Genomic DNA, 72,089 nt, shown 5'->3' on the forward strand with positions numbered 1-72,089 from the left:
CTCCACCGGAGCTTCGCTCTTTTTCGTCTTCTTCTTCCCTTTCTTGTCCTTCTTCTTTTTGCTCGCCTTCTCTCCGTCCGAATTGCCGTCTCTTCCCTCCTCCTTCTTCCCTCCCTTCTTTTTCTTCTTCTTCTTCGTGCCCTCTGGAATGGCTGCTTGGTCTCCCTTCTTCTTTGGATTCCACTCCTCCCCCAGGCAGGCTGGACAAAGAGGAAAGAAGATGGGCAGGGGGGGGGGGTGATAAAGTGAAGGAAGAGCAGAAATAAGGTCACAGGATGACGGAAACAGATGAAAACAGGCCAGAAGAGAAAAAAAAAAAAAGAGAAATGAATGAAGGAAGTTTGGAGGTGGGAGAGCGGAAACGTGGAGGCACCTGCGTCCTGTCCTTTGAGAACGTGTTTCTCACACAAATACGTGGTCAGGTCTTCGTCCTGGCTTCCTTTGTACCAGTCTTCAATCACGTCCTCGTACTTCTCCACCAACACGTCGCACTGACACACAAAAAACATCGTGGTGCATTCATGAACCGATCGGTACGCCAGAGCTCGGACGAGACGAGTTCCGAAAACCCACTGATTACCGCTAACGCGCCAAAAACAAGCTAATCACAAAAAACGCTCAACAATGACGACTTCTTTGAACGACCGTGGGATCTTCAGCCCCCCCCCCGTCGGAGATAAATCACCTGCTTTTTGAGGTCGGCCACTTCCGCCGACGTCTCGTTCCAGAGCTCGTAGGGAATGTCCATCACCACGTTCACCCCTTTATTCACCAGCCCGTGGAGGGTGGAGAAGGTCTCCGACATGCCCTGCAAGATGGACGGAGGGAGACGGACGCAGCAGCAGCGTCGAGTCACGCGAGCCCGGACCCCCAAACACGCCGAAGGGAAGCACGCGGCGCGAGCTGACCTTGGCGAAGCGGTTGCTTCCGCTCCTCTCTTTGTGCAGGTTGTACTCCAGCAGCCGCTGACACACGTTTTCTACCACCTCGATAAATCGGAGGTCTCTGCGGGGTGGGGGGGAGAGAGGAGAAAGGGATGCTTCAACCCTCGTCAGCATAAAACACACCTGAGAGTGTTTGATCCTTTCAGGGTTCAACAGAGTGCTAACGAGCCGCTAACTTCAGAGCCTGTTCTATATTTAAGTCTCTCCACAGGAACTGAGACTCGACCAGCTTCCTGTCCCTCGCCCACGCCCAGCGTGCGTGCGTGCGACGCAGAGAAAGAGAACAGGTGGCGTTTACGTAGATCGCCCCAAACTGGAAAGAGCTTACGATTTGACGTATTTGATCGGCGGCGCTCCCTCGCTGTCGATGAAGCGATAGTTCCTGCCGATGACCTCCTTGGTCTTCCCCGTCTCGTGGAAGGCCGACTTCATCTCGATGCTGACGAATTTACACACTGGAGAATGAAACAAAACATCGTTTGTCAGGGATCCGTCAGCACAGGAATGAGAATCGTTATTATCGATCATTTTGATTTGGAGCGTCCAAAAATGATGACAAATTCAAACACCAACTTTACCATCATCAAAAAAGGTGTTCTTACTACAATCTATATTGTAAGTTACTCTTATTTTACACATCATGATGTTGGCATTTCATTCGGATGATTATTAAATGTTTTTAACAATAATAACACAATAATAATATAGTAAAATATTTCCTGCATATTTTGGCTAGCTGCTACTTTTTAGTTACTGAAATTGAACATTGGTTTTTGTCGTTTTGTTGAACAAATTGGCACAACAGATATATTTAAAGAGTTAGTCCACATAGGAAATAAAAACGTAAACATTTTTAGACAAACTATTACTCTTAGTATTCGACGCTGTTTACAGCACGCCCGATGTAAACAAGGGGTAGCAGCTAGCTTACATGCTAGCACACAGCAGGTTCATTTTTAACGGTGAGCCTTTCAGGTAGAGAAATTCAAAGTGATCGATCGGTCTGTGGGCCGCTGGAGCTCACTGAACCCGAACCAGAACCGGAACCGGAACCGGAAACCCACTGGAACCAAGCGCCGCTCACGGCTTACCTTCACATTTGTTCGCGAGATGAACCCATTCGTCGTCCCCGCCATCCTTGGCCGCTCTGACCGACGAAACCGTCAAGAAAATCGACAACAACCTCCCACAAATCATGTCGTCGGCTGTTTCTGGATTCTTTTACCCACTCGTCGTTTCGTTGTTAAAAAAAAAAAAACATTTAAAAACGTTATATTTCAGCGTCTTTACATGCTACTCAAGTTGAATACTGTTAGCAGCGACTTCCTTCTTGGCCAGACGCACGCTCAGCTCCGGACCAATCAGAGAGCGAAAAGTGGCATCAGTTGGACCAATGAGAAGAAGGCGGTCAGAGCGATTACAAATAACAGGGTGTGTCACTCTGCTCTTATTTATATGACAGTGAATGTTTCCTTTATTTTAGCCATAGAAGGGCTAATACTTAATATAATGTACTACTTCCACTACTACTACTACTACTACAACTACAACTACTGGACTCTGTTTACACCTCCAGAGTCCAAAGGCGGGCCAGACGCATCGCCACAGACCCCACCCACAAACTCCCATCAGGGAAGCGGTTCAGGACAACAAGAAGCAGCACCACTATTGCTTGCTGATTCTCACTCTCTTTGTGTATATATATATATTGTTTCCTAAGAGAGAGAATTTAGTTTTTGTTTCTGATTTTGATTATGTTATGATGTGTGCCTTAAGCCGTGGGCCTTCACACGATTTATTATGTTCGCATAATGATAATAAAGTATCTTGAATCTTGAATCTTTCCCTTGATAACGTTATTTGGACATCAAGACACAAATGAAGCTCATTCATTCATTCACTCACTCACTCGTCATGCAAACACATGGATTTGACAGAAAGTGGCAAAAACATTAATTTTCATCTTCAGTCTTGAAGATAAATTACAAGAGACCAGAAAATGGCTCAGAAGTGGCTTTCCTCTCTTTGTAGGGAATCTTTGAATTCATTATTTGCAGTTGTGGTGCAGTTTTTGTTTTCATCCGACAGAGGGCGGCGTAGCCGTATTTACAGGAAGATGTCACAAGTTATGTAACAATTGATTTGTAAAGTTTGAATGTGCGTTTTTTATGTTTATTTTGAATAAAATATCTCGTAATGCAACAAATTGTTCCATGAAGAACAAATGAGAAACAAAGTAATTGATATATATCAACCTGGAATCATTTATTAGTCATTCCTAAGGCTTTGTGCCAACCAGCAAACCACAATGAAAGCCATCATCATCATCATCATCATCATCAGACTCCTATTTCCCACAAAAAAACATTATGAGGATCCGCAAGACATTTGGAAAAACTATTAGTTTGACTTTATCTGTGTGATTTTCTTTTTCCAGTGTGCGTGCAAAATGAAAACTTTATATATATATATTTATATATATATATATCTGAGAAATTTCTGCTGTGTTCCAAAATCAAGAGAACCAAACTAAAAAAAAAAAGGTTTTAATGCATCTTATCCAGATTATTCTCTGTGGAGGCGCAACATCCGAGCATTTGTGCACATTCCGACTTGAATGCTTCGTAATTCTTTGTCCGTCAGAGAGAGAAAGACACGGAAAGAGGCAATGTGACTAACATTGAGATAAAAGCATTTCACCGCAGCTCAATAATAGTCCAGTTCTGTTTTTTTTCCCCAAGAGGTGCTTCAGTATGCTGCCGCCTGCCAAAGGGACGGCCAGCTTCTCATTTCACAGCACGCACAGATCAGTGTGTGTCTCATCGCAGAGCTTGACACTGAGTTGGTGGAGGGGAGGTTGACGTAGAGAGAGAGAGAGATAAAAGCTGGCATATTTTATTTTTTATTCAGCAATGCAACCCACACAACGCGGGGCGAGCGAAGTCTTTGTTACCGACTCTCATCTCTGTCTCTCCTTTTCAGCTGTTCCTACAATAAACTAATAATACATTCAGATAGGGTTTTTTGTTTAAGTCCCAGCATGAAAAAAAAAAAGGGACGGCTTCTAATGGTTTTGAACACAAGCGTGAAGCAGTGTCCAACCGAAAAGCATCCCGGGGACAAAGCAGAGGGACCTGGGATCGCATGGCTTTGTGTAAACAACGTGTTTTTCAGAAAGGCCTGAAATGAAAATGCGCCTGGGTCTGTCTGACAGAACGGAACACAGAAAAGACAAACGCAGAGGGCGAGCAGGTGCGGGACGATGCAATCCATCTTCCCACGGCTGAGAGGAAGAGGTGGCTGCCCTTCATCCGGGCGACAGCGCTGCAAAGAAAGGCTCCTCCATCATCAGCTCACATCAACAGCACTTTTCCTCTCATGTTTCTGCCTTGCCTTAGTTTGCAGGTTTACGTCTTTTTTATAATCTCCTTCTGCATCGGACTCTCGAACAGCAAACTTTCATCGAATTGATGAGAGAACAGTGGAAATCTCCTCTAAAACTCCTCTGTGAATGGTTCAAAAAGATGTTTTTTGATGGTTGTACTAAAAAAGAAAACGAAAATGTGGTTAAGACGGATGTTAGAGTTACACACTTAGAACAGGAAGTGATGTAACGTCTTACCGGAGAGCACCTTCCTGTGGAATGATTTGATTTGAGCGCTGCGAGGATGTGTGTGAACAATGCACGCGTCACAAAACTGAAATCGCTGCCTGCAGCCATTTTTATTCATTAGAGTGAAGCTTGACGAGACGCACACTACAATAAGCCTTTACATCCCCAAATGCGTCTGTCCTCATAATTAACGCTAAATAAAATCAGTACCTGCGGCTCTCAGCTAAGAAACTCAGTCTGATTCGCGTTGATCCGGCATCCATTTGCATTCGAAACACGCCGTCACAGTTTCATGGCGAAGAGGAACTCTTACAAGTCCTCTCCAGAGGACACAGTCAGTCGTCTCAGAGCGCTTCAAAAAATGTGTCTAAAAATAACCTGCCGCAGATCTGGAGCAGGCAATTTAAATTCACAACTATACTTACTCTTTAAGGAACCCGGAGCAGGTGCTCGGGTCTCATCACACATGGGGGGTGGGGGTGGGGGGCATTTGAGTCTTTTAACAGAAACAGTGAAACCGTTTGGTTGGCTTGGCCTGAGGTCAACGCGAGGAAATTTGAAATCAAATGATCCCAAAAAAACAAAAAACCTTGCAGGTCGAAGAACATGTGATGCTCAGAGTGTTGAAGGCAGGATGCAAATGAGCAGCCGGACCTCCCGTTTTGGTAAGGATGCCTTTATTAAAGAGACAACAACGTGCGCTAGCCGTCCAGTTCTAGAAAAATAAGACAGTCATACATTCATCCACGTGGAAACCCAGAAAAACGGAGAAGAAACGAGGACGAGTTTTATTGTTAAAGCTCATTTAGAAGGTGAGAGGGGAACCTGAATGACGTTATAGGTGTATTGTGTGTGTGTGTGTGATGAGTAGCAGTGCCTAATTATTCACAGGAATTCATCAGATCACACGGGTCGGCTATGCCTCCTGGAAATTCAGAATATATACAAATAATGTGCAAAAGCTTAAGTTTGTTCATATATATATATAAACACACACACACTTAAATGTTGTCTGCAGTTGCCTTGGAGGTAGAGTAATGCCACAAAGGACTGTTACCCCTCTGTGTGTGTGTGTGTGTGTGCGTGTGTGCGTGTGTGTGTGTCCCCAGCAGCTCCTCCTATTAATCCAAACTCCTCACTTCCTCTTTCTCAACCTGGTGCATCAATAACAAACATCCCAAATGATCTGCTTTCGCTGTGATTGATTATTGAACCCTCTGCTGCAACTGCTGAGGAATCCTTCCTGTGAGATTTGTTCATTTTAAATTGAGCAAAAAAAAAAAAAAAAACGTCAGTCGAGTAAAGAACCATGTGAATTCTTGGTAATTGTATTCATGAATAATAATAAAGGTTCAATTTTTTAACGTCATTCAAAATGCATGCGCGGCCGGGTCGAACCGTTGACCTTTTAAATGCCTGCCGCCCTGCAGCTGATCACAAGATCATTTTAATGCTAATCCACATTTGCAAACAAACACCTCGGGTGGATTATTATTATTTTTATTTTTTTTTGGGGGGGGGGGGGGGGTACTTGGGAAGCTGAAACATCCAGCCGGAGAGAGGGGAGCATTTGGGTTAATGTTTGATGTCCTTCTCTTAAGGTGCTGGTACTTTGTTAATTAGTTAGCATGCTATCATTAGCCCTTTTCAAATAATGTTTTTTTTTTTTTTTTAACCAACCAACAGCAGCATGTCAGGGATGATTTCAGATAGCATGGTGACCGTAGCTAAACAAACGGTTCGGAGAACTGAAACTCATTTAAAAGCTTTTAAGAATGAACAAAGGCCATAATTTACTCTCTGAAAATGAGATGTTTGTTTGTCATCACAAACCACTTTTCTGCCAGTGCCAGGATTCTGTCCGGCATCGCCGTACAGACGTTTCAGGCTGATGTGACATTATGATTGCAGGATGCTGAGCAGGTCGTCATGGTTACGCCATAACTTTTTAGGATTAATCGGCCCGTCAGTGCCTAAACAGCTGCTGGTGAGGTCACAGTGGGGCGTCTTGTGGAGTCTGGTAGAGGGTAGGAAAATAATGAAGGGAGAGAATATGTCATAAAATATAAATAGAGGGAGTAGGTGAAGGAGAAACGTCATCCCACTGAAGACTCTAGAGGGATGATCTCGTAAAGGGCACAAGGTTTGGCCAGAAGCTACTCACCGCAGCAGATGATATTTTAGTATGTGTTGCAGGTAACTGTGTTTTTGTGTTATCTTATTTCGTTTTTTTTTTTTTTTTTTATCAAACATGCATAATTTCTCCTCTTCATCGCTGAACCAGAGGAAAATTCAACAGCCTCTGTTCATGCCAACGTTTTGAAGTCATGGCATGACATTTTTGCAAACATTCCCTTTAAAATATATTTCTCAGATGAAAAAAAAAACCCCGTCTCTACTTTTCCCATCTAATCCACACGTCATCTTCACTTTATTCCCTCAATTTCTATCCAGAAAGAAATGGCCAACTCCTTCCCATCAGCTCAGACATCAGTCCTGCTAATAAAAAATAAAAAATATCATCATATATATTTATTCATCGGGGATAACGTGTACTTAGGAAGAGCCGAATGAGAAGCCAGCATATCAGAGGCAACTCAAATAGAAGCAAAGACAGCCATTAGAATCCAGGATAGTCATCGATATTATTGGAAGTCTTTTTATTGGTATCGTCATCATTATTACTAAGATAAAACAAAATAAAAAGTTCCTTGGCCCTTGTTGACACAGAGAGAGAGAGGACGCCGGCCATCAGCAGTAGAGTGCGCTTCCATGCCGCTGCTTCGTTTCCAGGGGTTCGGTCAAAGTTAAATCCATCGGGGGTTGAAGGGAAGATTATTACATGGTAAGTGGGGCTATTTCTCTTTCAGGTTTTTTTTTTTTCTCTCTGACCAATAAGTGGTCTGCAACGCTTCGCGTGGCCATTTTGAGTACCTGCTCCGCTATTCTCCAGGAGCCACAAAGAAAGCAAGCGGGAACCGGGTACTGAAAGGAGTAATAAAGGCGGCTTTACGGACGAGCGAACGGAAATAAAAGGAATAAAAGGTGAAGTCAAACATCTCCTATTTGAGGACTATGCAAATGCTGGCCTGTAGGATTCCACTGCAGACTTTGGGAGTCGATTGTTTTGCGTTCCAGAACAGATTTCTCTGGATTCCCCCCCCACCACCACCACCTCCTCTCTCTCTCGCTCTCTCTCTCTGTCACTTAAAAAAGAAAAGAAAAGAAAGAAAACAGTTTGGTGTTCCGTCTCCCCTATAGTTGTGTCGTGACAGAGTCCTCTATGACTTCACAGCTGTCTTCTGTGACATCGTCGCATGGCCCCACCCACCCGCCCATCATCATCACCCCCCGTCCTCCTCCCCCTCCGCCGTCCACGCCGACGTCGCCCGCTCCTCCGGCGCCTCCGCCCTGGAAAACGTCCTCGCTGGAGTCCAGCAGGAGGCGCGAGCTGGACTCGGACATGTTGGAAGCACAGTGCAGGGATTGGCAGGGACACTGGGGTGGGAGGGGCAGCGTCAGGAGGGAGTCCCGCCCATTCGTCCTCCGCGGGGAGAACGAGGGATTATTGATGTCGCCCGAGCGTCCCACCTCATTCAGGTGAGTCTCGCTTCTGGTCACGTTACTCAGGCCGTAGTCGGAGTGGCTGTGGCGTCCTATTGGGCGGAGCAACCCGTCAGAGATGGTGTAGGAGGACGGGGACTGTAGGGGGAGGGGCATGGGCGGGGCTCTGCGCTTGGAGCGCGAGAACAGATAGGACAGGCGCTTGAAAGAGTCCGTCTTTGCCGTTGGAGCTGAAAGGCGCTGCAGGCAGCTCCTCGTACGAGCCAGAGATGACGAGAAGGAGGAGGAGAATGACGAAGATGGGGAGGGCGAGACCGTGGTGCAGGACAGGGGGATGGCAGTTGTCTTCAGCCCATTGCTCTTTAGTTTTCCATCCTCCTCCTCCTCCTCTTCTTCTTCCCCCCATCCAATGCCCGCCTCCAGCTCCTCCTCCTCAACTTCTCCCTCTCTTTCGGTCTTGGTAATTCCAGAAGTGGAGCGCACTAAGGCGGAAACACCGAAGGTCGGCGCCGGCCTCGTGTCCTCGTCCAGCGGCATCATGAAGGTCACGCCCTTCGCCTTCTGGACTCCGCCTCCACAGCAATCTCCTGACTCGCTGTCATCCTCCGAAGCCAGGCCGCCATCGTCTCTCATGGTCTCACTGGATGAGGAGTAGTGTCGCCGGGGAGGACGGCGGTTGCCGAGGAGATCCAGGACCTCGTAGCGGAAACTGGAGATGTCCTGCTTCAGCTCCTGAGAGAAGGAAACTGTTGTGAATTGAATGCAACAATGTAATTAGAAGAAGAAAATATATATTTCATGTGCTGCCGTTTCAGTGGAATTAAATCTCTCTGAAGCTATTTCAGAGAGCAAAGATAAAAGAAGCAGGAAGATTCAGAAATTTAAAAGATACTTTTTTTTTTTGACTGGAAGTCCAATTTGTCTTTGAAGAAAAGAAAATTGTCTTGTTGGACCAAGAAATTGAATTTCTTTCATGAGGAACGCTGCAAAGTTTATACCAAAGCTTTAAATGGAATGAAAATCTGGCCAAACAAAGAAAGGACGTGTGTGTGTGTGTGTGTTTTAATAAACTTCTGTGTAACCCTGCAAACTGATGTCAGCGGACCTAATAATACTAATGTTTGTACAAACATAAACAATGCGGTCACATGATCAAGTCAGTCCAACCATCTGTTCAGACAGAACTTCATTTTCTAGATCGTTTTCTAGATCATCAATCTGTAGTTTCTTCACTCTTTGATTTGCATTTTCATTCATTTCATGCATAACTTGAATCTAGCCTCTATATTTTGTACATATTTACGATAAATACTTACCTAACTCTGTTCAATGAAATAAATTCCCCACAATCCATGTGCTCTACTTTGTGTTTCACCATCTGGGACCCGATTTTTGAGTTGTGTGTAAATTGTATTAACTTCTTTTGACATTTCTAGCCACAGAGGATTCAATCCGGGCTTCACGCACCTTGAAGTTCTCTTCCGTCAGTCCCTCGTCCGTCTTGGCGCTGCGTATCATGGCCGCCACGTACCTCTTCACCAGGCTCCGGATCACTTCCTGTTAGAGGCAAGTCGTAACCGTCATGCTCCTCTTCTTTAATTGGATTCTTCAAAAATATTTCAATTACTTTTAATGTAAACCAAGTTGTGTAAAGTTTTAGATGAATTTACAGGTGAGAGTTGATATTTTTCCTCGGGCCACCAGGAAGTTTAGATAATGTTAAATAATTCAAACAGGAAATGAGCTACACTGTCTTGTGTGTTGTTCAAACTATTTTTGACTTAAAAAAAAAATCAGTCGAAATAAAATGGTTTGACAAAAATCTGTATCATGTTGATTAAAAACTTTGTGGAATGTTATTTCAAGATTAAAATAAAATTCCAAATATTTGTGGTATAAGATAATGATAAGTGTCTTACTGTAAATTAGTGATGCCTTTAATTCCATGTGCACTTGTATGACATGTTCATATAAATATTCACTTATGCATGTTTTTTCTAGAGAACTTTAAATTACATTTATTATACTTAGATTTGTGGTGTTTTTTTTTTTAAATATATATGTATAACTTGTTTCCTTACAAATGCAGATTTCTTTTGCATGGAAATAATTAATTTAAACATCACTTTCATTAAACAATGAACTAATGAGGCGGATAGCCCTTATTGATTTAAAGAGCACGGACAATTTCACTTCAACATTTGGTGCTCAGTGGGCGGCTATTCAAACCCTGACACACTGCTACACACACTCACACACTGCTACACACTCACACACTGCTACACACACTCACACACTGCTACACACTCACACACACTGCATCCTCCCACGACCGACACCTGCCACCGCCAAACGGAACGGTCTGGCGTGCTGTCGCGCTCCGTCTCGGCCAAAACACACCACACACACTGCTTTTAAGTGAAGGGCCAGGTTCCTACAACAGTCTCTAAAACTGCCAAATACCAAGTCCTGCCTGTCTTGGAGTCCCTGCCAGCGCTGAGGTGTCGGAATACGAGGGCCATGTCTCGGCTGATTTGTCGCACGAATTCTGACAGAACTCAAAATTGCAGACACAGCTGGCAAAAATAAACAATATTACTGAAGAGTTTATGAAAGGTTCAAGGAGGAGAGAGGAGGAGACAGCGACCTGTCAACACGTGTGTGTGTCGGGTCTACGGACCTGGTAATGCTGGTTCTGGATCAGACTGTCGGCGTGACGTTCCTGCAGAAAGAGAAACACTTTCATGTTATTATTACGTTATTATTTTTGTTTAATAAACACAACATTAGCGTCGGTTGAATCTCGTAGAGCTTAAACCGCTGCTGGACGGGCTCCGATCAAAGCATCCACCCAACAGCATGAAGTGACGGAACAAGATTCCAACAAGCAAAACTCAAACTGTAGTAAATAAAATATGAAAAATACATTCTTCAGGGTTCTTTATTTTCCATTATTATTACTAGAAAGACTCCCCACCCCTCCGTCTACACATCACCAGATCCTCCTTGCATTAAAGGTCTTCCTCTCCATTTGGACCTGGAATTCTCTTTCTCTGTCCTCCATTCCCATTTTTCGGAGCGTTTCACACTCTTTCCGGCTCTATTCATGCTTCTCATTCGTCTCACACTCGCCTGCAATCACCCTTCCTCTCACAACCCCCCCCCCCCCCCCCCCCCCCCTCTTCAGAGCCATTGCCACCATTGGCCATATATCATGCTGTTTCTCTGCGCACACACACACCGACTCTAACCGTTGATCAGATCTCTGCAGTGAATGGCTCTGTGAACCGATGTGGGCTTGGTGGGGGGGGCTTATATAACTCATAACTAACATGGCAGCTGCACTCTGTGTGTGTGTGTGTGTGTGTAAAAAAAAAGCCTTATCATCCCTCACTGCTGGAGCACACACTCTCTCCAGATGACCGGGCTGTTAAATGTGTTTATCAGGATGCCCCCCCCACTGATGTTACCTCTGACTAACAGCTGATGTCCACCCCTGAGCTGTATTATTGTCTCCCTGTAAACGCATCCACTTCATTTGTGCCATCGTCGTGCTATTCTGGAACACAAGTCCTTCTGCCTCGCCTGATTGCGGGCTAGGCGACTGTTTGATGCTGCGTTTATGCTTCCGCTTCACTCCGTTTCTCCAAATGTTGCAGTTGCCACCTTGAGTTTTACAGGGACTCTGCAGACATGTCTGCCAGACCCGTCCCAGTCACTTGTCTAGAGACAAAACCCTTTGTCTCTCAATCTTCAATCTAGATAAGGCTAGAAATGAGCCACAGGGATCTCCAACCTTATTTATTATGGAACTTCTGACTTTTTATTTGAACAAAAATTAAAAAAAACCTCTTCGCGACCAAACTTTGGTCAAACAGAACATTTGTTTCTGGTGTCGACATGAATTTGCATGACAGAGGTTCTTTTAGTCCTCCTAATGCTTTTCTTTTAGTCCTCCTAATGCTTTTCTTTTTGTCCTCCGAATGCTTTTCTTTTAGTCCTCCTAATGCTTTTCATTTTGTCCTCCTAATGCTTTTCTTTTAGTCCTCTGAATGCTTTTGTTTTAGTTATTAGTTATTATTTAGTTATTTCTCTGAAAAGGTGGAAAGCTGACCGACTCCCTCATCCACTGATTAAATTTCAAATCCATTTTCACTTTCCAAATTTGGAGTGATTATAATGTCGCACCACACTTCACACTTTAGTTCGAGGCAAATCTAAAACCTGCTTTAACCCCCCCCCCCACTGTCTCAGCATCGATCAATCTGAGCCCCGGTTTGGTTCCTTTTGAGAGTGAACGGTTATTAAAACGGCAACTTCTTCGCAATAAGAAGGATATTTTGCCGCACTGCATGCATCTACATTTCTCACAGCGCATCAGTTGTCATGACAGATGTTGTTTTGATTTTTTCTCCGTCCCAGTCTACGCGCACTTCTCACTTCCCACCATGCATTTCTCCAGACTTCCTCTCTGCAGACGTTTGCCCGCCAGATGTCCTTAGATGTTTCACCGTCAACTGACTCCCACAGACGCCTGTCAAATTTCGTTCACTCTTAAAATTGTTACCGCAATTTACCTCTTCATTTAAAACATCGCATCTCGTCAAGCATGTGAAGTCTGAGGGGGCTCTAATATTTTGTGCAATTGTCGTCAGCTGCTCATCTTCCCGTCAGACCCAAACTGATCCTTTTTGAACAGAACACATTCTTTTCTGTCAGATCACAGTACCCGGGTCTCGGGAGCCGCCTGTAAATCCTCCAGTGACTTGTTAATATGAATGTTTAGCAGACGGCCTTTCAGCCCCGGCTGAGGGTTTGCACAGCTTGTTTGCCTGATTGTTCAGTGACGGGCATTCGCTCCAGCCAGCCCTCAAGGCTACGCAGGATCAAATAGAAATAGGATCAAATAGAATATTCACACATTTTCTATTCCTCTGAACTTCAGCAGTTTTTTTTTTTATTTAAAAAATGGAAAAGCCATGAGGATCAAGTTCGTCTGGACATCCCAGAACTGTAGAATTCACCAGTCGGATTCTGTCATCCGATCACAGTCAGATTGTTGTTTGTCCTATGTCTGAGGCTCAGATGGGTGCCGAGTGCAAAATGCTGGGTGGTGGGGGGGGGGGGTCATCATGTCTGTAACTTCTAATGCCATTATACCATTTATTATGTCTAAGACGCACTCACTCCTACAAACTCCATCAAAACAAAGACCCAAGTGAACCTGCGTCACGCGCCCTTCCCTTACCGTGAACTCGCGGAGGTTTTCACATTTGTGCGTGTCCTCCCCGGGCGGCTGGCCTCTCCTGCAGAGCTTGTTGTGGAGCCACATGAGCAGGTACCAGATGGACTTGGGACTCGGGACGATGTTGAAAGGAGGAGGCAGCGTGCCGCCCTCGTCAAAGTAACTCATCCACAGCTTGGTGCGGGCGAACTTCCACTCGATGTCGGCGTGGTCCTGCAGGACGCAAAGGACATTTCCCCACATTAAAACCCCCCGACTTTATGCTCAGGATCGACTGAAACGTGACTCACGGCGATGAGCTGGTAGGAGTTGTTCATCATGGCGATGAGCATGTTGAGGAGAACCACCAGGGAAATGACATTGTACGTCCCGAACATGGTCGCCCCGATGAACTCTGTGAACTCGTGACGGGCCTTCACGTTGGTGACGTAGAGGTTCAAAAGTCCGAATATGGACCAGAAGAGAGACTGCAGCGTCTCAAATAGCCTGCGGAGGGGGAGGAAAGGCCAGCACAAACTATTCCGTTAATAGACAGCGATAGAAGACTGTCCTAAGCGCCTCCCTTTTCAGCCCGTGTCTGGCCGGAAGCCTCATTTCTATTGGACGGCACTAAACTGAATTAGCCTGTCAGACCAACACGCCGCCTTTCTCGCCCTGTTTGATCGCCGTCCCTGGCCTGACCAGTCTCCGCTCATTTGTGACCGTCACAGTTACAACGGAGGCTGCTGAATTTTTGATGAAGCAACAATTGGCAGAAGCCCGTCAGTGCAGAGAGAGAAAGCTGTTACTTGTATTTGTGCTGCATAAAATATTCAGCAGCCCGATGTTTTATTATTGGTGTAGCAGCGCGCGTTGGAGCGTGGCGCTATAAGGTGCGTGGTGGCGTACAATCACTGGATCAATCAGCGAGTGTGAGTGAGAGGTGTGTGTGTGTGTGTGTGTGTGTGTGTGTGTGTGTGTGGGAGTGGAGATAATCCGAAATGAATGAAGCAACCGAGTGTGAGACGGAAGGAGAAAGATGGAGGACACGAGGAAAGAGAATTAAGACGCCATCTTTTTCAAGCTCAATTTAATACAAGTGGCCTAAATGTATTTATCTTTCCAAAAACCCCCAAAAAACATTTAAAAGAAAAACTTGCAAAATAGCAGAAATAAACTATTTAATTTTCATTTCCTCTCTTCAATCATTTCCTTCCCTTTTTCCTTTCCTCGTCTCCTCGTTCCGCTTTCTTCTCCCTCCATCTCGTTTAAAATCAAACTCATCCTCTTCCCCTTTTTCCCTCTTTACTATCCTTGTTATTCCAGCATGTCGTCGCGGCAGATTAATGGTAAGCAAACGATTCCCCCTCCCCCCCCCCCTTCAAGACGAGCGAAGTTTGCTAATGTGAGGCGCCGCTCAGCGGTCGAACTCTTTTGAGAAGCCAAGTTTAAACTCGCACTCATTTGGCAGCTCTGCAGGGCCGGTGTGACTTTGCTGAGCGAGGCAGAGTCGGAGCCGAACCGAACCAGTGGGACGGATATTGATGAGGCGTGCGGTTTGCGTTCGATAAGAGCTGCATTGTGATTTGTGATGGATTCCGTTGCGGTGAAGCGCCGGCACCAGTGACAGGACACCGAGGAGAATAAATCACACGGCTCAATTTCATTTGAATCCAGACGTTTGAGATATTCATCACCAGATTATCAGTCGGTGGCTTAACGCCGATCATCTCTGAAACTGAAACGGAACATAAGATTATGGAATAAATTACCCGGTGGGTGGGATTAGTGGCACTCCAGAACTAGATCTATTACCATGACTGTTTTTTTATTAGGTTTAGCCAACATGTTTTTTTGCATAAGGCCTTTATCCTGATTAAAAAAGATCCCTTAAGCAAATTCTCTTGCAAAGTGGCTCTAATCCTACCCGTTGGGTAGCTTTTAAATAAGCATTGTTTGTTTCTGGTTTCTCTACTGCTGATGCGGTTCTCTTCACGTTCAATGCACTGCGGCGGTTTGCAGCTGAGAGGGCGTGACCCGCAATGCCTTCCTTCCTCCTCACTTGGCTTTGTGCACATGTGCCAAGAGCTTATCCTGCAGTAAAGTTACCAGGTTGCTAAGCAAGTGGGACCCAATGCAGGTTCACCAAATATAGTACTCTGCAAGTTATTTGCAGATCTTAGAACCACAAATCCTCGTGGGCCGCCGCGCGATGCAAACAAACCCTCTGCGACTCCTCCCTCTTCTTCTCGCTCGTCTTGACTTTGAACGCGCTTTACGTGCCGATCCTTTTACACCGTGCACGATAAGTGTGTGTGTGTAAATACTCCTCCACTTTGTTTTCATGCTCTGCAGCATCTGTATTCCCCCCCCCCCCCTCTGCATTTAGTCCATATTTGTTCTCCTCCTATGAGGCTCAGCTCAATCTGATGCAACGGCCTCTAGAATTGTTTCCACGTTGCTGCGGTTCCAGGACGAAGCAGGCCACTCATCCTCTGCGATTTAAACTGTGCAGCGTCTGCAGTCGTTCCTACTCGCAGGAGGCTGCACTCGTGTGCTTCCGTTCACCACGGCAACTCTCAGAAGGGAAGATTATAGCACTGTGAGAATGGCTTAATTGCACGCTGTCTGGCTGCCAAATGCTCAACTCCGAGAAGCACTGCAGACACACTCTCTCTCTCTCTGCCTCTCCTCCTCCTCTCTCTCGGCCTTCCTCCCACACAGCTGCATAAAGCCAGCAGCTGATTGGCTGTGAGGATCAGCTGAAGCAGCTTAAGACTCAAGCCCACAGTGGACAGAAGGATGAGAGAGAGGAGCGTATGGAAGGAGACGAGGGGAAAGGGCCGAGCGGCGCTCCACATTAGCAAACTTGCTCGTCTTGAAGGGGGAAAAAAAAGCGTACATTAATCTTCTTCACAATCGTTTGTTTACCATTAATCTGGCGCAACGACATACTGGAATAACCCTTGTGTTAGTGACCGTTTATTCTCAGAGCCTCCAGTCGGACGGCTCAGACATGATGAGATTGTCAGAGCGAAATCTTTACTCATTGATCGGGAGCTTGCTTAATAAATGCCTTCGTCACATCTGTGAGCGCAAACATGGCAAACACCAGAAAGAAAAAAAAAACTTTATTCTCGTAAAGAATAAAGTTTTTTTCTGTCCAGTCTGGACAGAAAAAAAAGAAAATCGGTCAATCCAGATGAAGTCTTTTTTTTATATAATCTGTGATACTGTAAGTATAAACAATCAAATATTTATTTATATATGTTTAATATATATATATATATATATACTGTACATATATTATGCCAAGCCATTCAGGAAATTATATATATATATATATATTATACGCACATATAAATAGAACTAAGAAGAGACACAAATCAATAGGCTAAATACAAAATGTATCACAGCCTGCTAACATTAAATACCAGTAGGTTAAAAAGCAAATACTGTACGTTAGAGACATTTTAAGATCCCTAAAATAGCCTCATCGCATGGCGTAAATCTTCTCAGCTGTCGTTTCTGCTCAAACAACACACATCGGCGTCTTCCCTCGGGGACGACAGCGCCCGTGGACGCGCCGTACCTCGCACGCTGTGGATGGTACTCACGTTGAGAAGGCGTTGTTCTGCCTCTCGCAGCGGATGCCCTTGCAGTTGTTGTGCTCCTCTGAGGCCTTGGTCTCGTAGTAGAAATATAGCTGGTTCAGGCCGTTGGCAAACGCCAGCAGAACCTATAAGGAATGAAAATTAAAAAAAACGAGTTTCACATTAAGCCTGGTGAGGCTCGCTCATGCGTATGTAAATGTAAGAATTGTAACTCTGAACTCATCCAATAAATTTGTTTTACATGCCGAAATCTTCATGCGAATGTGTTTGCTTGCGTCACATCTGAGGCGCACAAGCGTCTTACCAGACAGTAAATGAAGAGAAACTTGAGGATGTCCAGCAGCATCCTGCCCAGCGAGATCTGCAGCGGCCCGAGGTGGGAGTTGGCGGTGAAGAGCGAGATGAGTCTGAGGGAGCTGAAGATGTTGGCGATGGCGAACAGAGCCTCGGCTATCAACGTGGGGTGCCACATCTCCCACTCCTCCCTGGGACGCGAAGAGTTATACTGGAAGACGGGAGGAAGGGAGGATGAGGAGGATGAGGAGGGCAGAAATGCATGAAAGAAATACCAAAAACACATTTATAGATCCCCCCCCCCCCCGGCATTCTCTGTTCATATGACTTTTTTTCTTCTTTATTCATGTATCTGTCCGACTCCATCCCATCACCACATCTCTCTCTCCGCTCTGATGTCTCATGCTCGGCTTCCTCCTCATTCTAAATTCAGCCATTTGACTTCCACAGAACGTCTGTCTTGTTAGCTCTGCCTCTATTAGCATTCAGCCAACAGACACACAAAGCACGCAGATGTGCACGCACTCATTTATAGACTCTGCTTTGTGTTTGCTCATGCGCTGACTCCGTCTGTCTGTCTGTCTGTCTGTCTTACGAGAAGACGCACAATGACACAGCAAAATCCTGCCAGGGACTGTCAGCGCTCGTTATATCATAAGATAAAAAAATGAAGGCAGGACGCACAAAATCAATGGAAAAATAGAGCATAAAATTAAAAATGTCAAAAGTCGTACCAAATCATGACAGTTCCATTTTGTATTAAGCTTGAGCACAAATTACGAGATTTCCTCCAGACAGACAAATTACTACAGGCAGACGTACACCCCGTCATTTTCATGTGAATAAATAAATATTGCACACAACTAACATTGTGTGTGTGTGTGTGCGTGGGACCCCGTGCAGTAGGGCCACCCGTCACCATCGGTGACTCACAGCTGCTGCAGATGGCCCTGTCGTCGGCCGTGCATGCACGAATTCACCAGTAATCGATATATTAATCTTGTATGCATGTGCAGAATGTGCAGCTAAACAAAAGGGGTCATTGCAGCCGAAGCTGCCAAAGTCAGAACCGGAACTCTGTAGTACTGGGAGTACTTTTTATGAATCGTTTCCCAACAGTGAGTCAGTTTTTATTGGTTGAACTAATTGGAAGGCAGACTTACCTTAACATAGGCCACTATCTTCAGAGATATGGTGGCCAGGTAGAGCGAGTTCATGGCAAAGTCCATCAGATTCCACCAGTCGTGGATGTACTCTGTGAACCCCCCGTCCCACATCTCTTTAATTTCTGCCCAGATGAAGCCTGAAACACACAAACACACACACACACACACACACAAACACCATGAAGGTTGTATACACATACAAACACGGCCATGCGTGTGTGTGTGTGAGCAGTGACGCTCCCCAGTGGTTTTTGTTTGCTCGCCTTCCGCTCTACGATCAAACCGTTGTCGAGTACGTTCTCTCTTGGCAGCGCTCGGGGCCTCGGCGAGGCAACGCATTCATTCTGTGCGGCTGACTTTGGACAAAGTCAAGGTTTTAATCTAAATAATTCATGAGCCTTTTTTACATTTCATTCTGTTCTCCTGAGTTTAGGTGCAATGGGGGAGGGGGGGGGGGGTGAGAAGAAAGGTCTTGGATGCTTGTATTTCAGAATTGTTGTATCATCTCTTATTCACAACCTTACTTATCTTCGCTAGCAATGACCACCTCTAATAACGGCACGTCATCCAAATTCACAACGGGACACTTGACCCGTGTTAGTGGTTCTTACAAATCCAGCTGCCTTACAAAAATATTCTGCAGTTTTTAAGGTGGTCAGAGTAGAGGCTTGTCTTATTTGTCCATTTTGTGGATAAAAAAGTAGATGTTGGTTTCGTCCCGTTTCGGGCATTTGAACAAAAAATATGCAGGACTGTCCTTAAAAGGGAAAAATCATAAAGGAACAGCAAATACTGCAGGTATGCTGAGCACAGACCTCTGCCAAGAATAATAAATAAGGATCGGAACAACCTCAAAATCCAATCAGCCATGACTCATCCCAAGGTTAATAGCATTTGAAGCTATATCCTTCTAACAAAATAAACAGACAATGGCTTATCAATTACTTGCAAATGTATTTTAAAAAAATAACACTTACCTACATAATAAAAGAAAATTGAAAGAAAAGAAAGTGGAGGGTCATGTTCCTTCACATGACCAGGAGTGCAACTTGAACCTCTCTGTGCCTATACGTGCATCGGACTGTCTACTGTGCTTTATATAGGTGCAGTGCTCTTTATTGTGATTTATCGTGATCAGTATTAATCAATAAAGCTAAGCGTCGTGCAAGCGTGCAGCAGCATGGAGACTTTCCATCTATTCTGGAAATTCCCTACAACACTAGCCTGGTGATCTTTATTTATTTTTTTTATCTACGATGAATGAACAATAAAAGACACAAGGAGCCAATGTTCATCGCTTGTTTCTGTAATCTGGAGCGTTTCAAAGATAAGAAGGCAGAAGGAGCTCCAACGGCCGCGAGGACAGATGGCGAGGATTCTTTTTCTCTTTTCTTTTTTGTCGTAGTTATTATTTTTTTAAATGAATGGTGAGAGAATATGGAGATGTAATCACTCATAATCACACCTACCTTCAGACACACACACACACACACACACACACTCAGAGTCCACTTGATGAAAAGAAATCAAAGCGGAAAGGAAAGGATAACAAGTTTGTCAAGATCTGTTTGTGCTAGAAGAGATGCCGACCGTAGAGGCTGTGTAATAGGGAAAACTTAACTCATTCAGTGCCAGCCGTTTTAGAGCATTTGGACTGAGCTTTCAAAACCCACTGAATATTGTGTCGGAGTAAACAAGCTGTTTTTTATTTTTTAATTATTTCTTTAGTGACGATGCAACAAAAGCAATACTGAGAAAGGGCTTTGGATGGTTACAAATATATGAATGAATGAATGGATGAATATTTGTATCGACGTCAGTGGTACCGAATGACCATAAAACACACACACACACACTGTTAGCGTATAGACACTCCCACTCATCGTTCTTCCTTTTCTCACGTGATCGGGTGAACGATGAAAAGAGTTCTCTAAACCCATTGACAGTTTATCAGGCTATTATTATTATTTTATTTTTTTTATGTTCAGGTTTTTTTTTGGGACCTACCCAGGACCCACGGGAGGATCATCCACTCCACGATGGTGGGCGGCGGCCCCTGCATGTGGAGGTTGGTCCGGGCGATGTGCTGCGAGGCCAGCAGCAGGAGGAAGAGGAAGGTCAGGTAGGATGCGGTGTGACAGATGAACTTGATGAAGGGCTTCTTGATGAAGTTCCCCAGCGTGCTCTTTGGAGCCAGCAGGTAGATCTGAGGAGGTAGAAGATAAATTCAGAAAGAATCATGGTTATTACGCAACATCTGAATAATAAATATTGTATTTTACTTAGACTGAGAAAAATTTCAGCTCCTAAAATGATTTTTTTCTTTTAATCACATAATATTTGGCTGCAATGTCTCCTCAGCCTTTTCATTTAACTCCATGCGCCCAAGCTGATGGTGCTCGCGTTCAGCCAGGCGTCACCTCGTATTGTTGGAAGGCTTCGTCTGACGGAAGCGTTACCGTTATCGCCTGCGTTATTGCTGTTCTGGTGCTTGTTTTCTCGTTCTGCTCATCTACTTGCTCCTGGCAACCTCAACTTACTCTGAGTCACGCTAGCGAGGATTTAAAAAGGAATCCAAAAACACAGAATGAGATAAAATGAGGCAGCTGAACCAACAGAATTCACACAGTAACTTCGTCTTAATGGACAATGCTTTTTTTCCCAACCCAAAAGCATGAAAAAAAGCATTAAATTAGCCCCCCCCCCCCCCCCCCCTCCCCCAAAAAATAAATTAATTTTTTTTATAATAACTAGACAACCAGATCAATAGTTTAGCTGCTGGCAACAGAATTTAGTTTCAGGAGGACAGAGCAGTCCCATTTCCTCCATCATTTGCTTTTCGTCTTTCTGTCATTTTCCTCTATCCTTCACTTCCTTGTCCTCCCCAATCCCCCCCCCCCCCCCCCCCTACCAGGGAGAAGACAGGAAACAGGAGTCCGATGATGAAGCAGGTGACCAGTTTGACGGCCCAGTGGCGCCTCCTCCAGCCTGGGAAGCCGTCGTACCAAAGCGTGGCCAGAAGCTGCTGGCAGTTGGGTTGGGCTACAAACTGGGGAGAGAGAGAGAGAGATAGATAGAGAGATTTATGCATCTATAAATGAGGGAAACACTTTTATTGAAGGGGAAATGAGAAAATCAACAGGAACGACAGCATCGGTCTTCTGTCTGGATAGAGGCGTTGAACACACGAGAAACAGCTTTACTACATACAGCTTTACAGGTCTGTCGTCGTGCAACCCTTAAAGGGTGATACAATTTAATTTAATTAAATAATAAAATAAAATGTTCATACACTTGTGGGTGTTTTGCGTTTCCCGGCTTTTTATTATTTTATTTTTTACAGTGTAGTGTTTGACCGTTCCCTCTTAAAATGAAAAACTCTGCTCCATCTTTTTTCTTTCTTTGTAAAACAAACTTTACGATGCAGCGATCACACCAAACCGCACGTCGTTCTTTCCGACATTCACCTGAACCAGAACAAGCCGAATGTTTAAATCTGTCCAGGCTGAGATGCTTCTAGGAACAAAAGGTGGGTCACTGCCCCGACCTTCACGCGGCTCCTTACGCCACTTCATTTGACATCTCATTGCGGCCCATTTATTAAAACGCTGCTTGTCCTGCTCAGCCCTTCAGCTGCCCTCTGAGTCATCCTCCGCAGTTTTCCCTTCTCCTCTTTTTAATTCCTTCCCACCTTCGCAAATACTCCTGTTTAGCCTTTCGCTTCTTTCCCTGCGTTTCAGGTCGAGCCGTCTGGACCGACGCGCCAAAAAAAGACTCTCGGGGCTATTTATAGCATCAGCTGCTGTCCTCTCAAATAAAGCATCCTATTAAATAAATGGGTTAAATAAACCTCTGCCTCGCCCGACCTCACATCGCTGCAATTAACCGAACATTTGGATAAAAGCTTAAAAAAGACAAACTTCCGAAAACACGCAGCTCTGCGGCTGAAGCAGTCAATCGCACAGGAAGCTCGGCTTCTTCTCCGAACAGCCTGCCACACTTCCTTGTTTTCCTACAAGTGTCTCATAAATAATTCATCCCGATACAGTTCTTTTGCACGGCCCATATCCGGGTCTCAGAGGGAACTCTCTGGTTGCTGTTGTATAAGCACAGCGCCCCAACACAAGATCTTCCGGAACGCAGCGGGAATAAGTGGGACGTTCGAACACACGATGGGAGGTTGTATAACAGAACAGCACACTGTAGTTTCCATGAATAAAATGACATCATTCTAGAAAAGAGCAGGAAGCGCTCGTCTCTATTTCTCAAGCAGGACAGGATGTTCCAGGGTTCAGCCGACATCATTTTATCAGCAATAAAAATGATTGAGATGAATTTACGGTAACTTTAAGGGAGATTTTAGAATCACATTTCTGATTTAAAAAAAATTCACATTTCCCATATTTCTACACGACTATATTGGTGGTTTTGGGTCACTACCAACGCAAAAACAGCAAAATAAACCATTAAGCAAATCCTGCGTAGTTCTCGTAGTTCTGTAATCCCCTATTGAAACACGTCTGGCAGAAATCTCGCCCCCCGCGATGTCACAGAGCGGGAACGTGCACAAGATGTGTGTGCACGCAATGAACTTAGTTTCAGGTTCGTTTCCAGAGGCTTTTCTGACAGAGCTGTTTGAGACAGAAAAGAGGGGACGCTGTCCTGCAGCATCTGCGTCTACAAATCCTCTGCACAGTCTGATTCGTTTAAATTAGCATCTTGTTCACACACTCAGGATCATGATCATGATTTGAGCTTAGTGAAAGTTCACACAGGAAGAATATTCCTCTTGCTCATATCAGCACCTCATTATCCAATAAAAAAAAAAACATCAACCTGTCACGTTTTATCGATAGCCAATCAGTTACAAGCTGTCAAAGCTTAAATATGATCCATCTCCACCATCATCATCCCTCTGCAACCAACCTGCACACACACACACACACTATTTGTCTTGTTTGTCACTCGTCTCTCCTTTCCCTGATCTCTACCTCTTTTGCTGCCGCTCCGCCTCCCTCTGCATTCCTTCCTAATGGACTTCTGTCCTCTCTTCCTCGTCAGCACTTCCCCACTCCTCTTTCCTTTCCTCCTCTCGTTGTTCCATCTCCACATGCTCTGGTTTGGTGTCCTGTTGCTATGGCAGCAGCATGCTAATGAGGGAATTGATCTCTGCCCCCCCCCCCCCCAAACGACAGCAGTCTGCTCCTCTCTCCCCTTTTTCAGTTTCAGTGCCGAGCTTTCGTCTGCAAACATCTTCGTCGCACGCCTCATGTTTCACGCAACGGTTTCGATCCAAGCTGATCACCGACCAATCAGAGTACGGAATCCGGAAGGGATCTAAAAGCAGACTAAATCCATCCATCGTCTTGTAGGCGAGACGACCTCAATCATCTCGTCTACAGTGGCTTTATCCGCCTTGCGAGTCACGGGTGTCGCTGGAGCCTGTCCCAGCGGACTACGGGTTGAAAGGCAGAGACAGACACAAACTCACGGACACACTCACACATCTACAAACAATTTGGAGTGATCAATTCACATAAATTACATGTATTTGGAGGTGGGAGGAAACCGCAGAACCCCCCACACACTGCCACAGATGAGCAGGCGACAAAAACCCTGGGATGGGCGTGAAGGCAAGGTTTAATCCTAGATTGTGAAATCGATCTTTTTGAATTCTGTTCAACATTAGCCCTTAAAACTATCGAGAAGGCTACATCCAGTGATACCAGCAAAGCTTCTCCACTCTGGACAATCAATTTGTCCCAGATTCTAAACTACAATCTGGAACGTTGATCTTTAATCTGATGATAAGATAATTCAATTTCTAGCCAATCTGCCTTTTGAACCAAATTGAAACATATGAGGACCATGCCTAGGCTACGCTGCGCTAGCTAATTCAATTTGATCTGCAGTTTGATGTGATCGACCCTCGACCCTAACCTAACATATGCTAACACTCTAATCTAATCTGCCCTCGAACATACTGTGTATTCGGCGGAACCCATTAGCTTTCTGACTTCCAGTCATATTTGATTTGTCTCGCAAATCCGCTCTATCGGTCCTCCTCCTGCTCCTGTTGCTCTAATCCCCATCTCTATTCAATTTACTTCAATTCAGTTGGACGTTGATGCAACTTGATGTGAGGCTTCAAACATGCAGCCCGGATCAAGGGCATGAACATTCTAAAATGACAATCCACATGAGAATAATACAACAGATGTGAAAGTAGGTACTGGCAAAAGATAGGAAGTGAACCAACAGGAGATCTAGAATATTGAATTAGTGATTATCCAGCAAACTGATTCAAATACCTGAACCTGAGCACCGATCGCATGCTGACGAGTGTGTACTCAGCACCAATGTCCTACCTACGGTGGCCCTGAAGTTAAACCTCTACCACAAATAGAAGCACTACAACAAATTAAAAAATACTACTATATTAAGGTGAGCCCTACAACATTAAGGTGAGCAATACAACATTAAATATGTCGCTATGTCGATTATAGTATTTTGTTTTAGCTGTGTTTTATATTAACATTTTCTGTGACCTCAGCCAGTCCAAGACTTGGCTGTTTTTGTATCGTGAGTTTGCATTTTTTTTTCCAGATTTCTGTTATTCTGTATTTACATTTTTTATGTATGAGTGAAGTGTTTTTGTTGAATTTTTATTCGTGCTTCTGTATCTTTCAAATACATGAAAGGGCAGGTGTCCAAAAAGCTTCTGGCTGCTAACCGAACCAACCAGTAATGATCAAATTATGAAAATGCTGGAGTAAATTAAGATGTGAAACTGAAGCTGTTCTCTGAGTGCAGAACTTGGAACAATCAGATTAATGAGATCGGATGTGTGGAGATAACTGCGGAGAACTTCGAGGAAAGGAAACCAACAGAAAGGATTTATGAAAAAAAGGTTGGGCGGAAAACAGACTTGCTGAGCACTTTAAATGGTGTGTGTGTGTGTGTGTGTGTGAACGTGTGAAGTACTCTAATTGAGAAAGTGAGGTGATAGATTCATTAAAGCTATAATTCATTTGGATGAGGTGAATGAAACATCAGTGAGGGTAAATATATTAGTCAGCTTCTGTCGATTACTAACACACACACACACACAAGCACACACACACACACACGCAGCTTCACGTGCCTGCACACAAACTCACTATTTATTGAAAGTACTGTTAATGTAAAATTTATCAGGACTGCAGGTATCACAAGCCCACAGACAACAAAAGATGTATAAATGATTCAAACACACACAAACACAAAGCACATACAGACACACACACACATGGAACTCTCTCACGCTAGTACGCTAATGCTCCAGGCATTTCTTCATGGATTAATCGCTTGTAAATGGTGAAAACAAGTGAGGGCTTTTTTGCTTTAATCAGACCAGTCATCTCTGGAGAAGAAACCGAACAAAAACTCAAGAAGAGAAAACCTCATCTCTCTTTTAGAACTTTGAAAGGAGGTATATTCCTCATTCCTCCCCCTCTCTCTACCTTGGCTTGGTCTCCTCGTTCACTCTTCCTTAAATTAACTTCAATCTTTCAGCAGGACTTTTCTCTCCTTCCCTGCCATTCTCTGATTACTGTCATTTATCACTCCTTCCTGTATTCCTGCATGCTTTCTGCATGTCTGCTTCTCTACCTCTCTTCCTACTCGTCCACTGAATACTTCTCTCAATAAATCATCGCCTCATCTTTATTTATCTTTCTCCATATTTCCATGATGAAAGCAGACACACAGAGGGAAGGAAACCAAAGATCTCTCCGCCCCACTCTGTAATTAGTGGAATTCACGCTCTTGTGCATTTTGGGAATTTTGAATATGATAAACGAGAGAGAGAGAGAGAGAGAGAGAGAGAGAGAGAGGTCATTTTTTTCGGTGTGAAAATATTTTGACACTTGTTTGCCGTGAGTCACGGAGTTGGGCATGGTGGGCCTTTGTGCTGTCAAATGGTGAAACGGGGCTAAATGATGGGCTTTCCGTGGCGCGGCTCCGTAGTAAACAAGACAGAGACTGTTGGACGGGTCGGACGCATCAGTCAGCTGGCTATTCTGCATCCTTTTCACCATTTGTGGTAAGTAAAACTCTTTCCCAGAAAACGGAGCAGACATATTTGCTTGCCTTGGTGGCTTCTTTCCAGTATCTAAAAGCATTTGTGCTGAAGGCAGGCAAATATATTTGTTATTATTCTTTTTGATTCATTATGTGGCTCTCTCTCTCTCTCTCTCTCTCTCTGACCCACAGCAACATCTCATTATATTACAACAGGACGGCCGAGCGGTCGAAGGCCTTTCTGTAAACATGCACATTTGAATTGATCACTCCAAATTGTCTGCAGGTGTGAATGTGAGTTTTTGTCCCCCCCCCCCCGGTGACGTATCCAGGGTGTAGCCCTCCTCTTGCCCGTAGCCTGCTGGGATAGGCTCCAGCAACTCCTGTCACCCACAAGGCGGATAATATAAGACATAAAATGTGATGGAATGGAATATAAGACATATAAGTAACACACACACACACACACAAGAAGAGCTACTGATCCTGGAACAGTAATGAATCACACAGGAGAGAATTTCACGCGTGTGTGACTTTAACACCATACGTGTCCTTACATCGCTGTTCTCATCTCGTCGCCAATCCTCCCTCTATTTCATCCGTCACTAAACTGCTGGCGTCGCCTCTTTCGCCTGACCTCGGCTGCTCCGTCAGCAGAGGTCATAATATCGACAGACTGACCTTGTCAGAACTCGTCACATTAGTCTTAAGTAATATTATTTAATAGGTAATTAAAATATTCTCCAGCTACTCCTTTTACCGCTCAGATCCACCCGCCTTCACTATTTTGTGCGGTCAGCCAGTTCCATTTTTATCTCATCCTGCTCCTTCCTCCTCCGTCATCTCCTCAGCTGACCCTTCCTCTCCATTATTTTTATTGTCTCTCCTCCTCCCTTCTTCGCTCAATACACACCTCTTATCCTCCTCCAGCTTGTCACACTTTCCCCTGTTCTGTCTATTTATCAGACTTCACTGCAGAGTGTTGTGAAAAATGTCTGCAGCTTCCCCACATCTGTGCCTGCAGCCAGTTGGACAAAGATCATTACTTCCTGCATGGCAAAGAGCCAATCAGAGTTTATTTCAGGTTTTAAGGCACTCGGCATGATGGGTAGCCCCTGCAATTAGTGCGTGTGTGTGTGTGGGTGTGTGTGCATGCGTGCGTGCATGTAGCTTTGCGGAGAAGTGTGAAACACTGAATTGAAACCCGAACTTTCGTGTTATGTAACTCCCCCCCCCCTCCGTCTCCTTCAAGCACAAGCGACCAGGATTCAATAACCAATCACATCTGTAATCACCTAAACTAAGCAGAGGAGCAAAGAGAGGGCAAGTTAGAGACTTAGAGACAAGGGCGAGGAGAATTCAAGAGAAAATGAGACGGAGGCAAAAGATAGGGAAGGAAAAGTTGAGAGGAAAGGAGCTGAGGGCTACAAGGAACAAAGGAGCAGGAATAAAAAGGAAAGGAGATGAGTGACAGTAGAAGGAGAGAAAAAAGGAAATAAAGAGGAAATACAAGGAGAAAAGGAAAGGAAAAAATGATGGCAAATATAGGAGGGTGATAATTGAGAGGAGAAAAGGAGGGTGGATAAATAATTTAACAACAAGAAATGACGAGAAGAAGAAAACAGAGGTGGAATGTAGATGACAAGATGGAACGAGGAAAAAGAGGAAGCGGAAGAGTTAAAGGAGGAGACTATAATGAAGGAGACGAACGAGCAAGAGAGGAGTGTATGGAATGCTGAGGCTGTTAGAACTGTGCGTGTGTGTGTGTGTGTGTGTGTGTGCGTGTCTGTGACAGCAGTAGGTATTGAGAAAAGTATAACATTGATCAGATTGGAGAATGTTCACACACACACACACACACACACACACTTTAGCATGGCCGTATATACTGGCATACTGACATGTTGGAGACCCTCAGCAATGACATTGTGAATATTTCCTGCCTCGGAAACAACCTCCTGCACTTCTCAGGCTGTAAAAAAAAACATATATTTTCAACCGCTAACAGCGCTCGATTCCTAACCTTGCCCTTCGTTTCCTTTCCCCGTTGTAAATATGAGGAATATGTGTCTGACTTCAGTCGCTCCAGCTCTGCCGAACACCACAGGATGCTTTTTTGGAAAAAAATGCGAATTAATGTTACGAATCCGACACGAAGGGCAGCTTTGCAGCCAATTATACCTCCTGCAGGAGACGGCAGGCGGCGCAGAGGCAGCCTGCAAGTCTGGCTCTTTCTGGGTCACGTGGCAAGAAAGCTTGATTAACGAGTGTACAGCGAGGAAAGCATGAAGGAGTGACTGCGTGTCCGGCTAATAAATTAACCACTCGAGGATTACGCAAACATTTCTAAGTTATGCGTTGGTTTCAAGAGTCGTTTCTTCCATTTCGCCAAACGCCGCGCGATGCATGAATGCGCCACTGCTCTGACACCACGACACAAGGACAGGTAAGCGGTTTGCACCCTTCCTTCATCGGGCCTTCCAAAATAAGAGCATCACTTTTGTGCATCCATCCCTTTACCCCCACCTCCATCTGAGGGAGCGCTTCACTTCCCACATCATCCCTTATTCATCAATTTTATCACCTAAATCACTAAGCCTTGAAAGTCAAACCTTAAAAGTCATTCATTCTTCCTCCTTGAGTTTATCATGGAGCTGACAAAGTCTCCCTATCCCATCCAGAGTTGTTGATCTCTCCTTTTCATTTTGCTTTAAATTAGAAGAAAACAAATACTTAGCGTCACCTGTCTGCCACAAACTCCCCGATTGCACCCGTCGCCTGTCCTCAGGAGAGGTAAAGCACTTCACTTAAATCCTGTCTCCTTTTTCCCCCCCCCATCTATCCCACGGCTGCTTTCATCTCCTCTCCCTGTCCCGACAGATCTTCCGAACAGACCTCTGTCCCAGACAGCTGGAAACGACCTGACGCAGGACGAGGGAGAGTTCGCCTTGATGTTTTCAAACTCCTTCTCTCAATCTATCCCATCAAATCTCCATCTCCTCCTCCTCTCTTCATCCTCTGGCGCTCTATTCTTCTTCTTTTCCATCCCATTAAATCTCAGTTCCACGCTTTCTCGCTTATCCCCTCACAGTTTCTGCAGCTCGTTATCTTACCCAACCCGAAGCTCTCCTCTCTACCCCGCTCATCCTCCTTCTTTTATTCCACTGGCCTCCCTCTGTTTTCTGCCCTCTCTGTCTACTGCGCTCATCCTCTTCCCTTCTCCGCCTCCTCTGACAAGTCTCGTGAGGACTGCAGGTATAAGTCATCCAATTACACAAATACAAGGAAGTACTCTGCAGTGCTGTGTGCGTTGTGTGTACATGTTTTAAGGGAAGTGCCTAAGAGATTGTTCTGGTCCATTAGACTCAAAAGGTTCAGAAAGTCTTTTAAAAGTCATCATAGCAGTAATGAGAGTGCATATTGGGAAGACTTCAGAGGTTCAGGCCACATTCAGGAGAGCATACCTCTTTTTGGTGATATTTGATGGCCAGTTTGAGCTTGGCCAGGTCGTGGCACTGTCTGGGGTCTAGTTCCTCACTTTGGTCATTGTCTCTGTGGTTTAAAATGGTTTCCAACTCTCTAGAACTCCTGGCTTGGTCCAGAAGGTCTTTGGCGAAGCGCTTGCACTGCTGGGACAGCTCTTCATATTCCTGACGGAACTCATTCTCCACCTGAAACGATGAAGATGGTACGTGTTAGACAGGAGGGGGGCGACTTTTCTAGCTTCTTGAAAGCTAGAACTCTGACTCTTATGACGCTATGCAGCATGAAAAAAGTTGCTTAGCTTACAACAGCTTCTGGGCATTGGCTTTGCAAAGACTATTCAGTTCTTCTACCCACATCTGACAATCAAAAAGCCGTTGGATAGCCATACCTTGCTCAGCTCTTTGAGCTCCCAGCCCAGTCTGAAGGCAGTGAGGATGGGATCCTCACTAGACAGAGCAATGAGGGATGGCGAGGCCAACGCTTTGTAGATGTTGAGTCGAGACCGCGAATGCCGAAGACTGTCGACCTATAGAAGCAGAGAGATCAGCTCAGCAACAGTAAATGTGGCAGCGACGCGGTACTACCGGTTTCTTCCACCCCATGGTCTGGTCACCACGTTTCCAAGTAAGAAAGAAACCCTGTTGCTGAAAGAAAGAGATGAACTTAGTAGGGTAGCTGGGCTCAACCTTCGAGAGAGCGAGGAACTCGGAGCAGAGCCTTTTCATTGGTGGTGGAGGAAAATTGGGGACAACCAATGTGCTTAAATTAAATGTTTCTACCGGAAAGGAAAAACTCTACAGACAAATATCGATCAAGATCAACAATCACCTACCTCTGAACTGGACACACACTCAACACAGTCACATCGTATCTGGTGCGGTCTGGGAATAGTGACCTACACAGAACAAGAAGAGGAAGAATAAATCATCAGAACTAACATTGAATTCAGGGATTCAGGGATTCATAGGATTCACATTTTACTGCACAATGGATTAAATGTGTGGAATCACCTTCCGCTGGACGAGGAGCTTGATGATCTCATAGTTGTTGGTGTGAGCAGCGAGCATGATGGGAGTTATGTCTGGGGTGAACTCTGAAAACTGACTGTCCATCATTAGCGAGGGAACCTGGATGGGGAACCAAATCATCACATTGAATAATCCTGTATTGCAAAGTTGCGTTTAAGACTGGATGTAAAATGAGATGGGGGGGGGGGGGGGGGGGGGGGACGGGACAAAAGAACCCAGTTTAATGAGCATTTATTGTGAAATTAAAAAAGCCATGTTTCAGCACCGAATTGAATTAAACTCACTCCAGTGGGATGAAGCAAATTGAATTAGTTTAATGCATGCTTCCTGTTGACAAAGCTGCAGAGGCCCATTTATTTAAAGTCATATCCTCTTTAAACTGCAAGCCTTACTGACAGGACTGTGAACAGCTGCTGCAGTTTAGAAAACGGGGGCTTTATTGCCAGAAAGTAAAAGCAGGTGTCCGCCATTAAATGTGGATGAGAGAGAGAGACACGATAACAGATAGATGAAGAAAAAAGGGTTTAAAAGCCACAACCTTTTTATTCCTTTCAAAGCAGCAACATCTGCTCACATGCTAATTATACCTTCAACAGTATGCAATCCACAGTCATACAAACTGAAACAAACAAATCCACCATCGTCCATTCATACACGTGTTCCCATTCAAGTGTGTTGCACATATACACACACACAAAAAAAAACAACAACAACAACCTAAAAACAGAAAAACTAAAAAGGACATACACAAACTGGAAGTTTAGCAGCTTCCAATCAGAGATCGGCCAACATCGTATACCTTTCGTTAATGCTCGTTTTTAATGAGGAAATGAGGAAATAATTACAGCCATAGGAAGAAAGGAACCTTAAGTTGAATGAATTATATGTTTTATATGAATAAGTAGTAAAGTAACTAGTAACTAAAGTTTTCAAGTAAGTTCATGGAGTGAAAAAAGTTGGATACGTACCTCGGCAGTGGAAGTTTAAAGTCGCATACACATAATGGAATTTATTCAAACTGGCTTCACTAAAAGACTGCAGTGAAGTATGGTAATCAAGTAAATGTACTTAGATACAGGGCAATGAAAAATGAACAAAAGAACTGCTGTTCCAAATCCACATAGAGAAAATAATACACTTTTTTCATCCAATTTTCAACAGCTTTAAAAACATATTACGGCACAATCTTTGTAGGAAAAAAAAAAAAAGAAAACGTGAAATGCATGCAAACAAACTGACTTAAATATTCAGAGATAAAAAAAAAATACATACATCTTCAGACACAGCGAAGAAAACACACTTTGTCCTGTTCTCAACCACTTCACACATTAGAAAGTGTGAAGTGCCTTTCCTTATCTGCACATCACTCCATCTCTCTCTCCCTTCCTCCATCTGTCACTCCCTCATTTCTTAATCCATCCATCTATCTATCTATCTATCCATCTTTTTCATTCTAATTCAGGCAACTTATTTTCCTCTTTGCATGCAGAGAGCAAAGACCTTCAGAATTCACCCTCCTCATATTTTATCTCTCCCTGCTGCCTCTTTCCTCAAGATTAGATGAGCTGGTGACGTAGAAGCGAAGAAGAAATGAGGTTGCAGTAAATCATGGAGCAGAGGAAGAACGAGATGGGAGGAGAGCGACAGAGGAAGAGACACTCCACCAGACACACGTCCGGTTCTCATCACATTCGAACTTCAGAAAACAAAGCAAAAACAGACTACGCCTATAAATCTAAAATCTCGCAGGAGGGGAAAATAAAAATATGGAAAATGGAAGCACATAAGAGACGAGCAGATTTGTTGCCATCCTCATCCAACTGAGAGGCAACCAAAAACTTCCCACAATCCGCTGCTTCGGCCAAGGGTTGGTTGCCATGGATACATGGAACTTCACAGCCTCCGGGAAATACTGTAGAAGTCTGATTTTCTTATCTTTGTTAATACGAAAATAATTCCATGATTCTCTCTCTCTCTCTCTCGCTCTCTCACCCCATCTTTTTCTGATGTCTCTCACTCTCTCTCCCGTGGGGCTCTTCCCTCTCTTTAGCCGACTCTCTTGTGATTTTAAATCTGTCTCACTCTACACACACAAGCAAATACAGTGTCTGTCTCCAAATCCTATTAAGTCAGCCGTTAAATGTTCCTCTCCTCAGCAGGATGTGGCATGAAGAATGGGAGCACTCGTTATCACACGCACACACACACACCTGCTTCTCGCCGCTGGGCCTCCTGTGCGACAGCAGCAGTTCCACGGCGCCCACCACCTCCTTCCTAATAGCGTAGAGGAGGGCGTCGCCCGTGTGGATGCCGTGGTCCAGTAGGAGCTCCATGATCTCCAGGTTCTCGTTCTCGATGGCGATGAGGAGCGCGCTGCGGCCCAGAGGATCCAAGCAGTTCACGTCCATGTTGTAGTAGACCTCCGCCTCACGAAGGGCATGTTTGACACCGGCGTAGTCACCTGGCATGGGTGGAGGGTGGAGGGACGAATTAGAGGGAGTGAGGAAAGGGAAGTTTATAAATGATGGGGGGGAGACATAGTGCATATTCCTCAAGGAGACAGTATTCCTCAGAAGTACAGGAGACTTGGAAGATCAAAAAACTGCGACTGACTGAGTATGTAAAAAAATAATCCCAACCCCTTCCTAATCCGGCACCCAAAACTATTTCACTGTCAAACACCGCCCGGATCCACCAGGAGTCTTTTAAGAACAATGTATTGAGCAAGCCACAATAATATAATCCTAAATAAAATAAAATATAAATAAATAATCCGCATTAAACCAGCAACAATAGTTATGATCTTTGCTCCATGTTGGGACGATGTCTATAGCGCAGCGTGTGATTTGAACATGTCTCGCGCCGAGTGGACGACAGCGTCTTTAGAACACAAGGGAGGAGGACATGACTCGGACTGACTCCAGGGTAATACGCCGCACCTTTCTCCACGGCGGTGAGGTAGGCCCTCTCCTCGGCGGACAGCTCCACCTCAGCTCGGACGATCTGGAGCGGGATGCGATCCCGGTACGGCGAGTATGTCGCCTAAAGAAACGACAGAATCAATAACGGGAGGAAACAATATAGACATATTTTTTTATTTTTCTAAATGGTGGCTTCGATGAGAATCTCCTATTATTAGTGTACAATATATTAATATATAGGAAGTGATCATCGTTTGATGGGCGAGGCCCTTTTTAAAAATAGAACCTGCATCAGTGCCAAGACAGATGAGTCAGAAGGTGCGTGATTCAGCTCAGCATGACAGATTGATCAAATCTTACTTCTGCTTCATCATCATCATCATCATCAAGGCAGTGAGATACTACATTGAATAAAAGGTAAGCAGATGTCAGTCCACCTGGTTTAAACTGGGACTACTGGATTCTCACTGGTCAACAGCTAAATGTTTGGCTCTCCCACACAGAGGTGGATTTGTTACTTTCTAAAATCCATCCGTCCAAAAGAAGGCAGCGTCGCTTTGAAGTCGGTCTTGCAAACAACAAATCAAGCCTCAAAGTGAAAGTCTGTGTTTGACTCACCTTCTTGTAGTACAGCTGTGTCATGGGATTCATTTTGTCACTCTAGAAGAAAGAGAGACAGAGGAGGGATTTACTACGGACCAGAAAGCAACTGAAACACAAAACGTGTCGCACGAAGTTATGAGAGAGGAAGACGAGGCAGAGTCCCGACCGAACAGAGGCGCCACTTCGTCTGATTTGACTGCTGCAAATGACCACAAATGCTAATTTAAAGTTTTCCGTGACGTTTCCTTCGCAGGATCTGCACCAAAATGCAACAACTCCAGATTTTTATTAGTATTCACACTCACAGATACCAAATCAAGGTAATCCTGCACGTCTAATTAACTGTGAGCCAATATCGCTGTCGCACCATTAACCAAGACAATTCATTTTCAGCGGAGCACAAGCGGCGAGCGGATCGAAGTGAGCTTGGGGTGAGTGCAGGTGACGTCTGAGGACAGGCTGCAGGAGAACTGTAACCTGCAGCGAGACGGTGAAGGACGGGCAGACAGTTAAAGCCGTGCACGCTCGTGTCTCCAGGCGCGTTCAACACAATAAACATTACACACTCAGGATAAGCCTCCTCCTGCAGCATGAGCAGCTCTCATCTTATTAGTGCATGTAATGCCCTGAAACCATAGCCTCCTGCACACTATTTGGAAACTCTGCATGTGTGCACATTTATATTTATTTTAGGCTGTGTGGAGCCTTCGAGAGGGACGCAGATGTAGAGGAAATCTGCATGAGCGAATTACCGAAGCTGTCGTTTATGGGACTTTAGTTACTACGAAGAAATTCTGACTCTTTTGGAACAGCTGCTATAAAAAGAACCGACTTCAGCGCTGCTTGTGCTCGTGGTGTTCGAACCCACTTGCAGGTGTGCAATCAGCGTAAATCGGGATCTTTTGGAGAGATAGCTCACCTTTGGCTGATATTTGCAGCTCCCAAACACACACACACACACACACACACACACACACACACACACACAAACACACACATACACACCGTCGAAGTAAAATGACAATAAATCCAAGGTAATAATAATAATTGATTGATCTATCTGTAAGTTTAACATCCTCACTAAATAACTGCTGAATGAAACACAGGATCCATGCCTCTAAATACTGGAAAGAACTCCTTCCCAACTCGCACTACACTTGACTTCCAGAGGGTGAGGGTGAGTTCCCCGTTGTTTTCTGAGCGACATGCAGAAGATCTTCAGCTCTGAATCACTGTTTTAACTGAAGAACCTTTCAAAGGCTCAAAGGCGAGCGGCTCGACACATTTGAAGCTCGCCATCCCCGCGGAGCGACACGGTTCGCTTCTGAGGACTGACAAAGCTCTGATCCGGGTCCCGAACCTCACATTTGATTCACTACTGAAGTCTGCTGTTCATCAAGCCAGCTATGATCAGGGACTCTCTGCTAGCAGACTGGAGCGTCGTTGAGGTCAGAAATCAGGTTCAGAGCCGATGATAAATTCTTTGGTCGTCAGCTGACCGAAACTCGTCTCCAGGTCGCTGGTGTAAAATCCAGACTCTGGGGCAGCGCACAGTCGCTGCGAGGTCCGTTGATGCCCCAGCCTGAAAGCGCTTGTTTTAGGCGAATTTGAGTTACTGCAGTAATAATGTGGCAACTCTCAAGGAGCAGCGCTTCATTTCATTTCCGGTAAATGAATTCACTCGATGGGTGACCTTCACCGGCGAAAACATAACCTCCTCCTAAAATGTAATCAGACTTTATCTGCTTTGGTTTATTTTTCACGACCCATATATGCCTGAAACACCCCATCCGAAGGTCTCGTGGAAACCAGCACGGTTTGTTGAAGACCAACAAACCAACAAACACAGAAATGGACATGAGCGAGACATAATCTCCTTCACAGAGGTAAGTAATAAAGGAATGTTATAACCAATATTATTTTTTAAATCTGTCCTGAAATCCAAATAAGTAACGATGGGTTCCTCCTAGACGCTGTTCCATGCTCACACACAATTTTGGGAAATCAGTGTAGTAGTTTTTTCCTGTTATTAACAGACATGGTTGAACACATGACCTATACAGAGACAAAAAAAAAATTGAGTTGCGTTTGATTTTATTGTACTTTTTGTCTTCCTCAGAGCCCAACATCGCATGCAGCACAACACCGAGCGTTCATCTTTAGAGTACATGTTAAAGCTGGTATAAACTCTCTATTCTTAGAAAAAGTAACTTGATTCTTCTGGACGTGATAAAGATCTGCTCACGCCTGCAGGTTGAGATGCCGAATCTCTGTCGATGATGTGGTCCAGATTGAATTATGTGCAGGAGATTAGTCCTGCAGTGGTGTTTTGTGTAAGTTGCTTGAATAAAGATGCATTTAAGATCCGCATAGCGAGGGGGGGGGAATTTGTGCTGACGGCTCCACAATGCGCCACCGACTGCCGTGCAGCAATGCAGATACACGCCCCACTCGCCTTCCATCTCACCCAGCTTTTCCAGCTTCCTCACTGCAATTTTTTGCAACCATCTTTACAGATCGTGCCACCATTTCTTTGCCACTCTCACCTGCACACCGTGTCTCATCATCGGCTCGCCCCGTCTGCTCTCACACAGATTTGGTGAAACCCGCTCTATATTTCTCCCATTTCTTCTGTCTACTTCAGAAATCTTCCCAGCCTAAGCATCCTCATCCTTCACTCTGCCTTCTTTCAAATGCTCTACTCTATTTTCTGTCTCTTGCTTCCTTCCTCGTGGAATAAAAAAAAAAAAAAGTACCTCCGTCTTGCAATTGCTCTTCCTTATAACCCGCATCGTTCTTCTCTTTCCATCTGATTGCCTTTTCTTGCCTTCTCCTTCTTCCCATCCTCTTCGTGCCGCCCTCATCCGGCGCTTCCTCTTCTCCTCGTGCATTTTAGCATCTTTGGTTATTTACAGCAGAGGATGTCAGAATCGCATCCCTTTTTTTTTTGTGAAAATCCTCATCGAGGAAACGCATCTTCCACAAATAAACATAATCCAAAGACCGTAATTGGCTGGAGTGGGTCAGTATCAGTCCAGAGGAACTCAAGGATTTTATAGTTTGAACTCTCTGGTTGCAGAGTGTCCTAATATTTGATTAAAAAAAAAAAGAAGTCGCACTGCAGGGGGAAAGACATCAAGCTGCCAGAATCTGCTGATGACATCAAATCCCGTCTTTCTGGAGGAATCTATTGAGAGCATGGGTAGCAGGATGGAGACGTATCCTGCACTATGCAACGATGTGAAATAATACCTCAAACAATGGCGGCTGCCATTCCCAGGGAAATGAACCTCTGAGCAGTGATTAACATCTTCCAGCGTTGGGGGGTTTGCTGCACTCGCATGTCAGAGATAATTCGATCAATCATATGGAAGCGTTGCTGCTGTCCAGAGGTCGCCGGCTCCACGCTCTATATGGCATCAATTGAAAGCAAATCATTTTGGCCAATTTAATGGCTTCATTGCGCACCAGTTGAGTGTAGGTTGAATAATAATCGAGGGAAAAACAGGACGATGAAAGTAGATAGAAGGTCTGAATAATAAATACAATGTAAAATGGCAAAACTCTGACAAGCTTGACCGATCAACAGCTGCTCGAGATACGGCCTCTTCCATGACAAAAAGAAAAGCAGGCAGCTCAATGGATCGACCCTTCTAGTTCTGGTTAAGACTCTGACAGACATGGCGGAGTGTATCAATGACCCGCCTGCTGCTCTGACTTCCTGCCAATCTTCTCATCACTTCCTGTGATGCGTTAAACTGGCGCCCTAAATCCAGGGCGGTTGTTGTCAGATATAGTCGCTGCACATCGGCGAAGGAAGGAAGAAAACACGTGGAACACGCGTCGCTTCGTCTTCAGAGCTCGAAGTGTAATGAAAGGAAGGAACTTCAGAGCCAAGCATTTACTGCTCCTAATTAGACGTGGGCGGTTCTCGTGCTGCTCCACGAACCGCTGCTGCCTTTCTAAACGCTTCCCTCCAGTCTGAACGCTTGTCAGTCACACATCTCTCTTTTTCGCTTCACCTTGCCGTCCTTTTCTCTCTCTTTCTCTCTCCTCGAATGTTTCACTTCCGTTGCCGTGTCTCTGTGCTCGGGCGGCATCAGCAAGGATCCAATTTAAATCCAGAAACGCACGGATTGCAAAGACCCTCGGGTAATGTCTCGAAGCTTCGCATCAGAGCCGCCGGGAGTGGATCACGGGCTCTCCAGCAGAAAAACGGATATTTGAATGAAGGAAAGCATTCGGCTGCATCCTGACATGTGATCAACTCCTCCTGAAAAATAAATTAAATGTTGGTCTTCCTCCTTCTCCCTCTCTCTCTCTGTCTCCCCCCCTTCATCCCAGCAATATTCCCACGTTACTTTGGCCATTTGTCTCTCCTTCTTCACCTCCACTCCATCACTCGTGGTCGTTTTTTTTTCCCACTCTGCAACCGCCTGCTTCTATTTTTCATGTACTTCATCAAACGGTCCATAATTCTACTTCCTCCTCCTCTTCCTCTCACTGAACAATAATATGTTACCTGGTTAGAAGTCTGTCAAATCTGGTTTCTCCACTTTTCAAACGGCCCCTCTCTCTCATTTAAACCCCACACATCATATCTCTTTCTAATGCCAGTGATCACTCTTTCCCACATTCCTCTTTCCGTTCTTAGATTCTCCTGATATTGAATTACTCTCACAACCTCTTCTTCACCCTCCTTTCAATCCTCCAGGAGTCCACGCTTTAATGGACTCCTTGACAACAGCAACTTCATTTGCAGCATTTCAGGTCTCTTTCCTGCCTTCTTCTGCTTTACCTTCAGCAACACACCCACATGTCCCGATATGAATGCAAAGCTTTTATCGATCCTCTGGCAGAAATAGTCTTTGTCCATTTTGGAACCAAGGGCAGAAACCTCCTGTGACTAAAGCTATCAATGTAAGACATAATGAAATGAACTAACAGCTGGCTGGGTGGAGGAGGAATCAATTTTATTGTCTAATGGGAACAATTGGAGACGAGGACACAAAGAGGCTGATCATAGATGAGAGGACGAGGCTAGAAGGATAGAATAAGAGGGAATGAAAAGGACGAGAAGAGACTGACCGTTTTTGTTCGGAGCAATGTTCAGTTTCCTTCTCCTTCCCAGTGCTCACATTTAGTCAAATCTTAATGAGCGTCATCACTTCCCGTTTAGGAGAGATAACCGACCCCGGCTCTCTGTTGTGTTCGAGGACTTCAGCGCCGCTTTGAAGATGTGAAAGGGCAAACAAAGCGTGCAAAGGCGGGGCACGGGGAGATCTTAATTGGAATCTAAATAGGTCTCTAAACACCTTCAACACTGAGAGTCAAGCCGGGCGAGCCTGAATCCGCTCGGCGTCAGTGCAGAGCTGCAGCTTTGATGGAGGATGGAGGAGATTCCGAACACAGCGTGGAGCTTCTCCTCCGGCTGATGGGGGGGTTTAACATGTTTGGCGCCATCAGCAGGAGGTTTATCCGGATCCGACATGCCTTTTACGATTACCGGCGCGACATTTTTCTGTCTACATGTCGCCGTTCCTGTTTGTTTGTTTATGTTTGAAGAGGTGTAAGAACTCCGTCTTATCCCTGCGTGAGCACGATTCCCCGACAGCTTCCCATTCGGGTCTGAGCAGCAGCTTGCTTGGTGCGCTTTCAATCTTCAACGACTTTAAAGTAGCGGCTGCAGGAAGGCAGAAATCAATAGTTGAAGAACATTAAGAAGACGTCCTCCGTCGTGCTCGGTGAAGCCACTGCACACGTGTCCCCTTCGGGATTTGCACGGCGCTTCAGGGTACATGGATGAATGTGTTATTTTGTGCTGACTGAGTGAATCAAATCCATTTGGCCGCTGCGCCAGAAACTGACAGATACTCTGAAGAAAACTCCTTCAGGTTCTCCCAAACATGTAAACAGCGCTTCCCCCCCCCCCCCCTTAACCTTTATTAAACAAGCTTGTCCTTAGACAACAGAAGAAACTCTGGGAAACAAAAAGAAAAGTATGTTTTATGATGATGCAACTCTTGGTTGTATAACGCTCTAAATATAAAACCGCAAGGCAAAGAGAGACAAAACCGCCAGCTGAGCTGAAAATAGCCCAACCCCAGCGCTACCTCAAATCCTGGGGGGGGGGGGCATCTGTCTGCGTCTCCCTCCGCCTCTAATCCCTCTGTCCCCTCTCTTCACGTCATGCATCCCTCCTCGCTTTGCCGCCGCCTTTGGTTTCTCTTCACCGAGACTAATTTCACCTTCCTTTCATCCGTTTCTCCTCTAATCTGCTTTTGTTGTAAATTCTTCTTCTTCAGCCCTTCATCCATCATCCCGTCATCCCTCTGATGGCACCTTAGCCAATCCAACCAATCCACCCTTACTTCTCATCTTTCTACCACTTCGATTGCAAAGCATCCGGTACTCTTGGTCTTCCTTCACCTCCTTCTAGGATCTTCTGCTTTATTTTCTCTCCTCACCTCTCCATCTTGTCATTCATCTCAGTTGTCATCTCCCTCCATCCGTCATCCCATCTCCTCACCCGTCCTGCTGGCCCCTCCTCTTTCCTGCTCTTTCTCCTCCATAAATCCTTCACTTCTCCATCAGTCTCACTCCTCATCCTCTTTCTCCCTGCCTTCTCATCTTTCCGCAAATCCATTCATCCTCTGTCCTCTCCTCCACCTGACCCGTTTAATCTATTTAATGCCAATGGTCTCATTAGCAGGTTTAATTTTAATAAACACCTGAGACAAACAAACAAACAATAAACCTTTCTTTCAAAACAATGCTTGAGTCCCTCTTGTGTTCGTCACCATCATCATCATCGTCTCTGCCCTCATTTGAATTCTGTTGCATTTGAAGGAAGCTTTTCTGTTGCAGGAGGACTTAATCAAAACGCTCCGACTGCTCAGCTCTCTTGCTGATGTGACATATTTATTCTGGCTGGAAAAGTTAAAAGGAAATCTTGGCACATTTTCAATTGGCAAGGAGAGTAAAAAAAAAGAAGTGAATTTTTGGATGCTACTTGTGGAACTTCAAAGGAGTCACCTTCACTTTCACTTGCATTTTAATGGCGCCGGCATGATTTCAACTACAGGAGCTCAGGATGGAGCTGACGTGAAGTCATGTTAGCTCCATCCAGAGTCTGAACTCAACCTGTGATCACGTCTTCTTCAACGATCACAACAATTTAAATCAACCCATGATCCTTCGGCTGCTGGAGGAAGAGGAGGAGCAGCGTTAGCCAGGTAAAATGGTCCAATCAGATGTGAATTCCAAATACTTCATGTATTTGCGTCTTGAAAATAAACAACATTTAATACACTTGAATTGTGTTTGAGTTTTACTTTTTGTTGTGCACTTCAAGACAGTTTGACCCTTCTTATATATAACTATAGTCTGAGAAGATACATATTTTGTCTGCAAGTGAAGATGTTCCACTCCTTCTTTCCTTCCCATCACCCTCCTTCCTTCACTCCATCCTTCTCCCCTTTAATTCAGTCACACGTAATTACACAATGAGCCAAAATTGAATTTGTTGCGCTACATCAGTCTTCTTAATTGGCCTGGTCTGCATGTGTGTGTGTGTGTGTGTGTGTGTGGCTCAAATCAGTGTGTCTAAGGGTGCTGCAATCCGCATCATTGGACCGAAACAGTGATAAATGGGCTATTATCAAACTGACGTGAGGCAAAAGAATGTGTTGTGTAATTTGTGTTGGGATGCTCATTTGTGTGTGTGAGTGTGTGTGTGTGAGAAAGAGAGAGAGAGAGAGAGAGAAATGAAGAAAGTCCGCAAAAACAACAGCAAAAACCCAGCATACTACACACACAGTGCAGCATTAGAGAGGGCTAAAAGGAAGGAAAGCAAAAGACAAACAAAACGAAAAAATAAGAGTCTCTCTTCTTCAGAAGTTAAGAGCCTCTTATTTCATTGCATCAACAATCCGTCTACAAAGTTTGGTGAAGAGACACCAAGTCCCGAAGTGTTTGTTGCTTTCAGTTTGAAAATAAAGAGCTTCAACAAAGGCCCAAGAATCACATTAAATTGAGAGGCAAAGCCTTCGAGTTACCGTTGAGTAAAATAAAGTGGATGTCAAGGTGACGAAACTTGCCAGAAGGATTGGCCCCTGCCACAAAGTGGATAAGGTGGATCGGGGTTCAGCAGCTGCAATGCTTCATTTGCCTCATGCTGAATGCGGATGCTGGAAATGATTTGTTAAGATGCAAAAGACAGACAAAATGAATAATTAAAGGAACACACCTTCAGCCTGAATGTGTGATGAGCATGCGAACAGCCCGTTCCCGTTACAGCAGGAAGGACGCATGTTGGTGTTGATGGCTGATTTTCTTATCTCTGATCTGCATCAGCTTAACGTCTAACAAACTGGGTTTCCAAAAGGAAAGTGATCGTCTCTGTCCATTAAGTAGCTATTAGCCCGGTGGAACTCATTACACACACTGCTGGCAGGCAGACGAACAAAAAAACAAACAAACAAACAAACAAACATCACATTGTAAAAGGCAACCAAAGGCAGAAGGAACGATCTAAAGAAATAGAGCTATCAAGGAAAAAGAGGGACAGATGTACTGAGTCGGCTGTCCTTTAACAGTATGTGGTCCTCTCAGCTCGGGGTTGTCAAAGTGTCAAAGTGAAACTGCCCTGCCACGACACAGACAGAATTCCAAGAAGGGACTTTTGAAACAAATCTCAATGTAGAATGTGGATTTCACAACTTTAAATCCAGAAGGGCAAACGTAAAGGCTTGTTCCATCAAATCAACGAGCGAAACCAACCAACTGGCTAATCTACTGACCGACCAGCGTGCTTGCGCTCCTATCTTCAACTGTTTACCAACAAACAAATAAACAAACAACAAGAAAATGTATTTGTGTGAAAACGTTGTTGGCAGATGTAAAAAAAAAAGAAATTAATTGACATTTTAAGAAAAGATAACTGAAGTCCGTTTTGGACAAAATAATGACTTAAAATGTTTTTTTTTGTTATCTTTAATTATAGAATATACTTTTGTTATGAAAAGAAAATGACATTTTCTAGACAGGGAGAGAGGTGAGATGGCGATGAGAAGAAATTAAATCTAAATATTCATGGAAGAAAGTCCTGAGGGGGAAAAAAACAGCTTATGAAGATACTGAGTCAGTGAATATATCCCTTAGCTTTTGAGAAATGGACAGCTATACAAACACACCAGGAAAACACTGACAGCAAGTAAAATTCAGCTCTAAGAACACAGGAAAAAAAGAAGAAGAAGATAGAAACAGAGAGAAGTGATTCATAACCGAAACTGATCAAGCTGATCAAAGACGACGCAGAAAAACTATCCTGGCACCAGTTCAGGTTCTACTTTGGTGCACATTTCAGTCCGTAAAGGGTTAAAACCCAACATATAACTGATCAGTCCTGCAGCATAATGTTGCTTCAGTCAGCCAGGATTTAATAAGCAAGATTCATTTAATGTACAATCGGATGTAATCATCATCCGATTGTAAATAAATGTTGATGATACAGGATGTCTTGAGAACATTATTAAAGAACAGATATTTCAGCATAAATTTCTGTGTCTGTGTGCATGCGTTGTATCTTTGCTGCAGCTCTCTTGACCAGGTCTTACCTGCTTTGTTTTCAATGGAACTAAACCGGTTAAATGCAGGCTAAATAATATACATATAAAACCCAGCTCTTATTGCAGACTAAAAGCACAGCTGCTAAAATGTTCTGCGTCTGTCAGCAGATCATGGCGGAGAAATAAAAACCCACTAAAACATCCTCAATAATTAACAGATTCTCAGTGAGGGCGAGTCGTTGCAGCAGCTGCCTGATCTGTTTCAGGAACAACGGAAGCCCAGTCAAGTGAAGTCAGTTCTATTCATACAACCCAAATCACACCCTCTTGGGTGTGGGGGGGGGGGGCTTACAGCAAAGAACACCGCCGCTGGATGGACTGTCCTCGCAGAAATGTTAAACCACGGCCTCAAATCTGTGGCGCGTGAAAAGATAAAAGATATCGGCACAAAAAATAATTGGAGGAAATGAAGGGAGAGACGAGATGACTTGGTGGAGACGGTTGGGAGCGGCGCAGGAGGATGCGATGTGTGACAGCGCTTCCCGTCTCGAGGGCCCAACGGCGGCGCCGTCATGGTTACCAGCATGGCTGTCCTGACACAAACGAGGCATGTCGTACAGAACAGCGCTGTCTGGGGACAATCTGTCTGAGCATAATCGATTCACACAGACACACACGAGAGAGAGAGAGAGAGAGAGAGAGAGAGAGAGAGATGCCAATAACAAGCCGGAGGACAGACGTGCACCGAACTACAGTTGTGAACAAAGTAACACACAAATGCTGCGTTTATCAGGTTTATCGGCAAATTCTGATATTGATCCAATCACACCAGAGCAGTTTAAATAGATAAATACACGTTAAAAGGTCTCCCTTCATGTATTGCATGCAGAGAGAAAAGGCTTAAATCAGTCTATTTTATTTCACCATCGTTGTTTGATTAGAATTTTTTATGGACTGTGCAATGCTTAATAGCTCATTTTGACAATAAGCCCGATATACAATGGGGAATGAACAAATTTGCTTCCAATTGTGTGCACGTTAAATATAGAAACCCACACATGCTAATTCACAGCAGCTTGGATAAACACACATCTTAATGTTCCCCTGTAATAAAAGCAGTGGCGTGCGGAGAAACAAGAATCAAGGCTCGACTAATGCCTGAGCACACACACACACACACATGCACTCTATTCCATACAACGAAAAGACACAGGCACACACAAAATACACAACCGACAGTGACAAATTTCACTTCCCCGCTGTGTATTACACAAGCAGGCCCACTCAGCCCGAGCGTTTGCACCCCTCCACTGCAGCAGAATAGGAACAAGCACACATTAATATTAAAACATGCTGTGAGAACAACAAATCCCCCCCCCCCCCAACCCCAACCCCAACCCCCAACCCCCACCCTCGGTGAGGACTCGGCTGCTCTCTCTCTCTCTCTGGTCATGTGCTCTAATCAGAGCTAATGTGCTGCAGCAGCAGCCTCAAAGGGCTGTCCATCAGTGAAGTAGACCCGCTAAAGACATCATGGATGCCTCCCTGGGGGGGGGGGGGGTAACAATGCGCGCGCGCGCACACACACACACACACACACACACACACACCTAGCTGTGCGCTGCATGTCGATAACTCTTTAGGCATACGGAGCACTGAAATTAAATGGATACACTAGAAGGGGATGCGTTCTTGTTTTCCTCGCCCTATTGGGACTTCAGCTGGTTAAAGCACCCTCTCAATATTATGATGCTTATATAACTTAGCACATTACAGTAGAGGCGGGATTTCACACCTTCTGACCAATAAAGGGGGGGGGGGGGGGGACACAAATCCGATCTGATCAGCCCTGATTATCCAGCAGTGCGTTTCCAGGTTTCCAGATCCGGTCTTACGCTTCCCAAACTGTTCGATGCATCAGCAGGAAAAAAAAGAGTTAAATATTTTTTTGTGTTCAGGATTTGAAATTGGGAAGATTACATCATCTCAACAGCTGATGGTGCTGCCAAGCAACCGCGAGCATTGTAGGTGTAAGGCTAAATGTAGTTGACAGGACCCAAATTTAGAAGTCGGTCTCCTTATATGAAGCATTTCCACAGCGAGTTGCTACACCGAGGTATAATCTCCACTCTGTACACAACAGAATAAATAAGATGCAGTTAAATTAGATGGCAATTCCTTATAATTACTGGGATGAATTTACACAAATCTGTTCAGTATTGAAGCCTTTGACTTGACTCGTGTGTTTGAGGCGTCCTCTGTTGAGGGGTTATTGATCCACCTCCCTCTCTGCAGCATTGGCACGTCCTGCAGAACTGTCGCATCACATGCAGCAACAAGGAACCGGGTCCGTATCCTATCTGAGCGGAGTTTGTATGTTCCCCCCCCCCCCCCCCCCCCCCAGTGTCCGCGTGGGTTTTCTCCAGGTTCTCCGGTTTAATATCCATATTCATGATTCACTGCCTGGTCAAGGTGTTCATCAGGGAGATTTGCTGCGCCTGCAAGCCTCCATTGAGTAGGTGGCACCATGCAGGCTGAGCTCCATTACAGGTACGTTTAGAAAGGTAAGCATTTTAGAGGTTCACTTCACAGGAGGAAAACTGTGCCGTCTTGATTATTCCGGCTGCAAACACACAATAACCTGCTGAGGGCTGCTTGTGTGTTAGTTATTCTAACTCTCATTATTCAAATGTGATTCTTCCCATCACCTGCTTACTATTCCTGGAAATTTGCATGACTTTGTCAGAGATGGTCTTGGTTGACCTTTTATGTCCCCCCCCTGAGGCCTGAATAAATATAATCTGTCACAGGCATGAAATTCATCTTCCCCGATTTAAATGCCCTCTGGCTGTAAGGTTAATCCGCGCTGTCGTTTCAGTCAGAGACGCTGAACTGGGATCAGTTTTTAAATCACAGGCGGCAGCCACTGATGAGCAACAGAGGAACCGCTCACAATTAAGAGAAGCCGATTAAAGGAGGAGGTGAAATCAGAGAAACATTTCTGCTGATTAATAGAAGCACGGCACCTTCCATATTTCACTTTAGCAAGAAACTGATGATTCCAGCTCTTTTTCATGTCAGGTTCATTTGATGTGGTATCATCTGATTTTCTAAAGGAGAGTTTTATCGTCTTAAATTTTAGTTTATTATCAACTGCTACAATGTTTTTTGCATGTTATTTTTAAAGGGTTTCATCTTTCCAGAAGGATATGAATATAAACGAATTGTCACTTAATATCATACTTAAAAATATCATAAATAGTTAATTTAAAACATTAATTTGTAATTTGGGTTTTGTCATATCTGTCTATTATTGAATGCATTGCATCTTTATTGTTATACTCCTACAGAGGCAGTGTGTGAGTGTATGTGTGTGTGTGTGTGTGTGCGACATTTATAGATATCTGGTCAGGTTCCAAACAAAATAGAGATCATTTGAAGAAAAAAAAAAATGCTCCAATAATTTGCATCATTGTGGACAAATGCAAGTCATGCAAAGTCTCATTTGTGTCCTCATGACGAATAAAGGCGCATTGCAACCATGAATTATGCATCAGCGCTTCAGGAGGGTCAGATTAGTCTTGGCTGCATTTCCAGCCGGTGGATAAACAATAGAAGACAGAACAGTCTCCAAAGTCCAAACATACCAGCATCATCACGAGAGGAAATGGGATGTTCCGATTTGCTGCTTTAATCCGATTTGTTCCATATTTCTGTCCTCTGACTTCTTGAACTCTAATCAATCGTCTGCAGTCACCTGACCCTCGATATCAGTTTTTCTTAAGTGGAACTGGTGGATCAGCAGTAAAAACCATACAAAGACATGTTTATGGGCTGTCAAAGTATCATTGGAGAGTAATCGGGGCGCAAAATGACCTGCAGCCTCCAAACAGACGCCACTACATCATTACAGTGATAACAAAAGGCTTAGCTTTAATCCAAAGTGGCATCATTCATTCGCCAGTTTAAGCCCCCCCCAAAAAAACGATGGACTTGAAAGATAAATTACATTCAGGGTGTGTTAAAGTGAAGTTAGAGAAAGGTTGTTACCCAATGCATTCGATGGCCGCCTGGATTTACTGCTCCATTTGTCTTTTCCCTCTTTCCTTCACCTTTGTCTATAAAGGAGGACGTGGAGTGCCGCTGAAATCTTCGCTCCATGTCGCCACTGTTGGCTGAGCAATCGCTGCAGTGAGCAGCCGTCAGCAGTTTAGCGAGGTGATGATGGAGCCTTTAAATTTTACAATCGCAGGGATGAAGATGTGAGGCGTTTGCAGAATTTATTTGGGTTGCTTTTACAGTTTTATTGCAAAAAATAAAATAGACAGAACCTACCCCACGGCTGCCACAGCAGGCACATTTTCCTGATGACTGTATAAAATATGCATTAAAACTTCTGAACTACCCTTTACATCCAGATTCACTGTCCAGTAGCAGGTCGTGTATGCCCAACTAACCTGAATTACGGCAGTTAGCTTGACAAGTTATTCATATCGTCTACGAGCTGAACAATGGATAACTTGAATTTATAGTGTGATGTGTGAGAGAGAAAAAAAAAAAACATATTTTCACTCTCTAAAATATTTGCCTGCAAATCATAGGAGGGTGTTTAAAACTCAGAGAGAGGCTGTAAATGTTTCGTAATAATGACCTCTATGTTACTTGGGTATTTTTTATGTGATCATTTAGTAAATCCTGCAGAAAAGCTTTTGTTTGGATTCCCGTTTTAATTAAAGACCTCGATTTGTGTCCTGACAAACGACGTCCTTGGAAACCCAGACGGCGGCGATTAAGAAAGCGCGTGACATTTAGAGAGCTCATTAAGCAGAGTAACTGATCTGTGAGTCTCTTTTCATCATAGCTGCTATCGATTTGAACATTTGACACTGGAGCGATTCATAGCGCTGCTCCAGTTTTGTCAAGCGTCTGTTAATTGACGGAACGGTATTTCTCGTTATTGATTACACGACTGCTGAGCAGGATCAGACACGATATAAAATCTGTCACTTTTCATGCACCGAAGGACTGAAACATGGAAATGATGGCAAACAGTAGAAATGTTTAGATTGTTTTTGTATTATGTTGTACTCATTATGAACGTGGTTCGGTATTATCAGTATAATACTTTCAGCTTTTGTAACCCCTGGAAACAGTAAATGTCCAACATTGTCTTATTTTGTTGCACAGGATTGTGGGCTGTTTTTTGGGGCTACACAGGTTCCAATTAAGCATAATTATATGAATATCATTTTTGCACTGTTAATTTGAAATTACACTAATTAAAAATTCTCACTACATTTGCCTATATGATAGGATGGTTATATTTCAAACACAGCCTATTTCTTGGCCCCGGAGCAGTAACTATTTGGAGCCATGCTGGTTGCCTGGCAACCACTACCAGTTATGAAATAGCTGCGAGAACACATGCGCCATAAAAAAAAGAAGAAAAAAGAAGTAAATCATGAGTCTGGCTAATTAACAGTTGAAACAAAATAAAACACAATTTATTAGGGAGCGTGAGTATTTTTTGTTGTTGTCGGTCTAAAGCATTTTTTACCAAATATAAATAATGCCTGACTTACAATATACTTATTTTTTTTATGTGTACATTTATAGTCAGGCAGACCTAAGGTATGAACTTTATTATGTTAAACTGCACAGATGTCGAGGAGGCCGTTTTATACAATATTGACTTTTGCCAACGCTTAAATTAAATGTCCCAACTCTCTGTGCTTCTCTGCGATAGACTACTGAGAGCAAGCTGCTTACTGAAGCTCTCCTTAAAAGGCTGAGGTGTCCTAAAAATTGAACTGCGCACGTGATCAAAGATGCGCAACGCTTCAAAGAGCTCGGCGCAGTCACTTCTCTCACATTCGCACCGTTGTCTTCAAACAGAGTGATGAAATCTGCTCTGCAAAACAGATGTGAGGCTCCCATCTCTACTTCGAATGGGAAGTTAGACAGATGCTCATCCTTTGGCTTCAGTTCGATGGCCCTGATAACCAATCGCATGAAGAGAAGGTGAGACAGGTGAGGCTAAAACCTAGATAAGGATGCAAAGCAAACAGGGAGTATAGGCAAGAATCAAAATCCAATAAAGGACACACGTCCACCAAGAGACGACAGTAGAGACCATGTTTGAGAGTATATGTCAGTTCTCAATTTTCAGGACTCGGAATTGGTTCCCTGAGCATGAATGTTTTTGAAATGATGAAAGGAAAGAGTGGGAGAAAAAAAATCCTGGATCAGGATCTTGTTCCAACATCCGAGCCAACATTTGTCCCCGAGCTCAGCTCCTCCGCAAAATACTCGGAAATTGGCTTTAATTACTTTTTGAATCACAACTCCCATGGATGTAAAAGTCGCTGGATGTAAGACTTGCCCTTAGTTTCCACCAAAATCTGTAAAAAAAAAATATATATATATGCATATATTTGTTTTTGTTCTGTTCATCAGGAATCTGAAAAACTGTCGCAGCAGTGCAAGCGCTTTGCCAAAGACCTTCTGGACCAAGTCAGGAGTTCTAGAGTGTTGGAAACCATTTTAAACCACAGAGACAGTGACCAAAGTGAGGAAGTAGAGCCCAGACAGGCCTGGAAGAAGCTCAAACTGGCCATCAAATATCACCAAAGAGTAAAGCGCACCCGGATGAACCATTATATATATATATATATATATATATATATGTGTGTGTAATACCTCAACACACGATTATAATTTGTTCCTGGACCGAGCTCTTGACTCAAATCAATTTTTCTAATATAAAATAACTGAAAACAATTTAATCCATTCCGGCCGTCTAAATCAATGCCAATACAATATTAAAAAACATTTTTAATTGCTACACACACACACACGCACACACACGCACACACACGCACACACACGCACACACACAATATGCCGTGACAATAAAGTGCATCAAAGCAGCAGCACCTAAAATGTTCAACAACTCTATGAGCTGCTCTCTTTGTTAATTAAGGGCTCCTCATTTACATAATAATGAATTACAGCTGACACTTTTAAATCTGTGTGTGATTCCAAATGACAACAAAACGCTCCAGGACTTTTTACAACTCCGGGTAAAGCTCCTAAACTGACACGAGTGATTTACCGGCATTATGTTCCGCCTGGAAATGACTTGTTTGTCGCTGCAGCCCCGCTTGAAGCTGCGAATCAGAGAATAAGGGATGCTTTACTTGCCAGGAAGTGAAACCCAGAATATCAGATTCTTTTTTTTTTTACAGTCTAGTTACATCCGTGTGGACTTCTTTTTTTACTCTCCTGCAGATCAGAGCAGCACAACCTTCAGAAGTAAAGGAGTTAACCGGATCCAAGGGTGTCTTTTTATTCTCGGTGAAGTGGTTTTGCACTTTTCCATCAATGAGCAGTCACTCTTCTCATCTTCAAAAGCCAAACAGGCTAAGTAGTGAGGGTCCTTGAATAACTGCTAAAGCATCTGCCGGCTCATTCACTGTCGACTGTGAGGCTCCAGCGCATCGCTGGAGCAGGAATCTGACACCAATTCTCAATCCTCTGCAGCTGTTAAATCATTTCAGGTTCTTGTGCTGAAACGGGCAGAAGAAGAAAAAGAGCGCTATGCGTTTATTTATGGCTGAGCTGCCTGGGAAAGGCTAAACACAATGAAAATTGTGTCAGTCACCCTTTTAGCACCCCCTCTAGAGTGGATTTACTGGCTGATCTACGGATCCCCAGAGAGCCCAATCTTAGGTTATGTTAGATCATGACCTCATAGGGAGGGGTGGTGGAAAAAGGACGTTAAATCAGGTGGCAAGACAAACCTCTAAACGTGATGAGCCACACACACACACACACACACACACACACACACACAATTTTAATCCTGTTTGCTCGCTGCAGTCGTCCAGGACGAGGCAGCAGGGCACGGAGATATATGGCGTGAGAAGTGAAACGATGAAGCAAGCCATGATGGGACACACACACAAACACACAAACACACACACACACACACACACACAAACACACAAACAGCAGAGGTTGAGAGGAGACGGCGACGGACCGAGGAGATGTGACATCGAGTTCTCTCATCTGTGTGTGCGGAACGTTTTGTGCCGACGACAACCTCCACCAGAATCCGAAGCGTAGAGTCAGCATCTATTTTTCTTATAATGTTTTTAGGATTACGATGTCTGGGTAAATTATTCGATTGTTTTATTCCAATGCCGTTTTGTACATTGAGTGGTGCTACGCTGTGTATTTGTTGGCGGAAGAAGCCATTAAATGTCAGGGTGGATCCAGATTATACAGTCAGGTCCTATTCTTTTTTTGGGGGGGGGTTAGACAAGATGAACACATGTTGATGGGGATTGTTCAGCCTCAGAAGAGCTATACATGCACATCGCCTGAAGTGATGAATAAAAGCTATTTTCACGGATTCTGTATTTAAAAAGAAAGACAGACACACAAGTCTCGTTATCTCTCTCTCACTGGGATAACCAATCACATTCCAGAGATTGCCGGTTGAAGTCCAGCCCAAAAAAAGAACCTTTTGTGCAGCTTATCTGCAGAAAACTATTTTTGCTGCATTGTTGACGTCTTCAAAGATGTAAAAATGACGCGAGACGAGACAAGAGACAAGAGACGCAGCAGTGGAAATAAAAGCAAGAAGGACTGATGAGTCCAACGTAGTACAGAGAGACCTGGAGTCTAACGACTCCTATCGATTACTTGAAGGTCACGCTGACAAAATAAAATGAAAGTGGGGCGTGACATCACTAAAAATGTCCAGTCACTTCTTCCATTAGAGCGCAGTGCAGTGACGGCAGAGGAGGACCAATCTGTCAAAACACATCTGACATCTCTTGGGGGGGGGGGATGAGAAATGTATGTTTACAGTGACGGCAGTTTGAGTCTCACAATAGGACAAGATGAATGAGTGACATCTGTCGAGCCGCTCATTGGAGCGCAGCTGGAATACGAAGCAGGGCGAGCTCTTACGTTATTCTCCTTCGGTCTGCCGTCACTGCCGCTGACTGATCCGGTGTTTAAACGGCAATCCGTAAATGGAAAGGATTTCAATTGTTCCTGTGATAAACCCCCCCCAGCAGGCCTGACGAGAATAAGCGGAAGTTATTGCTGCCTCTCTAAATTATTGATCCGCTGCTCGTAAAATGTTGCATTGGAGATATGATGCCTTATTTGAATGAAAGTCATCATTCATTTTGGTTCATTATAACAAGCTGCCTTGCTCAAGGGCGTTTTGGACTGGCAGAGCGCTATTTATTGATGGAAATGGCCAAAGTCTGTTATGCATGTGCCGTGTCTCAGAAGTAGCATCAGAACATTAATAGTATAAACATCTGTTTAGCTCTTAGCGGCTAAAAATAAAGCTCACCCCTACAAATGAAGCACAAATCACCTTTTAAAATGATTTCTTCAAACAATTATGGAAAATGCTCGAGCAATGCGGAAAGCTTTTTTTAACAACTCCAAATCCACTGTTAGAACTCGGAACCCCAGGAAGCAGAGGCGAACCCGAGAGATTCCGTTTTACGTATTTTACTGAAGCACGAAACGACGAAATGCAAAGCAACTTTGGAGAGGCCTGGGAATATGAACAAAAAACAGAGCTGAAAAAATATATATATATATACGTACGTGTGTGTGTGTGTGTATATACACAATTACACAAACGGGCGGTCGTAGCAAAAATAACAGAACAACCAAAAACAAACTCTGCCGAACTAAACCTCTCTCACAAAAACGGTCTTAAACTGTCGGGTAGGCACCAAAAACAACAACACGACCACAACGAAGACGCACGCACAAAAGAGAACCTGCAGCTGACAAGGTGGTGGAACCAACACTGAACAGAACCAGAACCAGAAGGGGGGGAACCGACGAGACAGCGTTACACACAGACAGTAATCTGGCAGCAGAGCGCAGGCAGGGCCGCAGCTCAAAGCTAATGGTGATGACGGGACGAGCGTCTCTAAGGCGTAGAGGCCACTCCCACCAATCCGCCAGCCGCAGCATCGGATAGAGAACGTATATTATCTCCTCTAATAATGAAGAGAGATGATTATTCCACTTGACATTACCTGGCATGCGTCATCTGTCACTAGGAGTAACTTTTCATTCATGTAATTAACTAGTCGATCGGGGATATAGAAGATGACGGCTGGGTTTTTTCTTTTAATTATAGATGTTAAAGGAAACTTTCTGAAATACTAAGATAATAAAAATCATACAAAATCATACCCATTAGCTCCTGCCCTTATAGTGAAGATAATCCATCTAACAGTGAGAGGATATCTCTCTCTCGTCCCCCATGGCTCCAGTCTTTCATTTGAATTTTCGACCTGCCAACATTTTGAAACGAGTCGCCTCGTTCTCATTCCACCTTCTCACCTAAATCTCTTCCCATTTCCCTCGCCACAGTTTAACTCTTCCCGCTTGGATTTATCATCACGAAACAACTCCTGTAATATGATGAATTCTAATAAGACTGCATCTGTGAGAAACGCACCCCCACAATGCCAGTTTATTCCAGCACCCACCTACAAGGTCGAATGGAAGTTTTGGAGGAGGCAGTTCCGCTGATGGACCCCCCCCCCCCCCCTGCAGCGTTTCATTTGTCTTCCTGTCTCTTTATCTTTCTCCTTAAAATGCCCGACTCACTGCTGCACACCAGCAATAATTCTGTTTTGTCACCGGCATTAGAGCCAATGATCCAGCTGCCCACTGCTGCAGCAAACACACACACACACACACACACACACAAGAGCAGAAGCATCAGTCACTCCTGACAACGCGCACACGCTAACAGTGTTTGGGTTACACACAGCTAATGGCAGACAAACAGAGCGACCAGGTACTCTGCAGCACACAGAAATAAAATCAGCCCATTATCTCTGGAACTAATTGCTGTGTTTTTGTAATTGCTCTGCACCCATTGTTTGTCGAATCACGGACGACTGCTATTCCTGCACATTCATTTCGGAAATAAATTGCTTTCCCGTCACAGCGCCGCGATCATTGTGCAGCTGCTGGTTTGCCTTTTCTCGAGTACTGGACTGGGGGTTGGGAGTCGATGCGTCGCCGCTCGGAAGGGGGGGGGGGTCGCGTGGGAGAGTTGCTTAACTGGCAAAACATTCACGATGCAGAAAGTCTGCCGGAAGTCGAAACGCCGCAGGACTCCGGCGATCCGGGTGACACGACGCCTTAAACCTTTACAAATTCACGCTATGTGTAATTGAGCACACATGATGCTAAAATGCTAGCATTGGCATGCAAATTACAGCTCAAATATTGCTCGTGTTCACGCTTTATTCGGCATCTGGGTCTGGGATTTTCTAACACACGTGTTCACATGGCTTTAAATGCTGTGTTGATGCGTGCTCCCCGCGCACGTGCCTTTAATATTCATGCATGCGTCTGCCCGTGTGTTGACGCAGCAAACACGGCGCTGCAACTTGCTTTGAACAAGAACAAAGGCACGAGGTCTCCCCTGAAGCTTAGCAAGCTCCATCATGTCAAGCAGCTGCATCCCCTTTGGTTTCACTTGAGCACTGCACGTGTTAGACCAGAAAGGAGAGCTTTACGAGTCCATAGCTCGGCAGGTCCGACCCACTTAACCCATGGCCCTATTCCCACTTAACCCATGAAACCCGGTTTACAACTTCTGCTGTTACTGACAGACGCCGAAACCCACGTTCAAGCAACGAGGTTGCGATTCAAAGGCGACTCTGCCTTTTCATCAATCGGGAAAATGCTGTGTTTACAGCTCTGATGCCACGTTGCATTTCTGCAGGAAAAAGATGAGGCTGCTCATCTTTCACGACTCTGGTTAAAACATGCTGAACATAAAACACACGTGCACTGGCGTGAGTTTCCCGTTATTCGCATGGAGGCAACTTTCTTCCGTGCATCTCAGCAGACGATATGGTGACCTGGTGAAATGAACGCAGCCTTCCGTCTCTCCTTTATTTTTCCCAGCGACCTCTGAATCTCGGCCCCTCTCCTGAACAGCTGGCCTTTTACACTCATTCTATGATCCCATCCGGTCTGATGGGATTGCCACTGTGTGATTACCACACTTCACTCCTCTGTAACTGCCGACAAAAAAGAAATCAAGGTTAAGAAGTTTCATTTGAAATTCATGAGCTTCCTTTTCTCCTTGTCCTTTCCTCTACCTTTGCTTTTTTTTTTTAAATCCTGCTCTCAACGGAGGGCAGAGAAATAGGAAGTAAGATTTATCAACGAGCGAAGATTCAAAGTTCCTGCTAACATGCAAATAATCTCAAACGAATTACACAGTAAAGACAAAGCTGAAATGTCACAAAACCTCCGTTATTCAGCCGAATAAAAGAATGTTGCTCATTTTATGGCAAAAAAAAACAAAACACGTTAACGATCGCCTGACTTTTCCTGTTTGCGGAAACCGTTAGCGTGGGCGTCGACTGTCGGAATTGAACCTATACATTCTCAGGCACAGTGATGTCATAACGCTTCTATTTTTAGACCAATCAGATCAGATCTGTCAGCGCACAACCCAACAGACACAACAAACTGAAAAAGATTCAAGCGCATCGATCACCAGCACTCTCACACACGTCATCTTTGCCACCGTCTCTCTCACTCACACACACACACACACACACACACACACACACACACACACACACCACAAAAAGGTGTGTGTGTGTGTGTTTCAGAAATCCACACATACATTATAAAATCATACATATGTTTTTTGATTGTTTGTATGTTTGTTTGTTTACTTGCTTCCCTTAGGGGGTGGGGGGGAGGATGAGATGATAAGACACTAAATCAATCAAGAAATAAGCAACAAGGTGGAGTTCCTACTGAAAAAACTGTCAGAAGGGATTTGCATCTCGACTTCAATATCAGCTCTAAGAAAATAACACAAAAATGGGACTTCCTTCAAAAGGACAGCTTCATTAAAGGGGATTGAACCACAGTATAGTATCAACCAAAGAATAAAAGCATCCATATAAATGATCTTTGTTCTGAATCAATATCGACCACAAAACCCGGCTTTGGCGCAGCGGCTGTTCCTCGACCGGATTGTCTCTGGCCGTCCCTCTGCAGAGCTGAGCAGTGTGTGTGTGCGGGGGGGGGGGGGGGGGGGGGGGGGCAGCACAGCTTTTCTCGGCTCCACTCTGCTGCAGAAAGTGGCCACACCAATGACTTGTGCTCATTGCGCAGCAGGAAGGCGCCCCGACGTTCCTGGTGCTTCCTGAAAACAGGTTTCATTAGCTAATGTTTCCAGGATGACAGACGACTCTGGTGTAAAGTCACGCTGAGGAAATGGGACGGACAAAAGCAGATTCATCCGGACGTGTTGGGTCTCTTCCTGGATTCGGTTCATATGTTTCTGATTTACTGACGGATCACAACTTTTCTTTTGTGCCCTAAACCGTTTTTAGACTTGTGTATTTTTTAAGACATTTCATTCAGCACCCATGCAGCGTTGCATTTGTACTTGATGCAGATCACTGCGCTAAAACTCTGGGGATGCTCCTCACAATACTTTTTAATGGGGTTTAAATGCACCAATCAAGGAGTCTAAAATTAAGGAAACTCTCAGCACAATGTAAATTAAAAGGTATTTACAGTCATTGATATGTGTAATAGAAGCTACAGTAAAATATAAGTATGAAGGTGAAATTAAAGGTCAAATAAGTCAGAAAAGCTCTAATCTATCGCCAAATCAATCAATCTGCATGGTGGATCCAGAGATGTCTCAGAGATACCAATCCTGATCCTGTGTTTGTTGCTTCGTCAGCAGGATTGCAGAAAAATTACAAAACCAATTTCAATGACACTGGGCGGGGGGGAGGGGGGGGGGATCTTCATCCAGAATAAACACCTTCAAGTTTTGGCGTGGATCCGGATGAAGGCGTCTAGCGGACGAGGGTATCAGCCTGAATTTATCATGGAGAAAACCAGGACGGATTGTTTCAGGTCACAGACGTGTGTGTGTGCGTGCTCATTAGCAGACACTTCAGAGGGGATTATGTAGATGCTGATGCTGGGAAGGACTGGTGATGATGTCATTCTCTGATTAATGTGACTCCAGTACCTGCTAATAAAACAGAACGACGCCGTGTGTTCAGTGATGTAACGGATTAATGGAAACCAGTAAAATGATTCACTGTGTGTGTGTGTCGTCTATGGTGATGCAGGTTTCATTCGCCATTCAATTACATCCTGGCAGGGTCATTTTCATTATAGTAGAGGAAAGGAGATATGGAGAGGAGGCGAGAGGGAGAGAAAACACGGGGAAGAAAGGACAGAGGGAGGGAAGAAGGAGGTGAGAGCAGAGGAAAGGAGCTGAGGAGTTATGGTCAGTAAAAAGTAGAAGAGGACTTCAGGTGATTCGAGAGGAGAAAGGAGAGGGAAGAAGAGGGGAATAAAGGGAATAGGAGCAAAGAAAAAGAGGTGAAATAAACTTACGGTCAGGAAATAAAGAAAGGAGACAGGAAAAGGAGGTGAGATATCAAGTTAATGTATTTTTAATGGAAAAACAGGCGGCAAGAGGAGGAGAGGAGAGAAGACGAGGGAAGGGAAAAAGGAAGGAAGGTAGGAGAAGAGACAGCAGAGGAAATCAACTGAGGGTGCAAGAAGCAACAAAAATAAGTATAGAGAGGAATGAGAAGAAGACAGAACGAAGGGAGGAGAAAAGAAGTGGAAGAGGAGAGAAAAGGAGAGAAAAGGCAAGACAGAGGGAAGAAACAGAAATAGAGAAGCGAGTGGAGAGACGAGAGCGAGGAGGAGTCTGTGCGAGAATGACGAAACGAGCCATGAGATGAGGAGTAAATGAGGAAAGAGGGAGCAAGAGAAGAGTCTGAGGTAAACATGGAGAAATGAAGGAGGGATGGAGTGAGAGAGCAGTATGTAAAAAAGATCACCACTGAGTGATGAAGAAGAAAGGGAACAGAATAGAGAGCAGCGTGTCCGCAGAGCCCCGTCTCACCCTGCTGCACAAAACAATCACAAGCCCAGCATCCCTCTCTCTCTCTCCCTCGCTATCACTCCATCTATATCTGTAAAAATAAAAAAACGAGTGGAGGAGGAAGAAAGAGGGAGAGCGATAGAGGCCTCGCCCACACAGGTCGGCGTGGAGCAGAAATCGCGAAACGGAGAGAAAAAGATGACGTTCAACTTTCTCTGCTTCATCCTATACATCCAGGTCTTCAGTCAACCACAACAACAACGACAACGACAACGACAATAAATAACACAACAATCCCATTCCAACTAACGGATCATTAAAGGGGGGGGGGTCACCTCCATGATGGAAACGAGTCAATGTCTCCGGAAGAGCTCGCCAACATTGTTCTAACAGGAGACGAGACACATGTACATTCTGACGAAGTGGATCCAGCATCCCTGCCTCTGGGGGGGGGGGGGGGGGTCAGGCGTCAGGCGTCTGGGATGTGCCAGGCTCCAGCTGCTCCCACTTCATATCTAAATTTTTCAGAGCAGCAGTGACGCAGGAGCAAATCTGCTGATGCTGCTCAACGAAGCAAAGAGGACGTGGGGGGGGGGGGGGTGAAGATTAACAAACCACTGGAGACCTAACATGTAACAATAAACATTAAAACTTTAAGGTCACAGCAAAGTCGTTCATCTAAATTAGAGTTTGATGTCCTTTTTTTTTCGGTGCCGTGTTAAATTATTCTGAGCTCGACCTCAAAGTTTCCTTTGATCTCCTCTTCCAGTCCGAGAGACATGTCGCGTGAAGACACTTTCATCCTGCGCTGGCTGCATGTGAGCTTTAAAAAAAAAAAAAAAAAAGGAAAAGACACACAGACATTTCCTGAACCAGATTGGAATCCGTCTCTCATGCAGCAACGTTTGAATCAAGCAAAAAAAAAAAAAGAATGTAAACGAAATGGTGAGAGAGAAGGTCATGGATCAGTGAAGTGTGATCCGTTACGCAACCGATTGCCGGAAGGATGGAGCTGAAAATGAGTCTTGTGTTTATGTTTGGCATTTAAAAATATAAAACTGCATCGACTCCATCTGGTCCATGCGTGTCCATGCGTGTCCATGCGTGTCCATGCGTGTCCCCTATTTAATCTCAAATGCAGCTCTTGCATTTTGTAGTTATTGACAGATCTATTGGTGATTTTTCAATGAGCTGCTTGGTGTCAACTTTTTACGCATCCCTCTTATAACCGGAAAAAAAAAAAACACAAATGTTATCCATGCAGCGCCCCGAAATAAACCAGCTCATATATATACGCATTTCAATCTCTTCCAAAGGCCATTTAGCTCATGGGACTGACAGCAAAACGCGGCCCTGTTGCGTGCGGGATTGGAGGTTTGCTGTTTGTGCTGATGCTCTGCATCTGTGCGTGTGCGTGTGCGTGCGCGCGTTGCGTCAGCAAAAAACTTCATGTTTTGGCTGACATTTAAAAAGGAGGCTGTACTGCCCCTTCAGGTGGAGAGGGGGGGGGGGGGGGGGAGGAAGGGTTTGATATGCAGGACGAAACCTTTTGGGGGTTCGAGCGCGCGCACCGAGGTGCACGCACGCACATGCATGAAACAAACAACCAAACAAACAACACTTGCTCACAAACAGACAGTGTCCGTCATCGATCTCCCTGTCATTTCTGATCCGTTGGATTTTTTTAAATTCTCCCTCTTCTGTATGCCCCTTCCGCGCGCGCGCGCACACACACAAACACACAGTACATATACAAACACGGAGAAGGAGCGCTGCACCTCACAGGCACGCGCATACACAAACTACATCTGCTGCGCACCCAAAAACGCAAAAAGACGCATCGAAGGGAGAAACAGAGACGCACACAAACTCTCTGTCTCTTCCTCTCTCTTCCTCTCCTACACGCACGAGCGCACGCGCCACGCACACACAAGCTCCCGCGCATTTTCTCTGCGCCTCCTCTCATTCCAGCATTAGTCAACAAGAGTCAGGACGCACAAGCCACCCACCTTGAGCACCAAACCCTCTCTGCCTGCAACATGCTCCATCATCATCATCGCCACCATTATCACTCCATCATCTTCATCATCATCACCAACAAACAAAACCACAACCCGTTATTGCGTTAACATCCCCAGACCCGCAGGTGTGGAGCCGCACGGGGGGGGGGGGGGGGGAGATCAGGTCATGTGAGGGACGTCACTGTCGTCTTACCCCCGACTCGACAGGTAACACGCACGCATGAGCCGAGCGCGTGCGCCGCTCAGCCGCGTTTGTGTACCGATTAAAGGTGATCCGATTTGATTTGGAGTTAAAAGACGCAGAAAGAGGAATTAGCCGGTGTTTGTTTCCTACCTTTACCGGAGAGGCTCCGCCTGGCAGGACAAACAAACAAACAAACGAGCGTTGCTTTCCTCCCTAATTCTTGATTAGTCCCCTCTGCGCGCGTCTCACTCTCCGTTCCGTTCTCTCTCTCTCTCTCTCTCCAAGCTCTGCGCGTATATGTCTCTCTATTTTCTCGCGGGATTTCCTCCTCCGCCTTCCTCTCGTCTTGTCCTTTCTCCTCCTCCTCCTCCTTGTCTTCCTCCGTGCTCCTCAGGATCAGCTCGTCCTCCTCGCGCCACCTGGACGGAGACGGTGCTGATGCTGCTCCTCCGAGCGGCGCATCCTGATGGGAGGCTGTGCGGGGAGGAGGCGATGAAAGGAGGGTCTCTCTCTCTCTCTCTCTCTCTCTCTCTAGCTCCCTCTCTCTCTGATGGGATCGATCCCGGAGCAACAGGTGGTTTTAATGCTGGAGACGCACCAGTATAGCAGCGGCATCACTGGTTTGAAACCAGCAGGAGTCGCATCATCTCTCTGCGCATCCCGCTGTTCAATGACTATACTATTGGTTAAAGACCGTATTTCACACACATCTATACGCACAGCCAACACGCGCACGCACACACACACACATTGAAGAAATGCAGCACAACCTCAGCTTCCTGTCGGATGAGGCTGCTGTTTGTCCCAGAGAGAAGAATACATGTTTAAATGTCTATAATGACATTTTCATTGTGCATCACTCTTTTTTTTTTTACCAGCCGTAGAGATAAAAAATGTATCTTCATATAGTTCAAAATATGCGGACATAAAAAGTACGACTCATGCTTATTTTCTTCCCCTCCCTTTCTCCTGCTCCTACATATTTTTGCCTTTAGAATTTCATCGTTTCTCCCCATCCTCAATATTCCTCCTCAACACTCCTCCATTGCTTGACACCTTTTCCTTAACCTCTGCTCCACCTCCTCTCTTTTTTATTCCCAAGTCACCTTCTCCTCATTCCTTGATTACTCTTTTCTCATCCTTCCTTCCACTCTCTTTCCATCTCCTCTCTTGCTCGAAGACGTCCCCCTCCTTCTGTTGAACTTACTTCTGCTTCTTCTCCTGGGTCTCCTTTCCCCCCCCCCCCGACCACATCTCCTTTCTCCTGCCGGGTCCGTCCTCCCATTCGCCTCTCGCCATCCTGACTGAACTGTCAGATTTAACAATTTTTCAAAGCGCATCATTGCTCTCTGTGTGCCCGCAGTGTTTTGTGTATCCTAGTGATGAATTAGAAAAGAGATATTGAATGTCGTGAATAGAAGGGGGGGGGGGGGGGGGGGGGGGGGGGAGAAAGACAGGTTTAGATGACACAAAGTAGAAGAGAACATCCTCAGCCCTGTCATAATTAATTTCAACCGTGGTGAAAATGGTTTGGCGTGGACCAGAGGGAGCAGAGCGACCATCGATTCTCCATTGCAGTGATGATGGCGCCATCAGCAAAGAGCCCAGCCAAAAGTAACGGCGAGCATCTGCTGCATTTTATCATCGGGTTCAACTCCCTCTCCCAGCTCTGTCCTCACGACACCACATCGTCACGACATGGATTGCCGGCTCAAACACCTGCATTTGAAATAAACTCAAATCAGACCCATATAGAAGTTTTGGCTTCAAAGAAATAGAAGCTCAGATATTGGATTTAAAATGCAATTTAAAAAAAGGTTGAAAACTGAAGAGATATAATACATAAATTGCATTAAACAAAGGATTTGGTTCTAACTTGGGAGCTGCAGGCTTCCTACTATGAGGAGGCAGTTTGCTGCTTCCCAACCTAAACTAGGGTTAGGGTTAAAAAAAGCACTCAGAGAGCGCTGGCCTCCGCCGAGCTGCTCATTCCCCTTGAAATTGGGTTTCAATATTAAAATGTAATATATTTACCTAACATCATTCTGGATCCGATCTGGATGAAGTTTGTGGTAGGATAGAGATCCCAACCCTACAATACTGTGTCAAATTCCATAAACATTAGTCAATAATCAACCAAGATATTGAGGAACTAATTTTGAAGCTCTCTTGACTGCAACGTTACAGAACATTTAAAACTGATCCAGAATCCAGAATCTCTTCTGGATCATCACCGAAATTGAGTCATCTGTTCCTGATAACATCGCCAACATTTCCCAAAGATTTCATCAAGATCCATCCAGAATTTCTTGAGTTAGACAAACAAAGCTATATTTACATTTAAACGGTGTATTTGCTGTGCGGTTCTAAGAGCAGCTCATGGCTACATGATTCTCTCCATGTCGCTGTTCACCCATAATCTCCTTCCTAAGTGGTCTCTGGGTCTCAGCGGTTACAAGCTTCACATCTTCTGCAGAGGGCAGAGGTGGAAGGAAGCGTCCCTGCGCTCCATGATGTCTTTATGTAACGCCATGAAGATGATCTCATGTGAATAAAAGACTTAACATGCAGGCAGATTCGGCCAGCCTGAGGATTAGAAGCAGCTATTTCCTTTCTTCTTCACTCTATCCATATCTGCAGATATGTGTGGGTTCTTCCATGCATGTCAACCCATAAGGAGGCTGCATGAGTTCAGTGCGACCCCGATGAAGGGGGGAGGGCGGGGGGCGGGATTAAAAAGATTTTTAAAAAGCAACTCCAATGACATTTTGTGCCCATTTGTAGGTTAGAGCATTTCCACAAGCTGTTTCTGTCTGTTTAGGATTGATGACAGACAAACACTTTTTCTTTGCAAAGCTCCTCCCTTTGGCTCACGTCTCATTCAGCCATCGAGGCAAGGAAGCAGCCGTGACAAGAGTCTTGGATGACAACTTTCTAAAACATCATGAACATAGTGAAAAGGTAACTGATGTTGCGCCTGAAGAAGAATTGAAATGAGAAGGGGAAAAGGCATTAAAAAGATGGAGAGGGATAAAACGCACACTGTAATGTTTTCCTCTTCTGTTCGCGCTTTCGCCTCATCCCGAAACGGCCACTGTCCTCCTTTCAACCTGAGCGGCTAAACAGATTAGCATCCTGTCCCCAAACCGCTGCAGCAGCAATCCCATCAGCCCCCACTTCATGTGTCTGTTACCCACTCATCCCGTCTGTGCCCCGACTCACAGTATTTAATTACAGCAGTAAAAGTGATGACGAGGAGGAGGAGGAGAAGGAGAGTTTTTCATCAGATGAATGCCGTTTCAATTTCTAATCTCCCCAGGCCATGATGCTCGATGAAGTATGGAGAGTGGGAAAGGAGATGGAGAGGGAGAGGGAGCGAGAGAGAGAGAGAGAGAGAGCAATGACTTGACTGACACAAAGACAGAGATGGAGGAAGGTTAATAAAAATGTCCAGGAATCAGAAATCTGCTGATTGTTGGAGGAACTGAAGTTCAGGCTCTGTCTCCTGTGAAATATTCACGAGTCTCATCAGACAGGTATCGTTATTACATCACAATGATCATTTTCTAGATTAAAATATCAAGCCCCCAAAAGAAAAATCTGCCATTCTCCGATATTAAGGTTGCAAATTATGAGGAACAGCAAGCAGGGGACGTGAAGGGGGCATTTTGCCCACCAGAGGGCGCCATCTGGACATTAAGGGAGAATTCAGTGTTTATTGATCTCACAGTTATGGCAGTAACTAATTAAAAAGAAATGCCTGCAAAGTGGCAAAAAAATAATTAAAAATTGGATGAATAACGTAAGAACCAAACGAGAAACAGAAAGACGGGCGGGCGCCAGCAAAACTTAAACTAAAACACACCGCCTAAAACAAAGATACTGACAAGAACAGAGGGGCGGGCTGGAGTCCAGAAGGAAAACGGGTAAACGCAAAAACAGCCTGATATAATCACCCAAATACTTGCTGACAAGCAGACTGGCAGGAACAACATGGAGGGAACGGCAGGGCAAGAAGCAACTACTATTCTGGCAGAGACTGAACAGGAACGCAGGAACTAAGTTAGGTGGCGGATGACGAGCCGAGATGAGCTTCAGGCGTGTCTCGTCAGCGATCCGCCAGTTCCCTCGCAGCGGCGCCTGACAAGAATGTTCAGAACCGAGTGAGGAGCAAACAGAGGGACGCAGGTCGACACGCCATTCAAACAAAATCACAATCGGAAGAGAACCGTGACAGACAGATGTACTTCACCACAAGCAAATCTTCGTTTGTCACCAGCATAACAGGATTCAAATGAGCTGCGACTGAAACCGGTGCTCATTCAAATGAACTGTTGTCAAACACCTGCTGGGCCATGAATCTGTGTCCACCAGGCGCTCCGCGGTGGGCAATCCTGCCTCTGGCCCGAGTCTGGTTGTGCACCCTGGTCTGTGGCGCATCCCTCCACAATGATTCCTCCAAATAATGTAATGATTACACTTAATAATGTGCATGCGCACAGGGAGGTGGAGGTTAAATGCACACATTGCTAGCTATTTTTTTATTTTTTTATTTTTCTTAACAAGCGTTAAAATTCGAATAAAGTCTCGCAAAATTTGCCGTCCATTTCTAAACACATACAGTATATGAAAACGTGCAAAAAAATAAATAAAAATCAACTGGTGAAACACAATAAAGTATTTAATTGAAGTCACTTTTGGAAACGGGGTTGTAACGCCTCCCAGCAGCCTCAGCGAGTGGGCTTAAGCAAATCAGACCTATTTGAATATGTTGTGAATGAAGAGTGAAAAGTCAGAGCCCGTTTGGAGTTAGAGGCAAGTGAGGCAGGAGGAGGGCGATCAAAAGCAAACCCCCGATAAGGTTGGTCCTCGTGTCTTTTAACATTATTAATCATGATGCAATAACTGATTGTTTCTTTTAAACTATTGTATTTTTGCTCTTCTTGTCCAGATATGGCAACAAACACTTCCTTTGAAGACCTCCTCCCTTATGGCATGCATTGCTTTCGCAATAGACAAAACGCCTTAATCTTAACCTCATACTTCATCACGCATGTCTTCCTCCTCCTCCCCACGTGCGTCCTCATCCTCTACCTCGGTCTCCGGCAATGGCGGCAGCGGAGCGCGAGTCACTCGGACATCTACACCTACCATAGTATCGTCTTGGAGCTGTTTGCGGTCTCAGGGTCCATCCTCTCTTGTAGCAGTTTGTATACATTGAATTTATATGTGCTACTTGTGGGGTTCTTCCTTTGGTGCCTCACCTGGACAGGCCAGACGCTCTTTCATGTCCTGACCAGCTTGGACCGCTACGTGGCTGCCGTCCATCCCGTCACCTACCTGAGCCTGAGAGGGGAGAGGGGCGTCACAATCAGAAACGTCACCATTGGATGTGCGTGGATGCTCTCTTTCGGAGGAGCCGGTCTGATGGTTTCAAGGAGGCTTTTCACCATTGTTAGTTTGTTCGTCGTCTTTTCATCCTTGATCGTCATTACATTCTCTAGCCTGTCCGTTCTCTATATTCTAAAACGTCCAGGACCAGGGCAACACAACGGGGTCAGCCAATCAAAGCGGAGGGCTTTCTACACGATCACGGTCATGCTGGGAATCCTGCTCTTTAGAATATGTTGGTATCTGATTTGGATATTTGCTAAGGTGAACAGAGAGAACGTGTGCATGTCCGGTAATATTGGAATCTGGTTTAACATCCCCAGCAGTATGATGTTGCCGTGGTTGTTCCTACTGCACAGAGCAGGGCTGTCAGCATGTTGTAAGAACAGCAGCAAATGAGGACAAGGAATAGTTGAACCCGGAGTTCAGTGAACTCAGACATCCAAAGGACCTTCGATAAAAGCGTCAGCTTCAAAATAAAAGTAGCTTTTAATGTGTGTTTTTCATTGTTGAAGTCCTCCATATTAAAGGCCTTAATGAAATTGTTGTATATCATATGTTTGCATGTTATTTTCTCATGTATTAATCCACGTTTCTGAATATGTTTGGCTTTGTTTTCCGATTTGTTGCATTTTCTTCCTGATCGATTTTGAATAAACCATTATAAAAAAAAGCGATTCGATTGGTGTAAATGAAATAAATAATAATTAGAACTGAAATTGTATAGGGGTTGTTTTTGTCGTGTTTTGTTGTGTCCAGACATAAATGTTAAAAACGACAGAGAAGTGTGTATTTTCACCAACAGCTTCTTTATTTGCAGCGTTTTCTTTCTTGTTTTATTGTTTGTGTGTGTGGCATGTTTCGCTATAGCTGAACAACAAGTTTGCAATGCAATGTTTTAAATTCATGCTTTACTTTTGGCTAAAGACTTTTTGAAGTTTTGAACTAATCTTTCAGCCAATCCATTTAATGTGTTTCACTGCATCCATGGTAAGAAATGTTTCAAAATCACTTGAAGTAAATTGCGGCCCACTGTCTGACACCTCTACCTCTTTTGGTAAACCATAGGCTGCAAACAAATCTCTCAAAGCCTCAATAGCTTTGTTGACCATAGTAGTTTGCATGTGGATTATTTCAGGCCTGCGTGCATAAACGTCCATCACCACCACAAACATTTGCTTATCGACCTCTGCTAAAATCAATATTTTTCTGCCTGAAGATCATCACATCATGGTGATCGGGATCATCACCAAAATGTTCTAAATTGTTCTTTGTATCTTTATACACCAACCATGAAAATTAAAAGTACATTGGAGTTGAAAAAATTATAAATTATAAATGGCATTTTCAATGTTATAATGTAATATTTTTTTCCTGACCTCATTCTGGATCAGATCCAGATGAAGTTTGGTGATAAGCTCGAGGCCCCCAAATTCCATAATAATGGGTTGAAGGGTATTGTAGATTATAACACAATTCAAATAATGTAAGTATCCACAAAAATATGCGGGTGAAGAATACTGTAAAAAAAATAAAAAGTAAAAAAAACCACAAACAAAGAACCACAGCAGGTAAGCACTCAACAGAGGTGAGGATGATAATTTGTAGTTGGATTGATAATAAGACTGACAGGAGCAGAACATATATCTATCAAATAGGTTTATTGATCTCTGTCTATAATACAGTACGTCCAATCCCTCCAGCTTGGTGACCACTCGGCCAACTCTTACAGCTGTTCTCCATTTTTCTCTTTTTCACCGACACTTTGTTTTTCTATTCAAATGACATATATTTGAATTCAAATTTAAATTAGACTGTACGTGAGAGAGGAGAATGAGGGGAAGCATTTATCCCATGTACTGCACACACTTTACAGAGCATAGCTGGACCAGCTACCCAGGAACACGAGAATACAGGAAGAGGAAATTAAAGGGGAAATTTGGGGAAACAAATACTGATAAGGTTTGTATTTTTATTCTTATTATCAACTCTTAAATACACATTAGTGTTCACAATGTAAATGGTCAGAAAATAGACTTTAGAGGTGGTGTAGAGTGGTTGGTGGTTGTCAAAAGTCCACGGAGCAGAACAAATTGTGGGAGCAAGACATGTCCAAATTACAATTACAAAAGAAGGATGAACCAAGTGGAGTACAGTAGAGATGGAGGAGAATGGAAGACTTATAATCAAATGCTGTCAAAAGAAACTTCTCTGATGGACACAACATTGAATGTTTGCATTGAAATGTTTGATGTTGAAGTGCGAGTTTTCGTGAATAAAAAACAAAAATGCACTTTCACTTCATCAACTTTGGAAAACAGAAACGCATCAGAGCTCCCTCGTCTGTTGTGACCCGCAATTTGTAAATGTTCTCCATTGTTCTCTTTTCTCCTCCAGATATGTCTCTCAATATCTCCTCCACCTCCTTCCCTGCCTCCCTTCTTCATTCTAACTGTTCCTCCATTACAACAGTCGCCTACTTACTGGAGTGCTTCTTTACCAGCCCAGTCTGCTTAATGTATTTAATCGCCAGCCTCCTCGGCGTCATCCTCCTGCTCCCGCTCTGGATCTTCATCCTCTACCTGGGTCTGCAGCGATGTTGCTCCAGCTCTGCTTCGGCAACGTTAAGTCACTCAGATGCCTTCACCTACCACATGGTCATCATGGAGCTGTTGGCTGTCTCGGGCCACATCGCCGCTACCTGTGGCTTATACACAAATTACAATGTCCTGGCAATCGTGGGGCAATGTTTTGTCTCTTTCTGCTGGCTTGGCGAACTGGGCTTTCAAGTCCTGACCTGTTTGGAGCTCTACCTGGCTGCCATCCATCCCACCACCTATCGGAGCCTGAGAGGACAGAGGGGGATCCGAATCAGAAATGTCTGCATTGGCTGTGTTTGGATCCTTTCCTTTGTAGGAACAAGTGTCTCGCAGTTTGCACAAGTTCTTATTTTCGGGATGAATTTGTTCTTTATGATTTTGTCCTTGATTGTCATCTCCTTCTGTAGTCTTTCTGTGTTCTGCTTCCTGATTCGTCCAGGGCCAGGGGAGACGGGAGGGGACAGGGATAGGGTTAGTCAATCAAAGAAAAGATCCTCTTACACCATTGTAGTTATATTGGGAGCGCTGTTGTTGAGGTGTGTTTCCAATATCGTTTGGCTTATTCTTTACTTGAAGTCAGTACCTATTACTTGTGAGGCAATGTTTAGTGGACTTTTTCTGAATCTCCCGAGCACTCTGATTTTACCTCTGTTGTTTTTGCACAGATCAGCAATATTTCCATGTTGCAAGACCAACTGAGTTTCGTAAAAGAGATCCATCCCCTTTTATTTTTAGTTTTGTCTCTGCTTATCTGCGGTCGGGTTATAGTGGCTCAGCCAAAACAGTTTAGGATTGTCAATTTGAATTCTGTTTTTCTTGGCTGTCGAATAAAAGAACAAAACTTTATTTTGTCATTGTGCATGCAGCGCGCACACACACACACACACACACACACACATATATGCTGCAACCTCATTATGCAATAGTAGAAAAACAACTTGAATGCTATCAAGTGTAACATAGTTTTATTGACAACTATTATTTATTGTGCATTCACAGATGGTCGTTGGGAAGTAAATGATAAACTGGTGGTTGGGAAATTAGAGCACATAAAAGGAGACGTTTAACATGCAAAGAATGGATCTGATTATTTTGTGGGAAAAAAATATGACCCTTATATCCAGATTCTGACCAACATTTAGTATTTAGATAATTATTTATATTTATCCCATAAAACTCAGGCGCTTCGCAAAGAAGCTGCTACGTAAAGGTTAAATCCCAACCCACACTGTCACTCAAAAGGCATGACAAGAACAGAGCCAAGCAAACCAGACCCCCCCCCCCCCAAAAAAAACCTCACAAGCAGCACTGCCTTACGGCCGTGATGGTGACAAAGGCCCTGCGTTTTAATTGGTCAACCTTCTTTGCGTTTCTGCCCTCATCGCCCGGTGCAGATCCAACCAGGACACAAAGAACGGAAAGGCTGCAGAAGGAGATGATGATCAAGGATAAGATCAAATTGCTGAAAAACAAAATCAAGGGGAAGTTTTCTTCCGTCAGGTTTCTTATAGCAACCTGTCCAGTAGAAAAATCACTCAGAGAGCGCAGACCTCCGCCAAGCAGCTCATTACCCTCCTAATTGGATTTACACCGTCCACATGGTGATCGGGATCGTCACCGAAAGGTTCTAAATTGTTCTTTATATCCTTATACACCAACCATGAAAAGTAAAATTACATTGGAGTTGAAAAATTATAAATGGCGTTTTCAAAGTTATAATGTCATATTTTTTCCTGACCTCCTTCTGGATCAGATCCAGATGAAGTCCGGTGGTAACATAGAGGCCCCCATCCCTACATGACTGTGTCAAATTCCATAATAATGGGTTGAAGGATATTGTAGATTATAACGCAATTCAAATAATATACAAAGCAAAAAATGGCTAGTTACCACAAAGTATCCAAAATCTGTGCGTGAAGAATACTGTAAATAAATAAAAAATAAAAACACTGTGTGCAGCTAGGTGATATCAATCTAAAATATCAAACTATCTTTATAATTGGATTGATAATAAAACTGACAGGACCAGAACATATATCTATCAAATAGGTTTATTGATCTCTGTCTATAATACAGTACGTCCAATCCCTCCAGCTTGGTGACCACTGTAAGAACAACTCTTACAGCTGTTCTCCATTTTTCTCTTTATCACCGACATTTTGTTTTTCTATTCAAATGACATATATTTGAATTCAAATTTAAATTAGACTGTACGTGAGAGAGGAGAATGAGGGGAAGTATTTATCCCATGTACTGCACACACTCTACAGAACATAGCTGGACCAGCTACCCAGGAACACGAGAATACAGGAAGAGGAAATTAAAGGGGAAATTTGGGGAAACAAATACTGATAAGGTTTGTATTTTTATTCTTATTATCAACTCTTAAATACACATTAGTGTTCACAATGTAAATGGTCAGAAAATAGACTTTAGAGGTGGTGTAGAGTCCCATTCATCAAGGTTATGGTAACAGTTGGCGGTTGAATCTGGGAGCGGCTGCTGATGGAGTTTGAGATGATAAATAAATTTGTGCAAGACAGAAGAATCTGCTGCTCCAACCAGAAATGCAATGACAATCTCTGCCCCAATGGCGTTCAGCTTTGCTCGGCTGTCAAAAGTCCACGGAGCAGAACAAATTGTGGGAGCAAGACATGTCCAAATTACAATTACAAAAGAAGGATAAACCAAGTGAAGTACAGTAGAGATGGAGGAGAATGGAAGACTTAAAATCAAATGCTGTCAAAAGAAACTTCTCTGATGGACACAACATTGAATGTTTGCATTGAAAGGTTTGATGTTGAAGTGCAGGTTTTCGTGAATGAATAAAAAAAAAACCCACTT

The 72,089-nt window shown here is 44.3% G+C and overlaps 2 protein-coding genes across 2 annotated transcripts in view; both read right to left on the reverse strand.

Annotated features, from left to right (window-relative positions):
• The window catches only part of cnpy3 (canopy FGF signaling regulator 3), a 3,143-nt gene extending 919 nt beyond the window's left edge, over positions 1-2,224 (reverse strand). Inside the window, exons 1-6 of the mRNA XM_068755957.1 lie at positions 2,036-2,224; positions 1,273-1,399; positions 909-1,005; positions 686-808; positions 374-491; positions 1-200 (exon numbers count right to left, since the gene is read on the reverse strand). The exon at positions 1-200 is cut by the window's left edge and continues 919 nt beyond it. Coding sequence (XP_068612058.1) covers positions 1-200; positions 374-491; positions 686-808; positions 909-1,005; positions 1,273-1,399; positions 2,036-2,141 — 771 coding nt within the window. The 5' untranslated portion in view covers positions 2,142-2,224. The remainder of the gene's footprint in view (positions 201-373; positions 492-685; positions 809-908; positions 1,006-1,272; positions 1,400-2,035) is intronic.
• A 5,588-nt stretch (positions 2,225-7,812) lies between these two features.
• Positions 7,813-34,566, reverse strand: trpc5a (transient receptor potential cation channel, subfamily C, member 5a). Its single transcript, XM_068755956.1, has 17 exons — positions 34,534-34,566; positions 33,934-34,036; positions 33,205-33,455; positions 30,977-31,093; positions 30,799-30,861; positions 30,355-30,492; positions 29,945-30,151; positions 21,331-21,468; positions 20,427-20,625; positions 18,417-18,556; positions 17,264-17,464; positions 16,963-17,084; positions 13,657-13,852; positions 13,370-13,579; positions 10,802-10,843; positions 9,589-9,678; positions 7,813-8,853 (listed from the first exon to the last, which is right to left on the reverse strand). The coding sequence occupies exons 1-17, from the start codon at positions 34,564-34,566 to the stop codon at positions 7,813-7,815; spliced, it is 3,291 nt and encodes a 1,096-aa protein (XP_068612057.1).
• Positions 34,567-72,089: the final 37,523 nt, after the last annotated feature.

This window comes from Brachionichthys hirsutus, chromosome 23 (genome assembly GCF_040956055.1).
Source record: "Brachionichthys hirsutus isolate HB-005 chromosome 23, CSIRO-AGI_Bhir_v1, whole genome shotgun sequence".
Taxonomy (NCBI): Eukaryota; Metazoa; Chordata; class Actinopteri; order Lophiiformes; family Brachionichthyidae; genus Brachionichthys; species Brachionichthys hirsutus.

What these genes read in the sequence shown, in the direction of transcription:
- trpc5a (XM_068755956.1), bottom strand. Translation starts at nt 34,566, where the DNA reads ATGAATCCCATGACACAGCTGTACTACAAGAAG. An exon ending in GGCCCAGCGGCGAGAAGCAG is followed by an intron (nt 31,094 to 33,204) that starts GTGTGTGTGTGT and finishes TTCCCCATCCAG; the next exon opens with GTTCCCTCGCTAATGATGGA. An exon ending in TCCAGAACCAGCATTACCAG is followed by an intron (nt 9,679 to 10,801) that starts GTCCGTAGACCC and finishes TGCCTCTAACAG; the next exon opens with GAAGTGATCCGGAGCCTGGT.